The sequence below is a fragment of the Cuculus canorus genome, chromosome 2 (assembly GCF_017976375.1).
Source record: "Cuculus canorus isolate bCucCan1 chromosome 2, bCucCan1.pri, whole genome shotgun sequence".
Taxonomy (NCBI): domain Eukaryota; kingdom Metazoa; phylum Chordata; class Aves; order Cuculiformes; family Cuculidae; genus Cuculus; species Cuculus canorus.
The window spans coordinates 6,729,965-6,795,467 of NC_071402.1; the positions used below are offsets into that span (position 1 = coordinate 6,729,965).

General features: G+C 40.9%; 1 protein-coding gene across 1 annotated transcript; it reads left to right on the forward strand.

The window, feature by feature from the left end:
* Nucleotides 1-34,526: 34,526 nt before the first annotated feature.
* LOC128851100 (uncharacterized) lies at nucleotides 34,527-50,966 on the forward strand. Its single transcript, XM_054057119.1, has 2 exons — nucleotides 34,527-34,668; nucleotides 49,139-50,966. Exons 1-2 carry the CDS (start codon nucleotides 34,627-34,629, stop codon nucleotides 50,150-50,152), a joined length of 1,056 nt encoding a protein of 351 aa, XP_053913094.1. The 5' UTR covers nucleotides 34,527-34,626; the 3' UTR covers nucleotides 50,153-50,966.
* Nucleotides 50,967-65,503: the final 14,537 nt, after the last annotated feature.

Below are 65,503 nucleotides of genomic sequence, written 5' to 3' on the forward strand. Positions count from 1 at the left end.
AATTGCACCTAGTCGATACACCTCACCATGCCCTTTACTGCAAGGAATACTCTTATGAATTTCTCAGGAGATCTTCTTCATTTATACAAAATGTGCTTTTTTTTTTTTTTCAGTCATATGGGAGATTTTAGTAGCATGAATCTACTTTGAAAGATAGCCCCTTGAAAAACTCATGTTTGTGCTTAACAAAGTTGCTACCCATAGTTATTCAGTCACATCTGCTCCTTTGCCTTGCAGAAATGATCTAGACGTTGGAAAAAAGTGGAATTCTATCCTGGCTTTTCTTAATTATCTGAGCCTTAACTGAAGCTATATCTACATCGTCCAGTGGCAACTCATTCAGAGCTTAGTTCTTATTGGTTTAGCTCATTAGAATTTGCTAGACCAGTTAGTGGTGCTGTAAAACAGGAGCTTTTGCATTAATGCTACTGATTGCCACAACCAGAGCCTCGAAGGAGGGTCAAGGCTAGACAAGCCTGCTGCTCCATGTGAGGTTTGGTCTTCCAGCAGTCTCTTCCAGGGGTCGGTTTCCGAAAATAGAAACAAAGCCCTGATAATATACTGGACCTGTATCTACTTCTCTCCATTTTCCCTGTCTTCACTCCTCAGTCAATAGGGACAATAAGGCACTTACTCCAGGCAATTCAGTCTGCTCGAAGCCTGAACCTGTTTCTTCAACCAGCCCTTACTAAGGACAATAGAGGGATGTCAGCACAGTTCCTCTCTAAGCAGATGGGATGAAATCAGGACCAAGAGACGTGCCAGCCTTAATCCTTTGGCATAACTGCATTTCTTCTCAGAATCACTCCGAAATACAGATTATGCATAATTGCTTTTAAATAAATGTTTCAGCACAGGTATAAAAAAAATCTTAATGTCTTCCGCACTGCACTTACAATGATCAACTTCACAATAACTGAACAAAAATTTGTGTATGTATCCAAGGCAAAAGGGGCTATTAATAAGTTAGTGTCAAGACTGTAGGAGATTAACATATGAACATCGGCTAAAACGTAATTTATTTTTAAAAAACACTCAGGCAGAGTCTTTCTATGCAGCATATTATTAAAATTGACAAGAGTGACTGTAAACTACTGTACTTAAGCACGCTTATGTCATAACTCATGCTTTATTATACAACCACAGGTAAGTACAGAAAAATTCCATGTACTGTATTGCATCTTATTTAGATCACTACTCCAGTGAAATAAAAAGTGTCACCAATAGATTTGCTCTACTACCAACTCCATAGTAAATTACAAATGGATTCAATGAACCTAATCCTCTCGTAATTTATTTAACATGTTTTTTTTCATTTCTATTCCAAGTGCATTTCGACAAATATGCTACATCGTTCAAAGAAAAAAAGGAATACATCCCCAAAAAGTCAACCCAACACTTAATGTCTCAGGAGGCCAGGATTAAATAGCTACTGATCTGGAACCTCTGCATTTAAATAAACTTCAGAAGAGTGCCCTTCATCTATTGTGATTTAGGATAAAGACTACGTGAAAGTGCACATAAGAACCACCACAGCAAACGGCTGCCTAGTTCATGCCCCCAGAGAAGTTCAGAGAAAGCATATTTCAAACATAGCAAGTACCAGGGGAGTCTTTCCCACCTGGTGACTGGCAGTCAATAACTTGATGGAGTTAAAGACTTGTCATGACCATTGTACTAAGCATATTCACATATCTTCTGCAAAGGTATGTAAACCCCATCCAGACAGTTTTCAACTTTTAAGCACAGTTACCTCCTGTGACAATAAGTTCGCAGTTTGGTTGTGAGTTTTCTTAAAAAGTATCTTCACTTGTTTGCTCTAAATCTACTGCCTGAGCATTTCAATTGGTGTTTTTAATACTTATAAGACCACAAGTAGAAAAAAAGTATTTCCAATTCATTTTCTCCAACCCATTCATGATTTTTTTCCCCTTGACTTTACTTCAAGTGACATGTTTCACTTCTGTTAAATGCGTATGCTTGTATAAACTAAGTATTCCTCTTGTCATTCCTGGAGTTGTTGAGGGTTGAAAGGAGATGATATGAAGCAGTCTTTGGCATTGACTGTCCATGAAATAGCTGCAGTGCACTTCTGGTTAATAAAATGATTTTATTCCAGAAGTGCTATACAAAATGGAAAGCTGAACATGGGCACAGTTAATCACTCATAAAGGATGATATCTTTGTCAGAGACCTGCTCTAAAGTATTTACATAACATATTCTGACCAACACTAGAGCTGTGTTGGCATTGAATTAGACAAAAATTTTTGCCACAAATTTTGAAATATTGTTTTCTTTAAAAACACATTGGCTGAAAGCAAAGTCTAATGATAAAAAGAAATATGAAAAAAAAAAATACCCAACATTCTAGAGAAGAACCTGGGACATGAGAATCAATGGTTGATCTTGATGTATATGAAGAAGTAAGATGCATTTTTGCAACTATCTATATGTAAGAAACATATAAAACATACTCTGCAAATAATTGCCAGATACAACAAATGGGTTTTTTTGACACCATTGGTGCTTTTAAATAGCAATTTTCACAAAAAAAAAAAAAAATCCTGAACTTATAACTTAAGTGTTGAAGTGGTCAGTTAAAATGCATGATTCTTTCTGTAGCTATTCAGAAACTGCCAGCTACAATAGTTATATAGAATCATAGAATGGTTTGGATTGGAAAAGACCTTAAGGATCATCCAGTTTCAACCCCCTGCCACAGGCACCGACACCTTCCACTGTATCACGCTGCCCAAGGCCCCATCCAGCCCGGCCTTGAACCCCTCCAGGAATGGGGCATCCACAACTTCTCTGGGTAACCTGTTCCTGTGCCTCAACACAGTAAAAAAATTACTTCCTAATATCTAATCTAAATCTATCCTCTTTCAACTTAAAAACACTCCTCCTCATGCTATCCTAGCACTCACAGATTAAGAGACCCTCTCCAGCTTTCCTGCAGGCCCCTTTTAAGTACTGGAAGGCTACTAGAAGGCCTCCCCAGAGCCTTCTCTTCTCCAGGCTTAACAACCCCAACTTTCTCAGCCTGTCCTCACAGGGGAGATGCTCCAGTCCTTGGATCATTTTCATGTCCCTCCTCTAGACTCACTCGAACAGATCCATGTCCTTTCTGTGCTGAAGGCTCTGGTACTGAACACAGTATTCCAAATGAGTTCTCATGAGAGCAGAGCAGAGGGATAGAATCACCTCACTCGACAGCTCACACTTCTTATGTAGCCCAGGATATGGTTGCCTTTCTGGGCTGCAAGCGCACATTGCTGGCTCATGTTGAGCTTCTCATTCACCAGCACCCCCAAGTCCTTCTGTTCAGGGCTCCTCTCAACCCATTCTCCTCCTAGCCTGTAATTGTGCTTGGGATTGCCCTGACCCAGATGCAGGACCTTGCACTTGGCCTTGTTGAACTTCATAAGTTCACCCTTCAAGTTGAGGATCCCCTCATGGGTTCATGAATTGAGTCCACCCCTCAAGTCTGTCAAGGTCTCTTTGAGAAGCTCAACCCGAACTGGCAATGTGCGCTCACAGCTCAGGAGGCCAACCGTATCCTGGGCTGCATCAAAAGAAGTGTGGCAGGATGAAGGAGGTGATTCTGCCCCTCTATTCCTCTCTTGGGAGACCTCATCTGGAGTACTGTGTCTAGTTCTGGAATCCTCAAAGGATATGGAACTGTTGGAACAGGTCAAGAGGAGGGCTACAAAGATGATCAGAGGGCTGGAACACCTCTGCTATGAGGACAGGCTGAAAGAGTTGGGTTTGTTCAGCCTGGAGAAGAGAAGGCTCCAAGGAGATCTTATAACAACCTTCCAATACCTGAAGGGGGCCTACAAGAAAGCTGGGGAGGGACTCTCTACAAAGGCTTGTAGAAATAGGACTAGGTGCAATGGGTATAACCTGGAGAGGGGCAGATTTAGACCAGACATAAGGAGGAATTTCTTCACAATGAGGGTGGTGAGGCACTGGAATCAGTTGCCCAGGGAAGTTCTGGCTGCCACATCCCTGGAAGTGTTCAAGGCCAGGCTGGATAGGACCTTGGGCAGCCTGGTCTAGTGGGGGATGTCCCTGCCCATCACAGGGGGTTTGGGACTAGATGATCTTTAAGATCCATTCCAACCCAAACTATTCTATGATTCTATGATTCTAATTTCTGTGTTAATCTGTATGCAGAAATGAGTTGTGCACATTTATTTGAGAATGACTATAAAATCTGCTTCAGAAAAGTACGTAGTCAACTACTCAGTCTCTGTCCTTAGAAACATATTTTAATGCTATTTATTTATTTAAAATATGTTCATTTATGTATATGCAGTAATATCATTATAACCCATTCAATTCAATTAGGAGCACCATGAAAAAGGGATGGAGGTTTTTGTTTGATTCAATTGTAAGCAAATGAAGAAGTAATAAACCCCCAATTAGCACTGAGGAAAATAGGCTGAAGGATTTTTTTTCCTAGCATTTCACTGTAAACAAAAATGTGTGGCTGGCATTCAAGAGGAAAGAAAATACAATTTGAAGACACTTTAAATCTCCAGTGATTAATGTCATGCCAAATGACTCATTAAAATTCCCATAAAAATGTGACCATAGAAAAGAATTCTTTTCTGAAGAAAAATCAAATGTAATTAAGAAGAGAGAAAGAATGAGGGAGGAATTACTAGCTCAACTGCCAAATAACACATTTCACGGGGGATGACCAGGACATTGCTGAGAGCCTCAGACTGGGAGTTGGAAGAGTGCATGCGGGTTCCAGCGTTGACAGAAACCCTTCATGTGTGAAATCTATCAAAATGCTCATTGGTGGCTCAGTGTCTTGGGCATGAAGTGGAGATGATGACATTTCCCTTCTCCCACCATTGGACAGTCTAGGTGGTTTTGAACAGGCATTTGTGGCAAATTTGTAGAAGATATCCCCCGAGGAAATGGTAAGATTATAAGTGCCTTTCTTGTGGTTTGATGGGGCAAAAAGCGGCTTCATTGCAAGGTATGAGAAGCATTAGGACCTCTTCCTGCTGTCAAGTTTTAAGCAACAGATCCCAAAGTATCATGTTCCACCCTCCTGTAATCGGAGAACCAATATATATTGACAAATCTGTCTCATAGCATTATGTCTTGAACTGATGTTGGGATTCCTTGCGTCACCTGGAGTACTGTATTCAGTTCTGAAATCCTCAGCACAGGATGAGTCCAGAGGAGGACCACAAAGATGATCAGGGGGCTGGAGAAGAGAAAGCTCTGAGGAGATGTTCTAGCAGCCTCCAGTACTTAAAAGCGGCCCTCTGAGGAGATGCTCTTTATGTTTGAGTGCAGGGATAGGATGAGGAGGAGTGGTTTTAAGCTGAAAGAGGGAAGATTTAGATTAGCTATTAAGAAGCAATTAGATATTAGGAAGAAATTATTTTACTGTGAGGGTGTTGAGGCATTGGAACAGGCTGTCCAGAAATGTCGTAGATGCCCCATCTTTGGAGGTGTTCAAGAGCAGATTGGATGAGGCTTTGAGCAACCTGATTCAGCGGCAGATGTCCCTGCCCATGGCAGGTGGGTTGGAATTGGATGATCTTTAAAGACCTTTCTAACCCAAACCATTCTATGACTCCATGATCACTCAATTGCATTGCTAGTTGTCTTTTAGGGCTCTCACCCACATATGATGTAATTTCTATCACAGAGTACATTGTAGGACCAGGTTTTCTCAGGACCCAACAGTGAAACCCCCTGCCTTGAATGCTCAGATTGTTATGCTGCAGCCTCCAGCAATTGGTTGAATGTTTGGCTTTACTCATGTTGTTCAACATAGATGTTAAATCATGTCTGGCTTCAGCATACTCTATGTTATTTTTCAACCAGAAAAATATTGTATTAACGTTACAGGTAGTCTGGCATAGCAGAGACAGGTCTGTTGTGTGTGGCAAAAAATGAAACACCCAATAAAAAGTTATCTTGATTTCAGCATTTCCTTCTTGGTTAGTGAATCCTTCAGTTTGATTATCCTGGGCAAAATGCTGATCACATTTTATTTCCCATTGGTCTGGGTTTTTTAGGATTTTTTTATATGCTTGTTTCTGAAAAGGAAAAAAAAAAGTGTTTTATAAGTGATACCATGTCCCACAGATGTCCTATGAGGATTCAATATGAGAGAAATGCTTATTGACTGCAGAGTGCAAGTAGGGAGGGGAGAAGGAAAGGGATCAAGTGCTATTTATAGCCTATGTTCAAGTCATCTGAACTAAGTATTGTGACTACTTGTCTCCACTGGCAATGCAGGGACTCAGACTGGAAAGCCTAAACTGGGCTGTCCACACAGCTCTTGAACAGAAACATCACGACCTTCATGTGTCTAAGCAAAACACCTTTCTACAGCTAGTCGATATGGCTACTCAGGACTATCAAGCCACACTTAACATGAGCCAAGGTCTGTGGTTCGCCATTGAGGCACAACACATGTGCAGAGCTGCATGCCTGCCTCCAAAAAGCCAGCTGTGTGTGATCCTGGCTGTGATGGTGCCTGCATCCTTACTGGGCATTTGCTGGGAGAGTTAAACTGGTCATGAGTTACAAGCCCAGTGGGGCCAAGATACAAGTTGAACTGCCTAGGATGATCAGAGCGCTGAAGCACTCTGTAATATGAAAAGCAATTTAGCTGTCAGACCAAGAAGTGGCAGCTTAGATACTGATCTCAAGGCCAAATACGGTTGACACAAATAACTCGTGCCCCTCGTAAAAGGAAATTTTCCTTCATTAAACATAGATGCATGCAGTGCAGTGTTCAGCAGTTTGCTCTTTTATATCCAGGCTCTGATTGTTTTATTTTTATCCTTTAAGAGAAATCAGATGTTAGAGAGGAAGCTATTCTTAGACTGACTGTACAAGTGATCAAGCCAAGCATATCCATATAAGACAGCTGCTGGCAAATGACAATCCAGAGTTGTGCTTTCATCGCAGAAACAGCAGTGTGAGTGTTGGGCATGCAGACGTGGCGCCCTTGGGGAACAAGAGAGGAGCTGTCATTGTGCTTCTGGTTCTCATCTCAGGTCCTCGGCAGTGTAGGAGTCTCTTTATACCAATAATTCATATAAGAAAATTTATTCCTTAGTGTACTACCTCCTTTGCATACCAATTAGTGCGACTGTGGAGGTTGGCTGCACCAGTGCTAACCCCAAGGTGATAGATTGTGCTGGGTGATGCTTTCTGGAGTTAATCAGAAGTCTCTGCTCCACACTGCCTGATTGGTGAGCATAGATCCAACTACTAAAGTGTAGTCATCTGTGGCCCAATTGTACACAGACTCTATCTCTTGTAATTGTCTGAGTCCCATCAAAGAAAAGTCCATGACACGGTGGAGAACCACAATTCTTCTTTCCTCTCAGTAGGAGCAACTGCCTTAGCAGCTAGGCTGAAGATCAGAGAAATAGGAGAAATGTAGGAAATGTACTCAGTCATTTAATAGATCAGAGAGGGAAGGGGAAAACACTTGAAAGGGTAGGTTTTTGGTAGCAATGATTCCCCCTGCTGCTTGGGGCTATACATCAGTTCCCTATAATGAAACACATACTGTTCCTTTTGCCTGCTTGCAGTAGACTGCATCTTTTCCTGTGTGCCCACAGAGTATCTGGCCCAATGGACCTTTGTTCCCATTTGGGATCTTTAAGAATTGCTGTTCAAAGAAGAAATCCAAAGATGTGTGCAAATGCATGTCCCCAGGCACTGGGAATAATCTTTTCAATAAGAGCTCAGGAGGTCCAGTCAACTTACTCTGTCCAATGTCAAGCCTGTGAAAGCAAGCACCTTCTGGCACATCAGAGTGGCACAGGGCAATCTATTAAGCACAAGGTAGGTTGTGGTTGGCCTAGAAGTGTCAACGGTGAAGCAGACTGTTGGTACTGAGTCCTCCGAGTCTGTAATAATTACATGTGTTAGCAAAGATTGTTTGTTCTTTTGCTCCTGAAGAGTCACTGGTGATGTCATATGCTTTTTCTGAGCTAACGGTAATATATCAGGTCTGCCTAGGTGAAGGTAATGAAAAAGATCAGTTTTGGTAGGCCCACAAAGGACAATATAAAGGGTCTAATAATTTTTTTCCTAGAATTTCCACTCTACTTTGGATTATTTTTTATTAAAATTATCTTAGCAGCAAATCAGGCATACACATATAGTTAGAAATTTCCCTACAGAAACATGGTTGTCTTATAAAATGCAGTCTACTAACTCTGAAGTTATGCAATATTTCAAAAGACTGTTAACTTTTCAGAAATTTAAAGAATTCTGGTTTTTATTTAAATCTTTTCTGCAGCTGAAGATTTTCAGTCTTACTTTGTCCTAGTTCCAGCTAGCACAGAGTAAATTTTCTTGCAAGTAGCTGCTCTGTTTTGGATTTGGTATGAAATTAATGCTGGTAACACATATTGATCTAGTTATGGCCAGGTAATGCTTACGCTTGACTGGGATGGAGTTATTTTTCTTCCCAGCAGCTGCTGTGTTTTAGAGTTAGCGTGAGAAGAATGTTGATAATACATGGATGGTTTTAGTTGTTGCTAAGAAATCAGGGTCTTTCTCAGTTTCCCACGCCCTCCTAGTAAGCAGGTGTACAAGAAGCTGGCAGGGAGCATAGCAAGGCATCAGACACAAACTGATGAAAGAGACAGTCAGTACAATATAATGACATGGTCAACAGATAAATAGGAAGTTGCCCAGGGGCTTGCTTTCAGGGCTCAGGGATTGCTGATTGGAGGTGGGCTGGGTATCAGTTTTTGTGTGGTCAGCAGTTCATTGAGCTTCACTTGTAGAGAAGAATGAGAAGGTAAGTCAAATAGAATAATGAAAAATCTGGAATAATGAAAGTTATTCAACATTCAACAATGCTTGTAAGAAATGCAATTCATGTTGAGCAGAATCTTATTCTGTTAAAAGATCACTTTTGTTAGCAACTTGTTGCAAATGGTTAAACTAGATTGGATGGTTCACCAGTTATATCTGTTTGCTTTGTGTTGCTAAGTGGTCAAATACCGGGGATCAGATAGTGCTTAGCCAAGCCCTATCCTACCCAACCTTATTGTTGAAATTTGCTTTAAAGGTTGAGCCAAGGTAGATGCAATGGAAGTGAACATGGGGAGCAGCAGCTCTTCAGTGCTGGAAGTTCCCCAGATCTGAGTTCATAGAGCACAGGCGTGTTTGCAGTGATGTGTGAGGATGGAGGAAGAGCAGGACAGCAAAGGAACAAATTGGTCTCCATAGGATTTGGGCAAAGAGTATTGCCACAGCGGATACTCTGTTGTCAAATCCTATGGAGGCCAATAGGGTCATCTTAGAGTGGAGACTGGAATCAAGTCAAAAAGATGTAGACCAATCCTTTCCCAATGCTCTTCATTTACTACTGACCTTGAAAAAAGTTGTATATAGAAATGACTGGAGTCCTTTAGTGACACTTTTTCCTTTTGGGAGAGTGGCAAAAAAAAAAAAAAAAAAAAAAAGAAACTGATGCAAGGAATTTTGATTTCTCAACTTGGAGGAAAGGAGTCTGAGCATAGAAATGACTCTTGCTGTGGACAGTAACAGAATGTACTACTCCCCATCCCTAGGGTGCAAAGGGCAAGAGGTACAGGGCTTAAATCATAACAAAGGGGATTAAGATCAGGAAAAGTTTTGTAATAGTAAGCAAATGTAAGAACTGGGGAAGCTGGGGTCAGTGTCCATCACCAAGTTTTTAAGAACTGGGTAGACAAATACTGGGTGGCAATGACTTAAGTGTACCTAATCCAGCCTTATATGGGCGTAGCTTTATTTCCTAGGAGCCAATTCCTCCTGATTTGCAAAGCAATATTGTGACTGGCTCCAAGGATTCCCTTTATAAATGCCAGACTAAGAGATTCTGAGCATTTTTGCTAATAGCATCACTACCCATTACATTAATATAAGTTAATCATTAGTGTGCCTACTCAGCCGGCAATGTACTTATTGACTTTTGCCTTCGGAGGGTGTGATCCCGTCATACACCAAGGTCTGGGTGCTGAGCATTAGTGACTCACTGAAGTGAACAAGAGTCAAGAGTTTTCATTCATGTCCCTGGCTGTGTCTTAATTTCCATTAAAATCCTTAAACATTTTATTTATGCCTTCAGATATTATCATATGAATCTCTTAAACCCCTACCCTGCTGATGACACTTTTGGGAAATTGCCAGAAGAGATATATTCTTGCCCTTTAACTGGATACAAACTTAATTTAGATTAAAGTAACCTCAATTTCTTCACCCTAATGCATGCTATATTTAACTTACTTTTTATCCAGCCATGGGCTTACACTCATGCATGTGAGTACTGATTATTCACGTGACTGGTCCTACTGAAGCCACTGAGTAGCTCATAAAAGTCTTGCTTCTAGATATAAACTTTATATATTTTTCCCCTCCATAGACTTGTTTCAAAAAGTAATTCTATTCTTTGGTTCTCAGCCTTCAGCTATATAAGAACCTGCTCTTGTACTTGAAAGAAAGCACTGGTCATCTTGACATCATTCTTCCTCTAATGGCTCTGTGGGAGACTTCCTTTGTGTTGGACCAACACTCAGAGACCGTGAGTCTTTTCAGTTCCAAGGCCTTCCTGCAGGGGCAAATTGCACCTTATCTTTTAGAAAATGTAGGTCATACCACCATCTCATGATCTGTAATGCATGGAATTTGCAGAAATATCTACTAATATACGGATTCTCATTTTCTCAAAGTCTGACATTTTGGTTTTCTCTTTTTCTTTTGCTGTGAGCCTCTACCTAACTTCAACGGAAAATTTTAACTGCAATGACAGGGACTCCAAGGGTTAAACTATGTCCTGTTATTTCCCATTGCTTTTTATTTAAAGATTTTCTTTTTCCTGATGAGACTTCTGCTTACTAAACACACTTCTGCTATTACGTTTCCCTGGGGTCTTTTGCCACTAGTTCTGGAAACCACATTCACAGGTGGAAAGAGTCCTCCCCCCTCGCCACATCTACAAGGGAAAGTGCCAACACTTTGTTTAATTCCCAAACCAGCTCTTCTGTCTTGCTGAATGAGGCCTTTCTTCCTCACCTTATAACTCACACTCTTCATTTGCATCATTTCAGTTAGATAATAAAAGCACTCATCTCCATTTATTTGAGCCCTGCAATAAATCTCCAAGTAGCAGGGAGAACAGCCTTTTGGCAGGATCAAAAGCATGGCTCGATTGCTCACTGAAGAAGAGCATAAAGCCTGCCCACATGTTCTTTTGGCAGGTGCTGTTGGGAATCAGCGCATCTTCCAGAGCCAACTCCCTGCTATGAAGCGATGTCCCTTGAGTCTGAAAACCAACAAGATTCCTGTTAAGAGTCAAGCAGAAGCCGGGAATTCACTGAAGAGCTTGGAAAAGAAACTGAGTAAAGTCAAGTGATGTCTCCAGGGAGGGAAGTATTGATTGGGAGCCCTAAAGGAAGGTTACTGATTCAGATTTTTACCTTTTGGTAAGATGAGTTTTCGTCTGTTCCTCCCCCCTCCCTCCCCATGTCCCCAGGGGCCCACGTTACTGATCATGCCACTTCCCCACCACCGAGGCCACTCTGATCTGTCTCATATGCATTTTTAGTAGATGGCAAAGACATCCAGAGCTCTTCTTAATGCCATATAAATCTAAATAAGTGCAGTTCTCTGCTCTGCCAGGAAGCACTTGGGCAGCCTAAGAGGCTCAGCATTGGTCAGAGGTTTCTTTTCATTCCCCAGAGTGCCCTTGTCTGGTGGAGGGGCACCCTGTTGCACAGATGGGAGGAGGATGGGAAAGAACACTCAAGAAGACCTAGGATTTCCCTGGTCAGAAATACGGGGCTCAGAAAACTCTGGAAGTACTGTAGTCCAGGAGAGGAGAGGCTAGGCTCTCTTATATAAAAGATACTAGATGATTGTGGTCCATTGAGGAGCCTTTCACAGTCTATCCACAATTTGTCTCAGTCTCTTTGGTGCTCCCACAATGTAAAGCACAATATTATCATTTCCTAAATTGTTTTTCCCATTGAACACCACAGGGGTCTGCTATAATTCAAAAGGAGTATCTGGTGCACCAAACTCTTCCATGCCACTTTGAGCGCAGAGCTCTGGCAGAAAATCATTCGCTATGGCTCTTCAAACTATGTTTTATGGAGCCAATGAAAAGATTTCCTAGGACGGAAGAAAAATCTTCTGACTCCTCATCCCAACTTATGGACTGTCCATTGTGTCCCTTTAAATCCTGTGTGTCTTCCAGCAGCCAGGCAGGTAGAGGATCTCTGGGGAGTACAGGGTTACTGCAGCAGAGAAGGGTGAGAAAGGTCCTTATGTCCAAGGCATCTGGCACACTCTCCTGGGGGTCGGCAGTCAGCATAATATGGCAGCAGCCTCGGTCTGATTGGAAAATGCTGTTCTTTGCATCCTATGTTTCACCCACCTCAGTCTCCTCTGCCTTCTCCAGGGAAACTAGGCAAGCAACAAAACAAAAGCATGCACTTTGATCATAGCAACCCACTTTGCATTCCTGTAGCATCATTCAGGAATCAAAAATTCAGTTCCTCAGCCATAGGCAAACATTAATTTCTGTCATGTTGCAGATGGGAAAAATGATGTCTTCAGAGGTGAAACGGAGGGTGGTCGTACGTCTTCCTTCTGCCAAGGCTTTTCAGTTACCTAGCATCTGAACAAAGAGCAGGACTTGCTTCTCTCGTTCTCTGTGTGCTCCAGCTCTTGCTCCTCTCTAAGGATTTGCACTCACTTTAGCTGCTGCCCCCTATCAAACATGTTTGTCCTTACATTCAGATTCCTCTTAGCTTTGCCTATCCATCCCAAAAGCTACCCATTCCTCTGCAGCTCTTTGATCAACTTTTGCCGAGTTGTCTTTGCTTCATCTGTAGCTTTGTCAGTTCAGGTTGTCCAAGCTCTTCTTCTACTCCAAAGTACCTGTACCAGCCACCACACTATCTTCAGTACAAAATTCAACTGCCCCGCACTTGCCTGCTCCATCCCCTTCAAAGGCTCACATTGGCTTCCTGCATTAAATACATTTAAAACCAACAAAGAACCCCAAATTACCAAACCCCGTTTCCCTTTAATATGTCTCTGTCCTTGGCATTGGAACCATCCTACTGAGCACAAAAGGAAAATCAACAGTAATTAACACCACCAGTAAACTGAACAGTCTGTGCACATTCAGTTGTGTATTCACCACTGAAAGATAAAGTTTGTCACTGAAGAAGGAGTAGGAATGTATTAATATAATGTCCTGGCCTGTGGTGGCATTTGTGTCTTCCTCTAGATCATAATGGATATTAAATTACTTAAACATATAGAGCTGTTTAAATCTTCCAGGCACTTTGCAAATATTAATGCAATTAATTTGTCATCCCTCATTGCTAAAGATTACATTTTATCTCTGGCTAATAAAGATCTTTCTGAGGAAGCAATCCTTTGATTTTTGAAAGTACTACATGACAGGACCATGTTGTTATTGTTTACATCAAACAAATAATGCCCCAAAGGTGAGTTGCCCAGGAAAATATACTTTTGCCAATGAAAAACTGTATCCCAACCCTCTAGCAGCTGCCTTCTTACCAAGAAACACCACCGCCAGCACAGGACAAGAAGGTTGAGGAAGTCCTCTCTGTGTGGGAAAGTGAGAGTGATCTCCTTTGTAAAAAATATGTTATCCACTGGTGAAAATGTTTTTTTAGGAGGGAGACCTATGTACTATGAACCTTGCACTTACCTGTGTAGTTCAGGTCAACCTATATACTAAAGCACCACTCCCTGCCGCATCACGGTGTTTAAACCATCACTGGGACTCATCTAGACTACAATAGTAAGTGAAAAATACAGTCAGAGACCAGGACCCCTCTGCGCAAGGCTTTGAAAAAAATGTACAGCCCATGCCACAAAGGGTTTATGGCATTACAGTCTGTAGGTGCTGCTCTAACACTGAGATGGGTGATTCAGGGAGACACACCAGCACACAGAGCTTGACAAAGCTGAATACCTAAGGATTTGGCAGGGCCCTGGGCAGGCAATGTGGACATGTGATGGCAGCAGGTTAGCTCTTTTGAATTAGCCTGTGATACATGTCAAACATCTCTCTCCTGTCATTTTTCCACAAACCACCAAAACTTGACCAACTCCATCCTGCTGTGTTTTTGAAAGCTTAAAAAGTGTCTTTCCCTTTAGCCTCCACAGATGTGTGAAAGCAGCAATCACCACATTTCCCCATTAAGCTCAAGGGTCATCTAAGACCTTGTCTAAACGAACTTCCAATTGAGAAGCCAGTAGGAAGGTACAATGACATCCAGAGGGTAATTTGTCTCATCCTAGGCTGTGAAACTCTTCTCTTTCTACGGAGGGAGATCTGGGTAAATACCCTCCCAGCCTTGTAAGATGGGTTGAATCTACCACTTGAGAAACTGTTCCTTGTGAATTATATGAATTATGAATGCATAGATGTAGGATTTTCTGCGCTTAGGTTTACGGATGCTCTGGACTCAAGCAAACTCATAAGTCTCCATCCAGGGCCCAACCACAAGCAAGGACAGTGCAGTCATATCTTGGGAATCATTGATCAAGTATGGATTTCAGGACTTTTCCTACTGCTCCTAATCAGCTGCTTAGTAATAGCTCTTGTAATCTGTAAAGCTGCAAGACTGCAAGATAGATGTGTTTCACCTAAACTGTGGGGAAACCTTGCTGCGTAGCTTCTCAAATGTTTTTTCTGCTGATTAAATGTCTCACCAAAGGTGAATTGCATTAGCTAGTCTTGAGTGACTCTAGAAAATAAAATTCCTAGCTCCAACGAAACCTCAGCTGTCTGTCCTTAGCCAGCCAGTTGTCATATTAAAAAAATAGAGATTGATAGCCTTCAAAGCCTTCTTTAACTTAATTTTAAGCTAACTGGCATATGGTCTCCTCTGGTCTCCACCCTGATCACTCCTCATATCATGTCCTAATCATTGCCTAGCTGCTACTGCCTCATCTTTATTAGAATGATACTTAAATATAGTTATAGATCTATTCAGTCACTTTTTGCTGTCTTTGGTTCCCAGGCAGTGATATTTAAGCCTTAATCCCAGATTTATTGGTCATTACTTGAGTCTTTAATCATCATGAAAGACCAATGAGAGAGCTAACTCTTGTATAAATCACTCTGCAACAAGTGAAGCAGTTAATTTTTTTATAAGATTTAAAATTCAGGAGCCATTCTTCGTCAAATCCAGAGGGCTACATACAACAATTTGAGTAGAGGAAGCAGGAACTCGGCTTGGTGCCCTGACTCCCCACACCTGACCTATTAGACCTTTTTAACAGTACCTTGCATTGCTATAACTGCACTTTCTACCTGGATATCTCCTAGATTTACACAAGCTGTTCTCCTTTGGAATAATATACAGCGATGAGTCTGTTTTTGTATCCCTGACTTGACTGATGCTCTCTTCCTATTTAAGAGTAAGGGAAAGCAGAGGCTCTTAGTAAGAGTGACACCAGCAGCCTGAACTAAGCACATCACAGCAACGAGCCAGAAATCAAAGCAGCCTGGTTTCTGGCTACATAGGCACTACCTCTCTCCCAATACAGCATCCAGGACCTGACAAGTACTGGAGTGAATAGCTGCCTGGCTTTCGTTAGGAAGGTCTCCCTTGTGCTCTCACCTCCCTTTGTGAAATTTGGTAGAAGACAGAGTCAGGTTGTTCCTGGGCACGATGAAGTGTGTAGAGCAGTTTGTGTACAAGAATACACTAGACTCAAAGTGATTGAGAAGGGGAGTACTGCACGTTAAGATTTTAGAGCATCCCAGATCCAAGAGTGGCTTTTGGTTAACTGAGGCACAGGAGAGCATGGTTTCCCATGACAAACCTGTGCTCAGTAGGCTGTAACAAATATATCTGTGTTAGGCAGGGAACTGAGCTAAAGCTTTGGGCACTCCACTGCAGAAACTCATTCTCACGTTACTTGTAGCAGGAAAGGTGATGGGAACTATGGAAACGAGAGGGGACACTTTTCGGGTTGGTTAGTTATGTGCAGTTACACTTCAACCAATGTTATGACCAAGACTTTGACTGCTGCTCTCATTTCTGGGCAATCTCATACTCCTTTCATGCAGTGAAGAAGCAGAAATCTTTAAGACAGCTACCCCCTGTTTGAGAGACAACCCTTTCCTCTGCAAGTATTTCTTCGCACAGCAGTCAATTCCTCTTGGCAAGTCTTGAACCTCGCAACTGTCAGCATCACATCAATTTTATGGGAAAAAAGACACTCCATCCTCTTAAAACTCAGGATCTAACTACTTTAGAAGTCTCTTCATATCATTATATTCACATTAAAATAATAATTTATCACTCTCCATTGTGCTCTTAATGATGCTTGAAAATAATAGGTTTGAATCAATACAGTGCCCCCTATAAATGTAGTGGAAGAACAGTGAGGACCTTAACAAAGCTGATTGCATTTCCCTGATTTTTGGCTAGTTTATTGTTTAGACAGAGTCTCTGTCCAGAGGATGAGCTCCTGCCCTGCAGATTGACCCTTCTGAGGGGCTCTGTGAGACATAGGAATTACTTCTCCAGTGCTGAATTTTCATGCATCTAGAACACATTGGGCTGATGGCACATTCAATGAAGAGTTCATATGTATATGGATATGTGCACATATATACATAAATCCTCCTTTTTTGATAAAATCCCTTGCATACTTTGGTTATTGAACAGATTAAAAAGCAGCAGCAGGTTATTGGATTAGCTAGAAGGTCTGGAGTGTGGGATTTTCTGAGAGACTGACAAGGTTCATCTTCCATTTCCCTTTTCTTGTCCATGCACAGTGGAAGTGATTCCAGAAGACAGTTTAGAGTCAGCATGCAGAGAAGTAGCTCATGGAAAAACCAGAATACTTCTGCACTAGGGGCATTTTTCAGTGCTCTGAATATTTTCAGATTGTAGTTCTCGTGACTGGAGTTATGATATCTGGATGCAGGATGTGCCCAGGGCTTTGTGAGGGAGTCAAATGTTGCATGTTTTGGACTCTGCATGGCACCACAGTGGCTCAAGCCAGGGGCCATGCCAGAAGTCTCTGAGCTGTTATGGAGAATATTTTGTAAAGGCATGAGAAACTACATAGCTCAACACTACTCTGGCACTGAATTCACACTCTACCTCCCAGCTATACCTTTCAGGAAACTTGGTTTTCTTTACCTGGATTTCCTGTCCAACCCAGTCACATCAGAAGAATTACCTCTCTCTTTCTTCTCCCTCAATCCTCATTTTTGATACTACATGTGGCCCTGCAAAGCTAATGCATGCCCTGATAGCAGGGTTAGAAACAGAGGTAACAATGGAGGATGGCAGGAAGTAATTTGCTGATTGAATCAGGAAATCTTCTGGAAGTATTTAAAAGATGTGTAGATGTGACACTTAGTGACATGGTTTAGTGGTAAAATTTGCCATGTCAAACAACTTGGAATAAGGAAAGCCAGCAGCCTCCTGGCAGCATCCTATGGGAAGGAGGCACGGGTTAGTTTTCTATTTACCAGACCTGATGAATAAAAAGGATAGTCATAATTGACTGGTCTGACCAGTCATCCTCCTTAGCTCTGTCTCTGTCAGCAAATAAAATGGCCAAGGGCTAGGCTTTGGCTTTCTGGTGAGTGGCTAAGCCTTGTTTATGTAGGTGAGCAGGGTGGCCATGTCCAAACAACTTGTTGGGAAAAATCCCTTGCTTATGCTCGTTCGAAAGTCATTTTAGGCTTTGACTGGAAAAGTGTTGCCAAAATTGTGACAAGCAATATGGAAATAGGTAAACTGTGATGGGTAGCGTCCAAGTCTGTGCTAAAGTCATGTTCAGTTTAGCACTCCAAATATTCTGTTGTCTTTAGTGTCCTATATATGAGATGCAGAGGACTTGTATTTGCAAAGGAGTTGTTCATGACCCTTGAATTTAAAAAAAACAATAGATACAGACCTCCACCCTATACTTATTCTGGAGAAGGATCCTTTGCCTTAGCCTCTTGTAGGGCTTAAGGGAAAAAATGCAGAAAGACGCTCCAGATGAAAGATATCAAGCACCTTTTGATTCAGCGGTGTGGCAATGAGTAAACCCCAAGCCAGGACAACTCTGTGGGCAACCACCTTGAAGCTGGACATGCAGAATTTGAGTGTACAGACAAGTAATCCCAGCTCTACATTACTTATTTTTCAGATGAGTGACTCCTAGTTCATACATTCCTGGTTTGATTGAACTGGTTTTGTCTAAGGGAAAGTTACATCAGGGATAAGTTAAAGAAGTTAAGTACTTTACTTAACACAGTTCAACCCGAGTTCTGTCTATGGCATGACCTGATATGCTCTAGAAATCTTTCCACTAAAAGCAAGGATTAGCAAAAGACTTCCTTGCAACATCATGTCAGGTAGATGACGCATAGAATACTGCTGGGGCTTTGACTCAGCCAAATGGGAGTAAATTGGTTGCTTTGCCATTCATATACATCTCTTCCTTCAGTTTTAGTTATTTAAATATGTTGAAAATGTCTTGTTAAAATTATATTATTTATTTATTTTTTCCTTTAACACAGCCTTTGTTGAATATTGTTAAAAGAAGCTGTCTCCCATTTCACAGATAGTTCCAAAGGAGTGCTCTGTAAAAGCAGACCTAATGTTCCCCCACTCACAGTTGAAAAGCAAATGCATATACATATCCACATCTCCAAATATAAGCTTTTTTCTCACATGAGGTCTGATATCACATCTTAAAACATAACTGAACTGAAGCTGAACAAGAAGCTTTAGGAGGATGATGAAGTACTTATTCCAGGTTCAGACTTTAAGATATAAGTTACGGTTTCTAGAGTGTCCAGGGATACTTTGTGATGGTGAGAATTCAGGGTAAATGAGTAAGGCTATGTGTTTCGTAGCTTTATATCTCATAGCCTGATCCCTGCCTTGTAGGAAATATTCTTGAGTGTCATAGGAAGATGCATATTGATGAACTTCCTAATGTATAGCCAAGCTTGGCTGCATAATTTATTTTTCATTAGTCACTAGCCATTTCAATTAGGAAGAGTATTAGCTTACAGATCATAAATTTAGGAGAAGAGGTGGTATCCCTCACTGCTCTGCAGTGGAATCTAATGATTTCTTTGCTTCAACAATAGAGAAAACATTTAAAGTAATGTCCCTTATGGATAGACTCCAGCAGATGTGATGATTTTTTTTATAGTACTCAATATATTTAGCTATGAGGGAGAGAAAAATTGTGAGCTCTTTTGTTAGAAAGAGCAAGGTTTAAAACAGAAAAACAGATAAGACTTTTGTTGTTGTTTTTGTGCTTTGTCATCAGACAGGTCTGGGTCCATCTTACCTATGAGAGCAGGAAAAACACGACGGCTCACATTGCACAGGAGCGTGACCCTTGCTGTTATCTACCGGCAACCTTCCTGCCTGGATGTTGTGTGGGCAAGGATGGTGTTTGCAGGAGGAGCAGTGGTCCTATGTTCCAGACCCTGGCATCCAGACTATGAAGACCATGGAAAGCAGAAGTGACACATGCATTTAGTGAGTCCTCTCTGTCCTGTGCACATCTAACATTCACCACAAAACGCCACTCTGCAAATCACCTGCCTTTAGCAGATCCCTGCTCCTGTGACCTCCATACTGTGCTGTCTGTTCTCCTGCTCCATGATGTCTGTCTTGAATTGCACTCCTGTTGCCTCTGCAAATAACTTAGCAAATAAATATGGTAACAGCAACGTATAACGTCCTTTCGCTGCCATTCTAAAGCAGTGGGTGCCAAGAAGGTAAAATATTTAGACTCCAGATGTCTTTATTTGCCAAAATAAAAATCCTTGTTGTAAAGTAGCTACAAAATGTAATTAAAATTGTCATTTATTTTTCTCACTGTTGCTAACGTTGCTAGCAAAACTGAGTCACCTGGTGTTGCCAAATATAGCATTCCAGGTGTAAAGCGCTCTCAGATGTTCATGACATTTTGCACGTAAATAGTGAGTCATTGAGAATGATCTGGTACTCTCCATATGCCTGATGCAGAAATACCGCTATGAGTGGGAGATCAGTATACACACATGACAGGATAATGTTTGAGAATGAAAAAAATGTGGTTGTGCATAGTTCCTAATAAAGCTACTGGATTTTGCATGTACAGGTTCTTCTGCTCTCAAGACAGTTTTACAAAGGAGGCTGACCGTGACCTTCCATGCTCCCACTTGCTAGTCCATCTCTGTTGTGGGTTTTTTTGGTCATAGTATGTTTCTCTTTTCTATTTCTTTTTCTTCTTTTTATTTTCTTTTTTTTTTCTTTTAATTAGCTTATATGAGAGACTTGTAAATCATACTTCTCTCTGAATATACTGAAGGAAACAGCCTGATGACTAGTGTACTACTGTCAGTCCAATAAGACCTTTCTCTGGCAGTCACCTTTTCAATCTCCCTTTTGGCTGCTGCTGCTCTGCACCAGGGAGTAATATAAGCTGTGTTTTCTAGCATCACATTTTTTCCTGAGGAAATGGACGCTTCTATGGAAAACATTTGGGAATGATATGCCCTGCAATTGTGCTAAAGGGTCTAAGCCCTGGAGAAAGGCAGTGCTTGCTGAAATACAGACCACTGAATCGAGACAAACCATTTCAGCCTGACAGACATAAGTCTCTATTCCCATCAGTTATATAAGGAAAAAAATGTCCTCTGCTGCTACGAGTCTGTAAGCTCAGCATCAGACCTGTCTTGAACCATATATTGTGGGCAGCCAAGCTGGTCCTGTGCTTCAGTGAGACCCAAGTGGGCCTTAGAGCAAGCACAAGCACCTCTGTGTCTGGCACACATGACGGCTGCACTACCTCCTTGACAACTCTGACTTTTCCTTTCTTCATTTGATGGTTAATCCTGCCATGCTCTCTCTCACTCTTGTATCTCCTTTGACAGAGCAATAATATTTCATCTTCAGACTTTGTCTTACTCAAAAAAAAAGCAGTGTATGGCTGGGTATATTATGCCTAATTTCCCTTGGTCTTCCTGAATGAAAAAAGTGCTAAACTTCTTTCCCTCTCTGTCAAGGGAAATACATAGAGACATTCTAATACAACATCACTGACCTGCTTCTTATATGGTTTTCTTTGCATTTCCCCTGCTTTCTCTCACCACAGGGTGTTTCTTCTTGTTACCAAATTTTGCTTTGCATTGTTTACTCTGCATCTCCACATTGTGTCTCCTTCCACCAGTCTCTTCTTTTTTTTTTACCCAATTACACTTTCTGTTGTTTCCTCTTCTTCCTTCTTAATGCATTGATACTCCTGTTTGTGCTGTAGAGAAAAGCCAGGCCAAACTGCAGCTTCATTGGGAGGATTTATAGGGAGGTTCTGTAGAGATAGCAGTCCCATCAGTGTTATTAACAGTTCATTAAACAGTAGTAAGAATGACAGATTCTGTATGACAGATCACTAAACTGGAAACACGATTTCTGTATTTTGGATGAAGAACAGGAGCATCTCCATTTCCTTGTTGAGTTCTGCATTCTCATCTGTCTAATTCAACAGATTTAAATGATTGGATGGTAGGCACGGATTACATTTATAAATGCAACGGAATATAGGACTAGAAGGGATGAGAAAATGTCATGCTTTCATGCAGCTGAGGGTTAAATAAGTCTTGGCCACCACTAGCAGAGGTTTGTATAACACCTCAGAAGCTTATTAGCTTGTAATCCATGGCCTTCTGAGGCAATCTGTGTAAGAGCTCCACTACCCTTCCTGTTAGAAGGTTGCTATTTGTTTTCCCTTTCCTGTTAGCAAACGGATGTCTCCATGTGAAAACCAAGACACTTGGGATTGGTTTTTTTTTTTCCCTTCATGGATGCAAAGAGCAATGGTTCAGAACTCTTTATTGACCTTTCAGACACTTGAAGGTGATTATAGCACATCCACAGACCAAATAATTGAATTTTTTATTCATTAGCCATGTTTTCCAGCAATGGTATCACTCTTGCAGCTCTGCTCTGGACTCCCTCCAATTTGTCAACATCTTCACTACAGAGCAGCTCCGAGGAACAAACACAGTGCTCTTGCTGGAGTCTCCTCCCTGCTACATTCAGTGAGCAATTCCCTCTGGGCCTTTAAGTAAATGGTAGTGTTTAAGAAGTCTCCGAATGCCATGTACCTTGTTTGCAGTGTCACAGGGTTTGTCTACAGAATACAGTCACTGTAAAATCTTTCTGATGCTCTGGCTTCTCCACACCATTTCCCTGTGGGGACTCTCTAGGCTTGCATTAAGTACAAGTGTCTTATTTCACCTTAAGAGTGAAACTATGAACAAAGAGAATTCAGCTCAGATGAAGTCTTACCTTTTTGTGTCCACAAACAGGTGTCTGCCTGTCAGCAGGGTGTATTAATTGAGCCGATTCAGAGGTATGGTGAGGTTCAAGTGCTTAGGGAAACCCAGATGGCACTGCTGATCTGTCCATGTAAAATGAGGAGGGGAAACCCATCTCACCCCTGGACACTAGTCCTGGAACACATGGACTTTTGTTAGACTGTGCATCACGCTTCCCAGCCCAACCTGGAAACCCGCTAAAAAATCTCAGCCATATCAGTCACCTAATTGTGGACAACAGAGCTGAGCCCTGGGGTCTGCTATAGGCTGAGCTGAATGGCTTGCCAGGAGCTACTGACTTTGTTGACTAAAGAGCCATATGGACCTGTGGAGGTCTTTCTGTCTGTCTGTGAGTTAAGTTTCTAAGGCTGTAGTTAGCTGGTGGGGCCACAACATGTCCCCACGAAGTGTGACTCCATTTGAGATGCCCTTGATTACCCTGCCTGGCAGCTGCAGTCTGTAGTTTGCAGTCTGTAGTATTACAGGGCCATAACCTGGATGGTACACATGTAACTCCATGGGCAATGAGCAGTTCCTCTGTTTGCTGCTAAGTCTCTATTCTATTGACTATATTGATTGGTTCTCTACAGACTACCTTGGACTCATCTCCATTAACCACACATGGGTGTTAAGCACATTTGAATTCCCTCTGAATGTTCTTCTGTCCAGGAATATGTGCATGCTTTTTGTTTGTGCACAAGGAAATTTTCTCCTTCCAAGAAATGCAACTGTTCCAAAGGATTGTTTATGATGCTGAGACTGTATTCATTCCCTTGGCACCACTGACTGGGTAAACAGGTAGATCCTAAGGAAGCAGCACAGGTACTTTAATCAGTATCACATTAACTCAGAAGCACAATGAACTGGCAAATTAGGCTACAAATTTTAAAAGAAAAAAATTAAACCATTAACATTTGAAATACACTAAAAATTCACAGTCTTCCCAGAAGAGGTTGCTGAAAGTCATGGAAGCACATTTCTACAACATGAGAAACTGGAGAAGTTACAGCTTCCACAATGAAGGTGAGCGTAGTTGTGGAAATGTCAATGATTTGTACTTCCCCTTAATAACTACATAAATTGTCCTGTCTTCAGTCGGATTGAAACAAACTGGTTTTGACAAATCAGTGTCTGATGTTTCTTACAATTTTCCTTTCCTTTATGTTCTTATGTATCAAGTGTTTCATTATTCAGCCTGTTTTCTTTCTAGGTGTCAAAATTAGGCTGACTCATGTGGAATTCACGTTTCTTTTTATGATAGTACTATTTTCTTTTCTTTTCTGGTACTTTTCCTCCATGAGATTTTAAGTTAGTGCCTTATCACGCAACCATTGCTTTTAGTAGTTCATGATGTATCTGACAGCATATTTCATCAGTCACCACTGGCTTGCAGGCACCTAACTTACCCAAATATTATTTAATTTGTGCTGAACTGCTCTTCTTTCTATACACCATTAATTTCAATTAAGTTGATAATCTGGTCCAAGTTTTGTTTGGTTTTTTCTCCTTTTCTTCAGTCAGGTTGAAGCAAAAAGGCACTGTACCACATAAGAAAGATAAAGCCATTACACAGAAATGGCACTTCAGGTGCATAGTTTAGGAGTCACTTAGCAGTTCCTGGTCATGAATTACAAGGAGAAATTATCCATAGTCTAGATGGCTCCATTCAGGTAGAAAGTGGTACTCTTCCAAAGCTAAAATTTACATAAAAATCAAAGGAAGCCTAAAATTTCAACAATGCTTGAAAGGAAGGGAGGAGTTTGGGTAAGTGAAGTTAATGTGAGTTAGTGAAAGGCTGACAGTCTGCCTGTCTCACAGGAAGACAGGGCGACAAAGATGTGGTGACAGACTGAAATGTTTCTAACTCTAAAGGATGAAAGGATGCAAATTTATGAAGATGCACTTAATACCCATGTGTTTAGCCTGAGTGTGGTCTTTAGACTTTCTCTTGAAATCTTTATATCTTACAGGAATAAGTAAATAATGTTTTGTGCTGAAGGTAGTTGCTTTTGTCGTTGCAGATGTATGCAGCCGAGGACAGATGAAAGGCAATTTTGCAGGGTCCAGGTGCTTGATGGACCTATACAAGCAGACAAAATTGGAACTTGCAAGCTGTAAGGAAGTATTTGGGCTGCAGGAGGATACCAAAAAAGCAATGCCATTGATGGCTGGAGAGAATAGTGGGGGAAGGGGTCAAGCCCTTTTTCTGTTTATTGTGTCATAGAAATCCAAGGACAGCTCAAATTGGACTGATAAAACGACACATTAGTAGGGTGGTTTTTGCATGTTATGGACTCTTTATACAAGCAAAACAGACAGAAGCATTGATCTTATACCCTCTGTTTTTCTAACCTTGTATTTTTATAACTCAAAATCCACAGTAGTGCTGTTTTTCAATGTGGATCACATCATTAGGCCCCAGATTGAATTCCTTATTAAGATATTTGAAGACTGATTCATTTCTTTCAGAAAGATGCATGAGTATCACTTAGGGATACCTATCTATGTCTTTGATAATCCTGTTACTTATACTGTGAATTTCTTGGGGCAGAGGCCATCTATGTATAAACACAAAAGGACAGCAGCTAGAGCACTGAATAAGCTTTTAAATATTTTCATTATCGAGTAATATTCAGCAAGTTTGAGAAAGACAGATTGCCTATTTTTGAAACTGTTTTTTTAAATACAGATTTTTTATTCTAACATTCTATTCTGTAAGTCCTCAGCATTTGGTATTAAATCTTAGAGAGATTATGAACTCTTCAGTGTAAGGGAGATTTTTACTTAAACACATATAAAGCAGCAAATATTATATTGGAACCTAGTATTTCTATTGCTTACTTCCTTAATGTAAACAGAAACAATAATACTACTAATAATAAATTGACTGAGGCATGCAATGGAAAGTAACTCAGAGTAACAGTCTGAATTTAAAAGTGAAATATTGAATCTGATTATCAACAAAATTCTTTACAATCACATTGTTCGGGATGTGGCTGAGACTCCCAGGAAAAGCATTAAAACAGCTATAATTTGTGTCCTTTATGATCAGATTGGATAATAATCTGTGTGGAACAATCTATCTTGTATTACTCCAGTAGTATTAGACAGTAATTTTCATGTGTAATTTCAACTTCAAAGACAGATAGAGTGTATTTCTTTGTACAGAAAATGCAGAAGTTTGGGAAGAGAGTTTTATACATCTCTGAGACAGTAGAGATTTGGCTGGAACTAAACGAGTAGAGGGCAGAGGCAGAAAGGAAAAAATGGTGAAAATGCCAAGAGCTCTTTCTGTTTGTGACCATAGCAGGATCAGTTGTTGGCCTACACACACCATCTGCAAAGCTATGCAGAAAACTGCAAATGTTCCAACAACAGCATCTAGTTGGTCAGGGATCAGACCTTGGACTTTTTGTCTAAACAATGCAAAAAAAACAAGTGGTAATGAGACATGAACTTAGGGACTAAGGCTGAAGGAAACATAGAAGACAGAAAAGAAGTAGTCTGGCCAAGAACATAAATAATATAAGAAAAGATAGGCAAAAAATCTACTTAAGCTATGGTCAGGCAAAGATGAGAAACACAATCACATCAGGATAAGGCTCTTAGAAGCACAAAGCAGCCCTGCTTGAGATGTTAACATTAGTAAGAAAACAGCTGCAATATGCATTTTGGAGGTCTTTTGAAGTGCATACAGAGATGCTGTCCCGTATTTACCTGGAGGCAAATCCAGCTCCTCCCGTGGAATAAAATGATGCTGATGAAGAAGATGGACATCTAATTGTTAGGACCACAGTACAACTAATAAGAATACTTTTGCTTGCAGAATAGGGAGAAGCTTGTTTACGCCTTTTGATGAGCAGCTACAGTTTGAGATCTGACTAAAGATCAAACAGATGTAGACGTAGACGTAGACGGAGACGGAGATGGAGATGGAGATGTATCTGGCAGATGTCCAGCTAGTCTAATCCTCAAAAAAAAATTAGGGAAATGGCTCCAGCAGATAAGTACCATCTCGAAGATATTTTTAAGATAATATGGAGAAAGGGGAAAGTATCTGGAGGTCAAAATACTGGGCATGTAATAAATCCTCTATTATTCTCACAACTGAAGTCTCTATATGATTTAACTATTGTTTGCTCAGCAATAATGAATTTGGAGGAGTATGTTTTTTTGTGTTAGCTTATACAGTCCCAGAGAATTTCTGTATGTGCGCAAATTCTGAAAAAGGATGGGTGCTTGTAAGTAGTCTCAGTGTGAACATTATGACAGAGTGCTCAAATTCATTGGATGACAATTCAGCTGCTCTCCATGTGCCCTTGCTGCCACCAAATAGCACTGTGGGCAGCCTAAACTGTTAAATTGTAGAGAACAGAAGAAAGTTTGAACAAGTGAGCATGTGTTTGTGCTTGTTGGCAGTTTAAGTTAATAAGAACATAGATGTTCTTGTCTTTCTAATTACAAAAGAAGAAAGGCCAATTTTTACTATCTTTTGCTTCATCAAAACACAGAACATGATGGGAAACTGTCATATCTAGATGAGACATCACTATACTATTTGTAAGTAGCACTGTATTAATATGACAGCCCATCTCCTGATTATGTCGTACAAGTTGCACTAGGCATCAGAGAGTCCTCCGGGCATTAAGACTGTAAATGACAGCTTTCTTTTAGGGCAAAGAGGAAGCTATCCAGAGCTATGTTACCAAACTGCAATATTAGACCAAAGGAAGTCACAGCACAACAGAAGAACACTAGAGGGACATTGTGCAGAAAGCTCTTGGCTTTGCAGGGTCTCAGCCAGTCCTTTTGCAGAGGGAAACAGTAAGGTCATGCTCCACACCAAAGGATAAGTGAAGGCACCCAGGGATTTATAAGGCTGGTGACTCTCCTTCTATAGTCTGTATGTATCCACTCAGAAACATACTGCAAAATTAAATATCAGCACTACCATCTCTGGAAGTCATGCAAAGAAGTGTTGCATGGAAGGATTTCTGTGGCCAAATCGCTCATCAGCCTGAGCAGTGACCTGGAGCTCTGAGCTGTGCTGTGAGTCAGACAGTGCAGGGACATGGGCACAGCCCTGAACAACCTACTCCAGCTGATCCTGCTTGGAGCAGGGACGTTGGACAAAATGACCTCTAGAGGTCCTGTCCAATGTCAGCTATTCTTGTAATTCTGGGCATTTTCATCTCTAAATTCCAGGGAAGGTTCCAAATTACCAGCTTGGTTTTAGTTGTTTGTTTGTGTGGTTTTACCTGTGACCTCTCTTAGGAATATATATATTTTTTTAATCTTGTCTGTGCTTTAATATGAACTAAAGACAAAATCAGGAACTTAATATGTTCAGAAAACAAAAGTTAATTTTTTGATGTCTTCAATTCATATGCACGTAGTGGATCAAAGTATGTGAAGTTTAATTAACCTTTCCGACCACTGAGAGCTTTCTTGGTCTAAGACTTCGGGAGCTCTTCTGTGTGATGCTTTCAGATCTTTGAATACAATAAAAGCCAACTGCTAAAAAAATCAGTGTCTGCTTCTTGGTAGGCTGCATTTATGCAGAGACCAGAGTGAGAAAGAAACAGAGAGAATGAGGAGTTAGTTAAGAAGATTATGAGGTTAAGTGTTCCTTTATTGGGTTTGAAATACACAGAAGGGTGTCATGCAGGAGAAAACACAGGAGAACTGAATTGCAAGGTGAAGCAGGGCTGTTACAGAGGAAGCGGAAATCAATACTAAAAGGATGGCAGTGTAGCTTAAAATTCTGGCAAAGTCAAGCATTGCCAACCTTGTGATTAGTCCAGGGTGCTAGAGATGGTCTTTAACAGTGATTAAATAAAGAGTACAGAAAGACACTTGGAAAGTGGGGAAATTTTAAAATCCTCATGCTGATCCAGTGACATAGAGCTATTTACTAAACCATATTTTTACTAGACACAAGAAGCAAGAGAGCAGCCAAGAAGCAACCACCTGTGATACAAACCTAGGGAAGATTTGGTGCAACAGCTGAACTGATACACAAAGTTGGAGTTGTCAGGACTTAGTGGATGGTTGGGACCTGCCTGTGGCAACATCCCAAGAAAAGTCTCTTTCTAGAGACTTCTGAGAGGGGGTTTTGGATTCACGTCTTGACACAGGTATATCAGGAAGGCTTTGTAGCCCAGCAGCCTAGCCAACTGTTTCCTGGGATGCATCAAAGGCAGTGTGACTGGCAGGTCGAGGGAGGTGATTATGCTCCTCTCATCTGGAGCACTGTGTTCAGTTCTGGACTCCTCAGCATAGGAAGGACATGGTTGTGTTAGAGCAAGTCCAGGGGAGGGCCACAAAGATGATCAGAGGGCTGGAACACCTTCCATATGAGGACAGGCTGAGAGAGTTGAGGTTGTTTAGTCTAGCGAAGAGTAGTCTCCGTGGAGACCTTCTAGCAGCCTTTCAGTATTTAAAAGGGGCCTACAGGAAAGCCAGGGTGGAGGGGGGGGGGATTTTTATCAGGGAGTGCAGTGACAGGGCAAGGTTTTAAGGTGAAAGAGGATAGTTTTAGATTAGCTATTAGGAAGACATTTTGTACTGTGAGGATGATGAGGCACCAGCACAGGTTGCCCAGAGAAGTCGTGGATGCCCCATCCCTGGAGGTGTTCAAGGCCAGGCTGGATGAGGCTTTGAGTAACTTGATGCAGTGGAAAGTGCCTCTGCCTATGGAAGGGGAGTGGAACAGGATGATCTTTAAGGTCCCTGCCAATCCAAACCATTCTATGATTCCATGAACTATGTTTTCTGCAAATATAAGTGAAAGCCACAGGTTTTGTGTTGACATGGGCTAAGTCAAGTTCAGACTGATGACTCGTCTTGGCTTGCCTAAGCTGAGCTGGTTTTAATTTATATTTTTTTTTCAAGGATAGTATTTATCTAGCAGTAAGGGAACTATGGCCTATGTCTGTTTTAAATCAGCTTTAGTTTACAGTGATAAAAACAGTTACAGTGTAGATTGAACAGTTCCTGAGTTCAAAATAGTGATGTGAGGCATGCTTCATTCTCGCCCATAGCGAGATTTGGAGTGCGGCACCATGAAAGTCCATCATAAATCTGTAAGAAGCACTGATTAGCATCCTGGTTCCTGCTTTTCCAGTTCACTGCGCTTCACATATGAGAGTTGTGAGCCGAGCAGTAGTCTGGTGTGACACTGTATGGGAGATAGTGATGTGTCTGTTCTGGGGTACACGGATATATTGCATGCAGTCTTAGTCTGTAAAAATTTACCTGTGGAGACGTACTGTTGATACTTCCCTCTACCTTCTTGTCTAGTTTATTATCTACCATAACAGTGTGAACATAAGCAAAGACGAATGCACTTGGTTCTATTTCTCTTCTTCAGATCTGCTTTCCTAAATTCTGCTATAGCAACATTTAGACAGGAACAGAAATTTAAAAAGGGACAGAATTAGTCCCCCTTCCTTGTGCAAGCAGTCAGTGAAGACAAACCCCACATAAACCTTCCTGGACGTGAAGACAAAATTGATGCACATAACATAATTGTTAACATAATTGTTGTACATAGATGCAAGAGGTCATCCAGCCTTCTTTTCTACAGACAGTAAACTACTTTGTAATTTAGCATGTTGTGTGCAATAAATGCAGCTGAAATTATTTCTCATTTTCATGAGAATAGAGGAATCTGATCGGATTCGTCCCTGATGTCTACAGTGATGCAAACAGAAGGCAGAAAACAGCACAGGTCTGATCTTATGAGCCTTCACTTACATAAGGGACATTGTTTGAAGGCAGTGAGATCTGAAGGTGCCTCTGAAAATTATGCATGATTTTATTGTATGAAAGCAGCAAATAAGCCGATTACCCCCATCTCCATTGAATTTCATTATTCAGTGTAATTTGACTTTTGCTATTCCTTTATTTTTCCTGTAGAGTTTAGAAAAACATTGTATACATTTTTGCTTTTGAAAAACTTAAATCCTCTTTTTTTTCTTTTTAACGTCTCTTCCAAAAGCATTTCTCCCCACATAATCTCTCGAGAGCCATACTCACTTTTGCCTAAGGCAATTTCTGAATATTTGGGTTTTGAAAGCAGGTGTATAGACAGAACAGAGCATTGGCATGAGACTCTTAAATATGGCTGGGCTATTGTTGCTCTATGTGTGTGCATATAAGAGTGTGCAAGAGGCAGACTGTATTTATGGAACACAGGGAAGTGATCTGCTGCTGATATTTTTGAAACAGCTCAGAGGAGCCAGGTAGGTCCTTCAGAAACCCTACACACCGCCTCAGAGACATTGACTACTGTCTTCACAATACTTTTTCGATCTTTTTAAGAATACATTTTCAAAAAAGATTCAACTTAATATAAACAAGCTGGGTTCCTAAAAGGCCTTGGTGATATATTGACATGTATCAAAGATTTTTGTTTGACTTTCCATCCAGAAAGCCCACTACAAGCTCTGATTTAGCAGGATTTTAAATATTAATACATAATGCTGACTTACTTCACCCGAAGAGCTGCACTCATTAGAAAGAGCAATTGAACAAAATAACTACTTAACTATTTCCATCTTTCTTTTTGGCATTGAAGACTCTCAGACCCAGCAATTCCCTGCCAAACTATAAGCACGTATCTCTTGTTCATTTGCTTTGGTGCAACTCTGTGGACTTCAGACAAACAACAGCAAAACACATCAGGGATAAAGAAGGACAGAATTTTAAATGAAAAAATAAATCAATAGCCCATTTTCACAGGGGTTGAAGGACTTGTCCTGTGGAGTGTGTTATCTGTGGAAAGGATCCTGGCACAGTAAATAGAAAATCCTGTAGCAAAGAGCTACTCTTTTTTAAAGTACCAGTTCCCATGTTGCTGTGCTTAACTCAAAGCGTCATGTTTACAGACAAATGCAGTATTTTATTTTTCCTGGAAAAGTCATATTTCCTGGGTTTTTTTTCTTTTTTGAAGTCACACCTGGACTGCTGAATCTTTCCAGCCATTAACCATCACTGACTAGAAGGATCTGTTCTAATCAGGAAAGTTAAAACCTACTTTATAGTGTGGGGAGTCATTCTGTTCCTTCTAGGAGGGCAACGTCCTGGGAACCTTCAGGAGCATCAACTCCTTCTTAGAGGTAGGACTGGTCTGGGATTCTGTATCCCAAGGCTAACACAAGCCAACCAGTTCAATCATGCTAAAAACAAAACAAAACAAAACAAACCCCACAAGATTTTGATGGCAAGAAAGAAGCAGATCCTTGAAGGTTAGAAACACACAGTCCATAACAGCAAGGGAGCTGGAAGGCAGCATCAGTCGTGCTGCCCAAACAGAGAATTTTTCATTCCCGCTTTATCCTGTACAATGTCCAACAACAGCATCATTAGTCTGACTTTTCCCATATTGATATACAGAGAGAAGGAACATATAGTTAAGCAAGGTCCTATGTAGAGGTATAATCTGAGAAATATTAAGGGTCCTGTCTACACTCTCCTACATTGTTTGGATGGATGTGGTTTATTGTGGTTATTGCTGAAAGTCAATGCTCATCTGCTGCTACTCAGTTACTCACTGCTCCCCTGGCTTCCATCCCTATGGCAGGACAACCTTGCTACCCCGTGATAGATGGGAAATGTAGATACCACAGCAGGAATAATGATACTCCTTCTATTTACTTATAGGACAGTTAACTGACCTTCCAGAATAAATAGCGCAGCAGGAAAACATGAGATATTCATTTATCTCCTTGCAAAACACTCCACTACAAAACCAATAAAGTCTCCGCAGATCACAGACTCTTCAAACCAGAAGAGAGGGGGCACTGGTCTCCCTAGTGACATCACCGACACCAGTCATCATCCTTGGTTGTATAACTGAATTCTCTCCCTGTGCAATCCCGTTGTGATCAGCAGTACAGGCTGGGAAGATCACACTTTGAATAGTGCAGAGCTCTAATCTTTATCTTTCCAAACTCAGCACTGCTGTAACCTTCATCTCTGCTGACAAATTAACTTCTATCCCCAGTCTCTCTGATGATAAACCTAACTCTAGCCAATCCAACAATATCAAGCACTATTTTGGAGCATTGGCATTGGTCTGTCCATGCTGCTGAAGTGCCAGAAGACTCTCTGATATACTTTTGGTCCATGACAACTAGCATCCTTCCCAACTGATTCCTGAACACAGGTTGGCACTTTTGATCTGTCAGGGAACAGGCAAAGGAAGCAGTATACATGTAGCTGCCTCTTTCACAGGCTAGTGCACTTCATTATCGCAGACACGGGATGCACCATGCATGCTGGCTTCAGTATGAAAGAATGTACATAAGCATATTAAATTGTATAGATTTAGCCTGACTAAATTCCAGTGTGTTTCTAAAGTTTTTGTGTTTCTTCGCTGGATGCCTGGAACTGAATTGATCTATTTCTGTTGTTCCTGATGAAAACTCAGCTCCCCTAGCACTTCAAGTCAGAAATGAAAAATAAACAGGTTCAGGAACAACTCTATGGCTACAGCACAGCCACTGGTTGACTGAAATTGTGAACAGGTTTACTTGCTACAACAGTATGGCTTAGAAAAACATCAGAGACAACACTGCTGCAAACATGGCATTCATCAGTACATCTGATGAGAGGCTGCAAATAAGCACTGACATTGCCAAGCATCTGTCAGTGGATGTAGGGAGGCATTGGCCAAATGGGAAACATCTGCATCTTCTCTAAACAAGAATCAGTGGAAACAAATGAAAAAGTCTGGAAATCAAGCTTTTCTTTTAAAAATACTCATGGGTGTGAGGGAGCACAAACCAAAGCATCCGGGTACTGTCAGAAGATAAATGTAATTCTGATGACCACACCTTGGGACTGTATCATGGAAAAGCAAACCTGGAGGTGGCAGGAACCAGGAAGAAGACAATGCAGAAGACCTGGGCATAAGTGACACTGCAGGGCAGCTAAGCAGCACCAAATAAACACAGTCAGACAACACAGCAAACTTGCTGTTTTAAGAACTTGTTGGAAGAAATAAGCCTAAAGGCAGATGCTCATCTTTATAGAGTGGTGCTGTCAGTTAACAGGGACACGTATATCATGACTTCAACTGGTGCTTCCATAAGGGCTGCTGGCAGGGATAAGTAGCTCTTATAATGCAACTGGAGCAAGCCAAGTACTAGGAGGTTGCCATCCTTTGCTGGACACAGCAGTTTTGGTCTCCTCTCCCTGCGTTTCACTCCATCTCCAGGGCACCTAGTCCTGTTGTTTGATAGTTGGTCACAGAATCCACTCTCCCTGCAACATCTTTGCTATCTCAATTAATTTAGCCCATACCTGCATTGTTGTCATCTCCCCTATGTAGTAGGTTAGGCTATCTCTTGGCATTTATTGCAGTTATTTTGCCTTGTTCCCTTTTGGCAGATAGCTAGAATTGCTGCCAATAGACCAAAATTAGAAATGTTAAAATCTCTGATAAAACTTGACCAAAACTTGCTCCATTTTCAGCATGACCTTATGAAAGTTTTTTTACTCTAAGCAATGAATGTATATATTCTACATAGTGTATCTGAGTAACGCCAAAGGCTTGACATGGATTGAAACACCTCTTGCTCCACATGCCTCACTGTAGGCTACCAGCCTACCTCAGACTTATGCACTCCATCGTGCACTGGAATTAGGATGTAATAAAAAATGACAGGGCTTTCAGAAACCCAATATATCCAGAAGTTCCATCACTGATTCCGCTGAAATTCAGACAATTTCTGCTTAGATGATGAAACACAAAAGTTAAGGCATTATTTTCAGAATCAACACCTTAACTGCAGGGCAGGCATGATTTGACGATCTTGGGAGGAGATTCCCCAGTGAAAAGAGAACAAAGACAACGTGAAGGACGAGCAGGTCACAGAAGAGAAGGAAAAAGAATGAAAGGATAAAAAAATGTGCATGATGGGCAAAAGACAGGTGGAAGGGGGGGATTCTTTAAAGGTGTGTACTTCAAATAAGAATACTCCTCTCTTTAAAGAAGCAAGAAGAATACAACACATTCACATTGGCTTTTTCTTGGCATATAGAATCTGTTCAGTCCCTACGTGACTGCAGCAATGCTGACCCTAATCTCCCACTTCTTATCTCTCTGTAGGATTTCTAAGCCTTTCAGTCCTCCTGAGCAAGCAAGGCACCTGGTCTCTTCATACTCTGCCATAGCAACTTGAACACCGTAGAGTAAATAGATCTCAACAGGAGGAGAAGACGCTTCTCAGGAATGATAAAACAACGGGCAAAGCAAGAACTGCCAGGTCGGCTGGTAAGTGTGGAAGTTATGGGGTTCTTATTTATCATACAGGAGTCTTGCTTAGAGAGGTGGCTGGAAGTCTTTGCCTTTGAAACATTAATCTGAGAAAGCTGAAAATGAGCAGGAGCCAGTGCTCATAAGAGGGATCAATACAGATCATGGATGGAATGAGGTTATTAATAAGTAATAAGACTGAACTTGGGAGGTAATTGAATTAAAAAGATATTTTCTAGTTGGGGCATTTCTCAGGCACTCGATTGCCACAGTAATGGCAAGAGAGAGAGACTAGAAACAATGAACTGTACAGCAAACTGACTGAAAATTCCTCCTAGTGGAAGAATCTATTTAAAAGAATGGCTAAGCCAGAACAGTTCTCCAGAAGAGAAAAATCTCAGGATATTTAACAGGGGTTGTGAACAGAAACAAGTGATCTTTGGAGTATGTGGAAATTGAAACTAAGGCTGGCAGAAGATGCCAGATAAGCTTGCAGTTTTAGTTTTTCTGGTTATTACTAGCAAGGTGACAATTTCACACAGCTGGAAGCTTAATGTCTAGGCTCTACAAATTTCTTCACCTGCAGAGATCATCTACCGTTATACAATATGGTTGTTCAGTCTTTGGCATCTTTCTCTGAAGCACCACTTGGTCTGTAGTTGTAAATGGAAGGGAAGTGCTTCACCTCGACATCATTGTGCTCCCAACAATATCTAGTCCTCCTATTCAGTCCTCTGGGATGGGTGCAAAATGCAGAAGACCTCTACTAAACTCTATGTATTTATAAAAAAATATAGAAGTCCAACTTTTCTGTATAATTTCTTACTGCATTTCTTAAGATTTTTCTACAAGTTAAACACCTTTATAGCTTTTCATGATGTGTTTTCTCTATTAAAACCTCCAGTATGTTCTCATAGATTAGAAAATTGCAACTACTAAAATAGACTAGATTATGCAATCACATAAGTAGTTATAAAGCTAAGATAACAATCACATCAGATTCTCACTACTGGGGAAAGCTTTCAGGAGAATTTTAAGCCTGATTTGTCTAATTTCCTTAAGGTAATCTCCAAGATCCAAGAATTGAACAAGGAAGTTGATAGGAAGCAGATGAGAGTGCTAGTCTTATTTCTACAATATGAAAACACAGCTAAGGGAAGAAATCCCACAAGGAGTGTATTAGAAGCAGGGAATTTGTAAGCTTGGACTCCTGCTGGGTAGTTTTTCAAATGAGGAAAGCACTTCAAATGCCTGATGGAGAAATGGGGAAGGAGCTGGCATTTCTATTCTTGTTTCAGCAGTGCTAATCATGCAGCTTTCACAGCATGTTGGTCCTATAAAAGTGGAAGAGCACACAAAAACCCATGAGAAACCTGAGTTACAATGCTGAGAGTGATTCTGTGTATTGTTCCCCTTTCAATATGTGAATCACAACAACAGTGCTTAGGTTTGCTTTTGCTTCTGCTGATTCCCATTTTTTTTTGTAAACTGCCATCAGGGACTGGACCAAACGGCCTGCAGGGCACCAACAGGGCTTGATTTCTCATTATTTAAAACAAGTAAGCATGTGCAACTTAAGCCCAACTTCAGTCTGATATAGGAAGAGGAACTAAAAGCCCTGTGTGTTCAGTACAGTTTATCCACTTTTTCCAGTAGATAAGGCATAGTTCATGGCTCAGAGACCCTTCCTCCAACCTTTCCTGCCAAGGAGATGCTTAAAAACAACCCTAAGCAGGGGCTTTACAAAGGGTAGTAAGACATTCATGGTACCAACTATGTCATCCAAGGAGCAACACGGATACAAACCAGATGCCAAATTAAACGTGTAGACAGTATGGTGGTTTGGGCAGGATGGAAAACAAATAGTAATTCAAACCTGAAGTAGATTCTTTAAGGAGATTGATTTTCAAGGCAATTAATGGCAGGATCCATTAAAAAATTCTTCCCTCTCACTATAACATACAGTTTCTCAGTTGAGCAACCCAGCCACTGATACAGTGCAGGGACACGGAGGAAATAGAAGGAGGACTCTCCTTTCTGCTACTTCATCAGATGGTAATCTAGGAAAAAAAAATTGTTTCAGTCAGGCCTCATTTTTATGGGTATGATGTGCCTTCCTGACTCACTGTAAGTTTTTCCTGTAGAAAGAAAATTGACAGTAAGGACAGCCAGTCCATGACTGTTCAGAGTGGACCCTAAAGGTGTTCTTAGAGATGAGGAACAAGTAAACACTACTCCTTCACAGTCACTGTCCTGCAACGTCTGTTCACGTTTATTCCCGTTTTTATAATAGCTACCTTTCTGGGTTACTTATTGGATATGTTAACAGCATCTAAAGCCATCTGGAGGAGCTGATATTCAGTTATTATTCAAGCCTACAGGAGAGAAAATTAATCTGAAGCTGATTAGAGAGTCCCCTTCTGTCCCCTGGCCTGTTAAGAAAGTGCTACGTACTAATAGCTTTAACTTCTATTACACTCTGATAGGATTTGCCTTTCCAAGCACTTCGTCTGGATAACAGAGTAGGATGGGGGACTGGAATAAGAAACATGTGCACACAGACTATGTGTGCGTGTGTCAAGACACGCCAGCCTGATGGTTATAGTAGCTTTCTGTATACCTCTTATCAGAGAAAAAAAAAAATCATTCAAAGTGTTACAGGGAGAAATTTCTTCCCTCATGGGTGAATTGCAAGGATCAGTAGCAGAAGATGTGGTGAGACAGAGCAAGGGGAGTCACAGTTCTGAGGATATAAACAGAAGGTCCAAAACCTAAGAGCAAGATAAAGCCCTAAATGGTGCTAAGGGGAAGCATCTAGGTAGTCTGGAGTCTTTGAGCTGTAATTGGTGACTTTTTTTATGCTGAATATAAAACTGTTGATATATACAAAGATACTTTTAACAGAGCCAAGATGATCATTCTACCGAAGCTAATGATCTAATTCTACTTAATGAGAAAACCTCAGTGTTTTTCCAGAAGATCAGGAGGAGGCATGACTCCACTAATGCTTGAATTTGAGGCATGGCATGTAATTGAGAAATAGGTTTGGTTTCATGTTTGCCTTTCTCACCTTGTAAAAAAGCTTGATGGTATTGTTTGCATGTATGCAGTGACTCACATGTATAGGTGTTTACACTGGATCCTCATCTAACGGGCGTACATAATGCCCTAGAGGGATACAGGTTGGAGGCTGAAAACACATGATGAAGAGAAGAGTTAGAAATTGTGGGTGGAATTACAAAAAATAGAGAGGACAAAGAGAATAAGTTATTGTGCTTTCTTCAACTGGATCACCCAGTAAGCTGAAGATAAGTAGGAAACCTGCTTTGCAGCTTTGCTAGAAATAAAGTTATGCATGTCAGAAGAAAGTACCATGGCACACCAACAGTCAGCAGTTTAGGAAAGTTCAATGTTCACAACTTTCTCTTTTCTGTATGGAAAATGTGAATAATGCTGTTTGGTAGATTTTGGAAAATCTGGTCTAGATCTCTGACAGAAGATGAGTTTATAGAGTTGAAGAGTCTCACAGAGAAGAGCGTTAGAGGTGCTAAATGGTATTTGATGGAGTTATCATCAGGAGATTCCCTTCATTTCTCTTCAGCCACCCATAAAATTGGGTGAAGATTACATGCAATTTGGAAAATTGTCCTGGTGAATTTGGAAACCCCCCCATCTTGATTCTGCCTCTGTCAAAATCAAGGGCAGTATCATCATTGATCGTAAAAGCTGCAGGATTAAGATGTTCTAGGGTCTGGAAGGATTTCCCAGGGTGTACCTCTGTGTTGCAGCAAACACATCTAACTTCTGATGATACTGAATATTTCCTTGTTGGTTTAGTTCTAGCACCCACCAAAGGTAGCAGATGGATTCCCCCTGAGATCTGAATTTCTGAGTCAGCACTATAGTCCCAAGGCAGAAAACCAATATTTTGTTAGAAGAGTCTTCAAACATATGGACAATATAGTGAACCTGACTGATGGTATGGACCATCCTGGAGAAGGCTGTATCATCTTAGCTCTAGCTTTAGACTATGCTCTAAAGAGAAGAGTTGGAACTACTCCATGTCTAGCTGCTCACTGGGATCCTTGTGGATTTGAGGGAAAGCAGCCTACCTGGACAAGCATTCGTTGGCAGAATCAGTGTAATGACACTAATATACAAAAATGTAGATGCTCTAGGCTTGGTAGAAAAAGTGCTCCTTATTCCAATAATTCTATGTGGTTCTTTGTAAATCAAGAGTGGGTGGAGCCAGTGCTGTAGTTGCAATGAAGTTTTGTCTGGGTTGAGATTGGTTGTCCTTTGTCTAAAAGCAGAGAGTCAGAGCGAAGCAAAGAGCCTATTTACATTTCCAGATTAAGTAAAGTCATATGATAAATGTTGAATCAAATTAACAACTCTCGCCTGATAGACTAGAACATGCTAAAGTCACTCTAAAAGTGCTAAGATCTCATACCTCATAATTACAGAAGAACTGAAAACTGCTGCTGTACAGACATTCAATGGCACATTAAGCGCCTCTGGGTCACTACTAGTGATCCATGTGGTCAGGAACAGCAAGATCTGCATGAGACAAGTATTCTGAGATTTCAAAGTGGGACTCATTGCAATCAATGCAAAACCAGCATTTGTGTCCTATGAGTCAAAGAGAAGAAAGACAATGAAGGATTCACTAGGTCTTCAATGACATTTCAGTAATAAGCAAGGTAGCAGAATGCAGCTTAGCTCCCTGGGCTCCTTAAGGATGGGGAAAAATTGCTTGGTGCACTCTGATTAGAGATGTGTTCTTTTTTCAAACCCACCAAAATCAAAGCCAAATATCTCTTCAGAGTTATTTGCACCTATAAAGCTGCATGGGGGGAAAAAAAATCCCCAAAACAAAACCAAAAAAAATCACCTTTCTTCATGATAGGATCAGAAAGTGATAAGTGATCCTGAAACCTGATCCAAGAGGCTCTCAAAAGCTCCTGTCCCTTGCAAAAATTTTGACTGAATATTGAGCCTGAAACAAGACCAGAAAGACAGTAAGCCCCTATGAACTCTGTATGCCACAGGGCCAAAATTTTGAAAGGGTTTTTAGCTCCTCATAGCACGCTCCTTGACTTGTTACTGTGAACATAAAAGGAGTCCTGAGTATAATGCAGTAATTTGGGTGAGTTTTATTATTACACCTTCCCCCTCTCCCCAAGGAATCTACCTGCTTATAATATGGACTTTTAGCTGCAGTAAACACTAAATTGCCCATCTGGCTGTAGCTAGACAGAGATACCACAAGGAAGAAATGGGATAAGAATTTAATTCTCAGCAGTTTATGGGTAAACTATTTCAACTTTTCCCTCAACTGGGACGCGTTGATTGGGGAAGGCATTACAGTGTAACTTGTGTGCCAAAGCTCTCTCAGTATGCTATAACTATACCAAAACAACTTCTCTGTATAGAGACATGAAGGAAGAGGTATCTTTGAGTTTGGATTGTCTCCTCCAAATGGGGAAATTAGTCTGAAACCACTATTGTTGTTGGCTCCATTTGAGTCTTTAGATAAACCTTTAGAAAGGTGCTTTACCCTGAAGGCGCAAATTGGAATCTCTTTAATAGCATTATAAATATAAAGTGAATGAGGGTGAGAGCAGTGAGACTCAATAAAGTCATTAAGTCATTTACACCTCAAACCAGCCTGGTTTTGAGAGGTTTAAATGATGCACAGCAGGTAATTCCATCCTTTAAGTCAAAGGAAACGTTCATTTACTATTAAGTCACAATGAATGGGAAAAAATACTTAGGATTTTAAGGGATGTTCTCTTTTCAGAGTGTTTTGGGGTTTTGGGTTTTTTTTTCCCTTGCTTATGGATATTTTTTTCCCTTTCTGCTCAATGAACAGTGGTACAGATTTTGGCAATGTCAACATGTAATCATGCTTTGAATGGGCTTTGCTCCTATGGTAACAGATTTTTAGCTGCAATTGTTCTTAGCTCTTTGAAGGTGCCATTAACCATTGTTCCCAGTGGTCTGGCTCTCTATGTGGCTTGGGCTTTCCAAGACTGGATCTCAAAAGTGTGAAGGTTGCACCGGGTAAAGGGAAGAACAGTGAGTTACTGGGAAAATAATATTGAGTCTTATTTTTATGTTTTTGCTAATTTTGCACTATGCAGAGGTCAAAGCAGCCCCAGAAGAGCTTATAGCAGCTAAGAGGCTGCTGCAAATTCTGCTAGTCTTAATGTTTCCTTGTGGAGGACCATGCCAGTGGGATTCTTTCTGCCCCATCCTGATGCATCTCCATGGCAATATGCCCTTTGCTCAACAGTGTGCAAAACTCTCACTGTGCCAGCTGCTACAGGGATCTTCGGCTGCTTCTTGAAGACATTATCTCTGGGGCGACGTCAGCAAACCAAGTGGAGTTACAGCTGAGATTTTGACAATATCTGCAACTCTGGGGCTGCATTTAAGGTCACATTTCTGTAGCTGTGCTTCCCTTCATTTAATCTTGTTTGTTCTGACGTCAATGCAAATGTAGCAGCAAGCCCATGCTGTTACATGCTTTCCTATTATTATGCGTTTTCTCTCTTAAATCATGACTGGTTTCTTAAGATTGAGATAAATTTACTATGGAGAGGGGCGGGTTGTTTTAACAGTGCAGTAGCTAGTGTGTTGGCATATTCTATCCAAATACAGAGTATCTTGCACTTAATAATTCTGTTCAATTGATTCTTGTTACAACAGCTAAAAAGCCTAGTTCACTGTGAGCTGTGCGTGCCTGTATCCTGGTGTGATTCAGCTCTGAATGCTAATGTATTAGTCCTGCCTATTTTATATATAAACAATTTATTACCTTCACATGAATTAAATTTTCATGACATAGATTAATGTATTCTGCCTACCATCTGGAAAGGTCCTGTAGCGGTCTCCAAATGGTGCAGCGATCCACATGTCATTGAAATGTAGCCCTTCCCAGAGCAGAGCATAATAGCTGAATAACACTCACAACTTTAGGACCATTGGGTAGAATGGAATAAACTGAACAGCGTCCTGCTGAATCTGGAGGTAAATTTAGATTGGAAGAGGTTACAGTGATTTTCTCGAGCAGCCCAGCAGATCTAACAGACTCCAAATTTTAGCAAAATGTCTAAAGGGCATCTATTGATTGCAAGGCATAGAGATGTTCAGTGATTTGTCTATGGCTGGGGAGCAAGTCTGTAGAAAAAAGTAGTAATAGTTCCTACATCCCCTACCTGCCCACCAGACTGCTCTATAAAGTAGCCTCTCTTTGAAAAGCAAAAGAGAGAAGAGTCAGATAATAGGCTTGAGGATAAAAGAAGTGACATCAAAATGATTCAATGTCCGTGTCACTACTGGATCAGAAGATGGGCTGTCGTTGACTCTTCTGGCCTTAAACACTAAAGCATTCAACAAGGAAATGGTAAGTTTTCAGGGAATTGGAAAGCTGTGGACTTTCAAGTCATGTTTAATCATTTTTAACAAAGAGGCTCTATTTGAAATACACCTGCTGTCAAAGCATCAGTGGATTAGCAGAACTAGCAGGTGATTCTTCTTTAACATCAATACTGGTATAACACTACATCCTCCTACAGCTTAATAAGAACATCTGAAAAATATATTTGTGGAGTGATAGTATGAAGTGAGTAATAGCCATAAAATGTGGGTAAGAAAATTATCACAAAGGGTAGAACAAATATTCAGGGCTCATCCCAGCCATTAAAGAGATGGAAACTCCTTTGCAGGCTCTGGTCCACTGCTGGCTTCCTAGTCTGAGTTTCCCTCCCTTACTTTTAGCTACTGAAGCCACAAAGTCATTGAAATGGGACAGGATCTGCTGGAAGATGAGTCACCCCACTATCTGGGGTGCTGTATGAAGTACCTATTTTCAGAGAGCATGAACTAGTCATTCTTCATTTCGGTTGAGGGTGCCCTAGACACGCAGCTCAGACTGGACTCTAGAACTGAAAGTAGCAGAGCTGAGTCCTCACAAACCTCTTCCCAAAGACTCTCCTACTATAGGGAATCCTCCAGCCTGAAGAGATTACACCTGAAGCAACCCAAAGGGAACATTCCCTAACTAAAACATGAGGCACACCTGGGCTAGAAACAACCTTGATCCTTTCTGTTGGAGGTGTGGAGATGAAAATGCATTCCAGCAAGCTGTAGGAAAGTGAGAGAGGCGCTTTTAGCATTATATCTGGACATTCAGGAAGATTTTAGTACTGGAGTCTGTTAATATTCAGTTGTCCTTGCCAAATGGCACCACAAAATGTGTCCTTACTACCAGTCTGTGTAGTTATGCCAGTTTTTCACTTCTGGCCAAATTGGTCTAACAAAACAAAAGGAACAATTCTATTTTAGGAGTAATGACCCCACAATGCTGCGGAGGGATGGGATAGAGGGGCTTGAGGGTCTTTCTTCTAAGAGATCCTTTATGTTTTAATAAAAGATAAGGCACTGCTGACATCTCCTTTCCAGAAGACACGGATGCTTATTCTTCCATTCTGAATGAAATATTGCAACGGAGAGCTGAAAAAAGGTCCTTGTCTCCCTGGCTATTTCTGAGTGCAATGGATGAGTGGCATCCACAGAACAGGCAGATTGAATGATTGCAGAGTTGCTCTCACTGCCTTCAAGGTGCTGGCCTCTGTTATCAGTGGGATAGTGCAGGGTACCAAATTAATTCCCACACATGGGTTTCCACTGCAGCAGATAGCTCCATCTCTCTGGATTTTATAGTGCCAAGTTCTAAATTAAGAATAAACGGCAAGAGGAGAGCTCAATGTCTTTGTCTCTGAAAATTCTGCTCATGCTGGAGGCATGTAACACAAGCAGGAGCTGGTAGTTGGCAGGGAATGCTGCATTTTTCATTTCAGCATCACTCCACTCACAACAGTGAGAAGATTAAGGCTAATTCTGTAATGTCACACATGCATACACGCTCCAGTCCACGTTCTAAGAGGTCTGGATAGCATGGATCCAATTGCAGATGCAGACATTGACTTCTCATACAGTCTTGTTGAAATAGCTGGGATCTGCAGTTGTTCAGGAAATTAATCTACTTATTCCAACAGCTAAGAAGATTTTTGAAGCTGAAGATGGAATCTTGAATTGTGATTTGGATCCTTAAATAAGTTGGCTGAACTTAACTAGCGCAAAGCCAGTGCTACCGTTGAAAAACAGGTCATTTATTTCTACCTTGAATCTGGATTTAGAAGGCTAATATTAATTGCTCGTATTTTACAAATCTTTGTTTTGGTCTAAATAAGGAATGATGCGCCTATTTAGATGTGGAAGTTGAAAAGTGGCTTACATGGCTTACCTGTCATCACAAAGGATCAAGAAGTCCAGGACAGGAGTTCTGCAAATTTCCTTCTTTCCTGAAATATTGTAAATCCCTACAAGAAGCTTCCCAAGAATTACATTGCGCAGTAAAACTTGGCAGTTATGGGAGAAGTCTGGAGACTCCACAATTAGCAAACTGGATGCGCTTGAAAGGGCAGATCTGTTGTAGCTTTCCTGAAACTCAAACTGGACTCGGGAGAAGCTATTAAAGCAACTACAATATTAGGAATGAGAGTGTGCCAAATTGTATGAAACGGTGTAATTCCTTCGAAGATTCCAAGAAAAAACAAATTTTAAGCATGTTTTCACAAAACATTCCTTTAGTTTAATGTTTGCAAACACTAAGTCATGTCCAAAACCTTCTCTCACCAGCAAAATAAAACACATAATTTAAAAAGAAATCCTTTACAAAGCAAGGCTTGTACTAAGGATCTGTAGAATCCCACAAAGTATAAAGAAATTGGCAAAGCAGCATGGAGAAAAACATTCAATACATGCTTAACATTACTTGACATAATTTTCGAGTGATTACACATTTTTTCATGCTTCTGTCTTTGATTATTCAACAGGTACCCCTTTCTGTAGAGCACTTGTTTTCTGAAAATTGTTGTCTAGAATTTAACCTATTTTTCAAACGAGCATAACTCCATTTCACCTGTTGCTAAGTAACTTATATTGTATAGTCTACTTACATCCAAAATGCTCCTATGGGTTAGGAGAGGGAATCAGCACAAGTTTACAGGTGGAAAATGCAGTCACAGAGGAACAAAACATCTTCTCTGCCATACACGTGCAGCTTGTGGCAGAAATGAGATTTGAAGTGGGTTCCTTGACACTGGGCTGGTGTTCAGTCCACTCCACTGTCTTTTCTTTGTTCTGTTTTAAAACTATTCTTGCTATCATTGCTGCTTTAAGATACCAAGTAGTGCAGTATAAAGACAGTTGTGGCAGAATGACAGATCATCTCTGGATCCTGCACTGAGAAGACTCAGCAGGGAGTTGAGTGATGTCTCCCCACTTACTCTACCTTGATACCTGATTGTTTTGGGATCAGAGACAGCTAGGTTTGATGTTAACGCTGTCTTCAGTGCTGCTGATTACAGACACTGTTATGTTTTAGCTTCACCAGCCTGATGGACCATCTGACCTAGAACCCACTGGCTCACAGATTACACTGGTTTGTTATTTTTTTCTGAAACAGCAAAGGAAGTCTCTGATGTTACAGGTGCGACCTTTATGCAAGCTGACAAAAGCAGACAGAGAACTGTGGGGCTGGATACTTAAGGCTTTTCTAGGACTTATTCGGGTGCTGGCTCTTTGTGACATTGTCCATTCACAATGACCTGAACTATTTACTGTAGAATCTGCAGTGGAAGCAAAGCCATTCATTCCTAGATGTTTAAACTGAATCGTTTCTCTCCCCTGCTGAATGACAGCATGTGTAATGGATCTCCACGTGCCAGAGGGCTTTTCAGTAGCAGAGCTTCAGGCATCACATGGAGAATTAAGGCACACTGAAGGCTTGGTGTTTGTTTAGGAATTGAACTTGAAAACCTCCACTCAGGGGACAAGCTTTCAACCAGATAAGCTGGAGGATTTGATCTGTGAACTTCCTTTCTTAGATATTTATGTCCTCTGCTTTGAAACGTAGCAATCAGTTGATACATGTTATCATGGGAAGGAAAAGCATCCACGTTATGTAACATCTGCTTATCACTGCAGATTATCCTATGGCAATGAGATTAAAGCTTTTCCTTATGTAGGAAGATCTTGAGATTAAGGGTTGGGTTTTGTTTGGGATTTTTTATTTTTTTTTATGTAATGTACTATAAATGCGGTTTCATCAAGCAGAGAAAGGAAACTTCAGAACTGTGACTAAGAAAACAGGGATTTTTAAAGGAAGTAGAGATTTTTAAGGGATTCCTTTCAATGATGATGTATCTATCATTATGTATACTATAATCCCAGTATTGCCGCCTTGTGGTAATGTTCACAATAGGACTGAAATGAGGGAGCACTTTGGAGCCATACAGGCAAGAGATATGCATAAAATAGAGCTTTGGATCTCAAGCTCTGCAGAGCTTTGTGATACCACAATGACCTCCTCCTAATGGATTGACTTTCTGATCAAAGTCCACCTGATTGTCAGGATATTTCTGTGTATCCCATGTACTTACAACATTCTTTCCTCATTTTGCTGTTCCTTAGTTCTGCCCTGTACACACTAAGAGAAAACCCCAGGATTAGTGAGGATGCTTTAAATCTATCTGGTTTCATATACTGTAGAATGGCAGAGGCTGAGGAGCAAGACTGGAAAGGAACCTCAGCTCAATCCCTTCTCTTGTCTTAGTCATCAAAACAGCATCAGATTTCTCTAAGACTCTTGCAAATCTCATGTTCTGCTTATAAATCAAGCATTTATTCCCTTGCAGTGAGCAGACACCTGAAATCAAAGTGAAGTAAAAATAGCAGAAGCACCCCTCTCTCTGAGGATCATCCAGTCTGGGCACTAAGATAAGGGTCATTGAATTCCTGTTTATGGGGGACACCAAGTTTCTTAGATCTGAGGCCATTCTATGCTAATTTGCCACTGTGCTACAGTGCATGCAATAAATTTAGTAAAACAGTAAAAACATATTGTGACTCTTCTTGTCTGTGCCCTTCCATTGCTGTATAGTTTATATCAGAAGAATCAGCAAGCTCAGACTGGGAAGGAAAGTATTTAAATTACATGAAGGCTGTGGTTTCTAAATAAAGACTAGTGGTCCCTTTGATAATACCACTATCATAATACTTTGATCCTGAGAGCTTGAAGCAGTCATTCTTTCTATGGGTCTCTCATTGACTGCAAAGGGAATTTTGGGCACAGAGCAATTACCTACACAAGATTGGGCCAATTACTTAATTAAATTTTAAGTAGGAGTATATACATAGCAGATGGACATTTTGAGAAGGTACTGAGTAATGTGTGCAGGGTAACAGAGGAGGCAGCTTATCTTGCATATTAGCCTTGGATGGGGTTTAAGTGTATTAACATTAGGACTCCAATTGGATTTAGGTGGTGGGTAAAATTTCTCCAAGCCTTCTTAACAGGGCTGAATTTTCCTCAGATGAATGCAGCAGAGAATGATTCAATCACATAATCATTCTCATCTGAAACTAGCCTGAAAAAAAGAGAATGGCCATAGTTAGAAAGAGGCACTGTGTAGGTAGCTTGTTCTATAGACTTGGATAGGTGGCTAGATTTTAGCTGAGTAATCACTTTTTAAAGGCAGCTAAAAGGCTTTTCAATCAAAAGCTTTAAAAAATGATAATCTGTAGGCACTATATTGTTTGCCTTTTCATCCTTTCTACTCCTATACCTCACTTTGCATAGCAGTTTTCACTTTGTCTCATTACTTCATTTGCCTGCATTTTAGGACAAGGGTTTGTTTATATTTATTTTATTTCATTTTACAATTACAGAGCTAGGCAGCCTTAGTTGTTTTCTGGGAATATAGTAAGACACAGAAAAGGCAAGAGGAGTATCATTTTTATTTACAATTATACAAAGCTCGAGTACTTAAAAAAGAAATCCCAGTAATATCAGTGAGCAGGAATTATCAATGCAGATTTAATTAAATGAGATGAGAAGAACTGTTAAGTAAACAGCTCATGTTCTCTGTTCATCAGAGGAAAAACAAGTTTATACTACCATTTAAGAAAATATCTTTATGATAATAAGGTCTAGAAGTACAAGATATAGTTAAGAATATTGCTTTTGACTATCCCATAAAATATATAGTCTGTACATGAAACAAAGACCGTAATGAAAAAGAGACCTTAGTGAAGACAACTTGTCTGGGCAGAAGCATGGAGAGAGTCCATCTCCTGATGCCACCCATGAGCCCATCATTGTCTACACAGCACTAGAAAGTTGAACAGAAAAACCTGTTTACAATGAGATGTTTGTATTAATGATGAAAATAAGGAGCTTTTCCCAACCATGCCATAATTTCTCAGAACAATGGCAATAAATGAAATCCAGGTTTGCCACATCTGCCATTTAGAAGTTCTTTTATTTAGTACCTCAGAAGTATTGCTTTTGGAACTAAGCAATATCCACAGTGTCCAGGACATATCTAGGCCAATTTAAGGGTATTTTCTGTTGACAAAAGCAAAACCATCATTGGTTTAATTGTCTATTACTCATGGAAAAGCACCTTCTGAAATTAGGTAGAATTTTGGTGGAAATGAAGACACTTGCCCTGCCCTACAAAGCACATGTCAGTTTATGCACAGGAGTGAACTGAGTGATCAGCCTCATCAGAAATGCCCATCACACAACATGTCAGAGGACAAAGGGAAGAACCCACACCTGATCCTGGACAAGCTGGAAAAGTGAGCCTGTGTGAATCCCATGAAGTTCAACAAGGCCAAGTGCAAGGTCCTACACCTGAGTTGGGGCAACCCACGGTCTCAATACAAGATGGGGGATGGTGTGATTGAGAGCAGCCCTGCAGAGAAGGACCTGGGGGTGCTGATTGATGAGAAGCTCGACGTGAGCTGGCAATGTGCACTGGCAGCCCAAAAGGCCAACCATATCCTGGGCTGCATCAAAAGAAGCGTGACTAGCAGGTCAAGGGAGGTGATTCTGTCCCTCTATTCCTCTCTGGTGAGACCTCACCTGGAGTATTGTGTCCAGTTCTGGAATCTTCAGTGTAAGAAAGATAGGGAGCTGTTGGAACAGGTCCAGAGGAGGCCACAAAGATGATTGGAGGGCTGGAGCACCTCCCTCCCATACGAAGACTGGCTGAGAGACTTGGGGTTGTTCAGCCCGGAGAAAAGAAGGCTGCAGGGAGACCTTTTAGCGACCATCCAGAAGCTGAAGGGGGTTTACAAAAAGGCTGGGGAGGGACTTTTTATAAAGGCACAGAGTGACAGGACCAGGAGGAATGGCCAGATTTAGACTAGACATAAGGATGAATTTCTTCATGATGAGAGTGGTGATCATGATGAGAGCTGTGGATGTCCCCTCCCTGAAAGTGTTCAAGGCCAAGTTGGATGGGGCCTTGGGCAGCCTGATCTAGTGGGAGGTATTAATGTAACAATTAACAGTGATGGTTAATACAATGTATGATAATGATCCCTACATTTGTTTGTTTTCTTTAAGGGTATCCCAATGGCTGAAGAAAAGCCCAAGTATAACTGCAGTGTCAGTGAAGTCACCATTGTGAATCTGCAGCCTGAGAAAAATCCCATTCTCATCTTGCCAGGAGGGAAGCCAGGAAGTGAACACAGAAACCTTGGTTTCCATCCTCCTTCTCCAAGGATTTCAGAGAAAAGGCTATCCCAGGGAGACAAAAAATTGTGGCCAGAAAAGGTGAAAAAAGAAGGGGCTTTGTCTCCCAGTCTGCATCGTGCAAATGAGTTTGGTAGCACAGAGAATGTTACCCTGAAGAGGCCGGTGAAGCTGGCCCCTCTGGAGATCCCTGTGGAAGTAAAAGAAGCCCAGCTCCAAAAGATTATGAGCATCCAGAGAGAAGCCCAAATGGCTGCTCAGAAGCTGATGGTCATCAACTCCATGCGCAATGAACTCCATGTGAAAAGAGCAAAGAATCTGGCTCAGGGGGAGATGGAAAACCTTCAAAAGAAAAATCTGAGTGAGAAGGCTGCTCTGGAGAATAAAGATGACCCCCTACCCCCTAAAAGCAGCAAACCCCTGGGAGAAATTCAAATTATTTTGCCTACAGAGACAACCTCTAAGTTGACTAAACAACCAGGAGTGGAAGAGGCTCCCAAGGCAATCTGTAAACCATTAATCCCTACTCTCCACGTATCTGATGTGCACGAAGAGTCTAACAGCCCTGATAACATCTCTGATCCTTGCCAGAATGTTTCTCGGCGCCGATTCAGAATAAGGCATGTGAAAGAGCAGCAGGAAGATCATGGGAAAGCCAAACCCTTAAAGGTCACAGATCTAAGTGTGGGAGAAGGCAAGCAGCAATCTGCAGGTCAACGAACACAAAAAACCCTTAGTGATGCAAGCAAGCTTATTGAAAATGTGGCCAAAAAGCAGAAGGAACGAGGAGCAAAGCAAGGTGAAATGGATGAAGCCTCGTTTGTGAGGAGGCAGTCTATTCGAAGGATGGCCTTGGGAGACATCATCCAGGTAGATGAAGACTGAATATCACATACCATGTAACGCACAGGAGATTTGGACACAGCACCTACCCAGTAAAATGTTTTAGACTGCCCACTTATATAGAAGCCCTCAGAAGAATGTCTCGAGACATTATTAGACAATAAAGTGAAAATAAGTTAACATTGTTGAACACCTCTGTCATTTCTGAGATGCTCAGACAAGTGATTCATAGGGCATATATCCTCTTACTACACTCAACCAGAGAAAGGCCTCAGCTACAATTCTGGGTCCAGCATGGTATACAACATTTTAAGACACACGTGGACCATGAAGAAAAAATCTGAATGTGGTGTGGGTGAAGGGGCCAAGAGAAAAATAGGAACTAGAAAATATTGTGTCTGAGGCAAGACATGAAAGAAATAATATTATTTACTTCTGAGAATACAGACCTCCCACTTTCAGCTGGGGCAAGTTTGTTTCAGAAAGACACGACCAAAATGTTCTTCATATCTATTTTTGGCAGAACAAAAAATAATTAGCTTAAGATTTAGCAAGATACATTTAAGTCAGAAAAGGAGAAATACTTTTAAGGACAATAAACACTGAAGAATGCTGTTTGCAGAGATGAGAATCTTTGTCATTGAAATTTAAATAATACATTAGACAAACACCTGCCAAGAACGATTTCAGAAGTGTTAATCCTTCATTCAGACATGACAAGGATCGGATGATCTGTAATGTCCTTCAACCTCTATTTTCTTATATTGTATTGTCTATCTTTTCGGTTGTCCACTTGCAGGACTACTAACCAAGCTGTGTAGTGCAAAAATGTGCAATAAAAGTAACTTTTCACTTTTCACTGATTCTTATTCATTTTCTTACAAATATATTCATTGAATCCTTCAGAAGGCAGCATCCAATCAATGACTGCTTCTACCTGATTTCTTCAGATCTGCTTCTGTTTATATCTCCCAGTTTCTTGGGAAAAGGAGAAGCAGCTAATGGTTAGATTTTCATTGGCTTGTTACAAGAACCACTTTTTACCTGTTCACCTTTTGTCACTTTTTAAGATCACTGTCAACTTTTGAAGACTGGGTATTATTTTTATGCATAATATGAAATAAACCAAGCATGCACAGTCTCCACTTAGTCCTAGGAATCTTTTTAGGGAGCAAAATCTATTTTATGGGTTTTTCTAAACAGCTATTATGACAATTTACCAGTGATGCTAGCACAGCACAAATATTATAAATAAGATTAAAATGTAATGAGATTTGCCTTGCAAATAGTTTTACAGCAAAAATTAGGATGTCCATTGTCTTCTGGTAGTTTAGTTTCTTGATTTGTTTTTTTAGTACAGGTCTTTTAAAACAACAATGTTGAGACTTGTCATAAAATTACAAGAGTTGGCAAAAATACATGAATGCTTTTGGAAAAACAGAAGGTTGTTAGAAACAGCAGAACTCAGACTTTAAATACACTGGGTTGATGGGAGAAAAGAAGAATGAAGCACTTTCTTTATAGAAAAGAGGAAAGCCTACTTTTGCCTTTTTTCTTTCCAACCATGTACATGATGAAGACAGCCAAAGAGGGAGCAGATGAGGTCTTGAAAACTATTTCAGTCTCCTTCTGCATTTCAACAGTATCATAGAATCACAGAATCACCAGGTTGGAAAGGACCCACCGGATCATTGAGTCCAACCATTCCTAACACTACCTAAACCATGCCCCTCAGCACTTCATCCACCCGTTCCTTAAACACCTCCAGGGAAGGTGACTCGACCACCTCCCTGGGCAGCCTGTTCCAGTGCCCGATGACTCTCCATGAAAACTTTTTTTTTCTGATATCCAGCCTGAACCTCCCCTGGCAGAGCTTCAGGCCACTCCCCCTTGTCTTGTCCTCTGTCACCTGGGAGAAGAGGCCAGCTCCCTCCTCTCCACAACCTCCTTTCAGGTGGTTGTAGAAAGTAATAAGGTCTCCCCTCAGCCTCCTCTTCTCCAGGCTAAACAACCCCAGCTCTCTCAGCCGCTCCTTGTGAAGAGAATCAGAAAATGTGAAACATTTTTTTAGATTACAAGTTCTTTGATTATTCTCTTAGTAATAGAAAAGCCAGCACCGAGAGATTCTTCTGGAACTCATTTGTACTTTTTGTTGAAGAGAAAATACATGTTACCAGTATTGAAACTATGTCCAGGTTTGTCACAGCAGTGGTAACAGTACGAATACAAATACAAATCACCTTGTGACTTCCCACCAGCTTTATCTGCCAATTTATCTGCCAACTCTGGTGAGAGTAACTGTGGAATGAGGGCTCAAAGCTATTCAGGCCACATAATTCATGCTGAATAAGGACGGTTCTAATAGTTCAATACAAAGCAAGGAATTAAAATTAAATGTTAAGCCAGTAATAAACAGTGTGAGAGGTATGTCCTCCTTGTGATGTCTGGGCAGTAAGGAGAAATGGTAATTTAATTCTTAAACTTAAATGCATTTCTGACTCACTGCACCTACTTAATTGTGAATATGAACTGCAATCCCAACATGTTTTGGTGGCATCTCAAAAATTCCCAGCCAGACAGTAATCCAAACAGTATTAATGTGAACTCCAAAGAAAATGCTACTAAGATTTGCAGTTTACAGTAGAAGGATGGCATGGGAGAGCAGCTGAGATCTTGAGCCTAGCCTGGCTCACCTGAGAAGCTGTTGCCCTTCGTTAAGACATGATGTAAGAAGGTTCCTCAAGTGGGTATTTGAGCCCACCTGGTTGAGACTCCTGTCTTGGAAATACAGTGACAACTCAACTAGGATGAACAACATGCAATCGTCTGGAACTGCGTGAAGCTTACTAGATGTATCAGAATTACTTGCTATTGCTCTACTCCTTCATTTAGCTCTTTTAATGCAACTAAATGCATTAAATCATGTGTCCAGGAACAACTGTCGAATTGTTGCTTTGAAAATACGACACAGTGAGAGTGAAAAGGACTTAAGAGGTCCCAACTTTGTCCTGTGGCTTCAATGGCAAATTGTGGCCAGATGTGTGGGCAGGAGACTCTTGATTACAGTAAGGGGTTAAAACACTTTTCCACCTTCTGCACTAGCAAGTTCATTGATGAAATGGTGTCTCCAGGATCCAGTGTTCAGCTTTATGTGGAATTCCACAGTCTGTGCCCTATGCTTCAAAAAGCATGTTTACTTATGGAAAAGTGCTGGAAGGCTAATCTGGGAAACTTACCTTCTGCAAGAAAGGGAAGAAGTTTGATCTGCAGTTTATCTAAAGTTCTTCAAGGAGAGAAAAAAGAATATAAAAAATTCAGAGGAAGCTGAATCTTGAGAAATTCATACAGGAAGTGGATGCAGCATTTTAACTCGGGCTGCTGATCCTTTAATGCAATATAAATGCTTGCTGTCCTGGCTCTTTGTGCTGGTTAGACCTTCCCATCACCCCCTTATGCTGGCACTGCCTCTCAGACAGCAGTGCAGTGACCTAGAGCAGGTAATTTGACATAGCAAATTCCCCCCAAAATGAGTTTTCAACTGGGATCTGTCCCAGTCTTGATTTACAGAATGGCTTCAGCAGTGCTTGTGTCAGCATGAAGGAGGCAAGGACAAGAAGAACGCATTGATTTTGGTGACCAACCATACTCCTGTAATGTTAAAGTGTGTCTAAACTACACTTTGAAGGCAATAAACCATCATATCAAACTGCCAAGTAGCACAGTGGACTCTGACATGATACAAATACTTGAAAAATTGAGTACCATCCTTAGACTTCTGTATACTGAAGAGTAATGTTTTACCTAGAAGAGCAGTCTGGGGAATATTATGCTCCACTCTCCATTCTGAATCCGTGCATCATTCTGCTCTACTATGGTTTTAAACCTATCGAGTCTGAAAATTGATGATAGTTAACTGTTTTCTCTAAGGGAAAATTATATCAATGCAGGAGCATCAGGGGAAGTCTTGTACTTGTCCAAACCATTAGAAGAGAGTGCTCCCTAAATGTAACCTTTTGGCAGTAAAATAGGTGTAACTTAAAGATGTCTAATTCTTGCTAGTGTATAAGGTGAATAATGAAAAGGTAGTTCAGCACATACATAAAAAAACATTTAGAGGGCAAATGTAATTTCAAAATAACCTAACTGAAAAAGCAGGATTAGGACAAAAGAGAGATTTTTGCTAGAGAAAACAGCCTACATAGAATCATAGAAACATAAAATCATAGAATAGTTAGGGTTGGAAGGGACCTTAAAGATCATCTAGTTCCAACTCCCCTGCCATTGTCAGGGGCATCCCTCTATACCAGGTTTCCCAAGGCCCCATCCAACCTGGCCTTGAACACCTCCAGGGATGGGGCAGACACAACCTCCCTGGGCAACCTGTTCCAGTGTCTCACCACTCTCATGGTGAAGAAATTCTTCCTAACATCTAGTCTAAATCGGCCCCTCTATGTTTATACCCACTCCCCCTCATCTTATCACCACAAACCCTTATGAATAGCCCCTCTCCAGCTTTCCTGTAGGCCCCCTCATGTACTGAAAGGTCACTATAAGATCTCCTCTGAGTCTTCTCTTCTCTGGGCTTAACAAGCCCAACTCTCTCAGCCTGTCCTTGTATGGAAGGTGCTCCAGCCCTCCAATCATCTTTGTAGCCCTCCTCTGAACCTGTACCAACAGCTCAATATTCTTCTTACATTGAGGATTCCAGAATTGGACACAGTACTCCACATGAGGTTTCACAAGAGAGGAATAGAGGGGCAGAGTCACCTCCCTCGACCTGCTGGCCACCCTTCTTTTGATGCAGCCCAGGATACAGTTGGCCTTCTGGACTGCGAGTGTGCATTGCTGGCTCATGTCAAACTTCTCATCAACCAGCACCCCAAAGTCCTTCTCTGCAGGGCTGCTCGCAGTCACATCATCTCCCATCGTCTGCTGAAAACGGGAATTGCCTCAACCCAGGTGCAGGACCTTGCACTTGGCCTTGTTGAACCTCATGAGGTTCTCTTAAGCCTCACATCAAGGTGGATATTGTGGAGGGGAACCGAGCACTGCTCCCAATAACATGCTGTATGTTTAGTATCGCTCCTTGAAGTTGATTCAGTTGCTTTGTCTTCAGACTAACATCAGACAAAATCTGACTCAGTAATGTGTTGGAACTGGGGATGAAACAATCAGCAGAACAGAGATTTAATTGACCCATGAAAACATTCTCAAATATTGCACACGAAGGGAAAAAATCTAGCAACTAAACAATGAGGGGGGATCTCTTTTCTTATGTAAATAAAGTTCATAAAGGAATAAATAGTGCTTCAAGGATTCATATCTTTATTCATTCAGTATTATTATTATTCATTCAGGTGGTTTCAAGAGAAAACCTCTTTGATTGCATATTCCGTTTTTCTGCCTTTACTTCCAATGTTTTTGCAATTCAGGAACGCAGGAGGTAATTTCATTTCTGTATTGCAAAAGCAGGTTCCATTGCTTTCCCCTAGGCTGTGGAAAATCAGAACAAAAAGACTGTCTCTACTACAAAGATGTTTTAGGCTCATTGTAAAATAAAGAGACAGTGGGTGGACACAACAAACACAAGAACCAGTGAATAGTGAGATCCTTTCCAAATCAGAATCATGAGCAAAAGTTGGAGATCAGTGACACAATAATCTAATTTAGGAATAGTGCATATTTCATAAATAGCACCTGCCACCCCCAGAGGGTTTTACAGGCTTCACAGTACAGCAAAATAACACTTTTTAGGATGAGGGGGAAAAGGGCAAATTCTTGATTGATTCTAGAGTCAGACATGGTGGCTTGTTGGAAGTCTGAAGAGGACAACCTAGACATAACTGGATCCCAGTCACGACTTGAACCAGATGGGAACACTATGAAATAGCCAAATGTCTTGGCTGTCCCCTACAACATGCAGAAATGTCCCTGGAGACACTGCCTGAATGTTTGCTCGCAGTTCTTTCTCCTTTCAACCTGCAGTAGGAAAACTCAGTCTTGGATGGAAGACAAGAGAGAAAAGATTAAGGAAAACTTTTAGAAGTGAGAGTCTGGAACAGCAGGCTAAATTTTTTTATCTTTATTATTACTTAATATTAGATTCCCTTTGCAATTGCCCTTATATTGTCAGTGAATGGCATATGGATTTTGTGGAGAATTATAGGAAACAATGGTGTAGTCATCAACAGACTAGAAGAAGGGAAAAAAAGAACCAGAAACATGGAACCTAGGAGGTCTCCAGAGACTGTCTTCAGTCTGATGCCAGTCCTGCTTGCTTCAAGCTTTTTCCTGCCTCTTCAAATTGCAAAGACTGAAAGTTTTAAAAATCCCTGTCAAAGACAAAAACCATCAGATGGGGCAAGTCTGGATGAGCCTGCGTCAGGCCCACCAGTAATGAATCAAAGACACTGTACTGCAGTCTATCCATGCACTTCTCTGGGGTGAATCACAGGGAGAAAGATCCCACACTAGAGACTGTGATCCCAATGGTACTGCTCAACTGACAGTTCAAACGGCAGTAGGGTTCTTTGCAGAAAGGCTCAGCAATTACTATCAGTAGGGAAAGTACTGTTTTTCCAGACTAGGATTTCTAGTTGTCAGTGTAAGGCTGGGAAAGCATAAATGCTGGCTCTGATTTCTCCTGCTCATGTAACCTGGGCACATTAAACTCTTGGAAAACATCCTTACAACTTCAGAAATGGGCTGGCACCATGCTTGCCTCTGGGATCAATGTGCTTCTGCTCTCAGGCCATTTGTACCAATGGGTTGCCTTAATTTTCAGTTTGTTAGAGACACGATTTTAAACATAATTGTTTCCTCTGAATATTCACTGAGGCCCTGGCGTTAACATGCTTTCAGGCAATTGCAGCAGAAACCTCAACAAAAGGAATAGTGCTGGAAAATCATTAGCAGAGAGTACTTTTAACTTTGTACCTTGAGTACATAGGCTTCTACCCTGGGCTGGCTTGCTGACATTTCTTCTGTGTCCAGAAATGTATTGTAGTAGCAGAAGTTCAAATTGGTTCAGTTAAAATAAAAGATGTGTGGAGCCTCCAGCTAAACCCAGAAGGAAATCCAAAGAATGGGCTGTTAGAAGTAAAAAACACACAGTGTATTTTTCTTCCTCATACTTCTTTACTTGCTAATTCCTGCTGGAAATAGGAACAGGAGCTCTGAAATACTTTTTGAGTGTTTCCAGCCCAGTAAGGAACAGAAAGCAGCACGCAAGCACCTTGTGAAAGCATCAATTGTGTTTTCTAAGCAAGAAAGATCCAAAAAGTCCAATGTAGTTGAGATGAGCAAGGAACACAAGGTCTTGGTGTACCCAAGACTTTTTATTTGGTTTTGTAGTCTAAATCTATCAGCAGGACCTCAGTGAATTTCGGAGGCAATCTTTTTTTCTTAGGTCTGCTACAGCTACAACTATCCAACTCCTGACAGACGTCTGAACAGGGATTTATTCTAATAACCCTACGCTGTATGTCAGAGGCGAGTCAAATGCACAGTGAGAGATATTTCAGTTGAGGCTGGAGGCACTCAAAGCATATCAAAAGCAAACTCCCAAATGTCCCAAGTGAAATTCACTTGGGTTGTATAAGCCACATCCTCTGAAATCCTGCTTTCATATGACTCGGCTGACTTGTTTGGCTATTTGCTATTTGTCCTATTGAGGCTACAGATTTTAAGATGTAGGTACAGACTTGACATAAGAATATGAGGGAAAACATGTTGAAAAGTAGTTTCTTGATTACTGATCACATTGCAGAGAGGGAAGTGTGGACTTTTTTGTTGTTAATTTGCCACAAAATTTGAGGGGAGATTTTCCCCTCATATTTCCATTTCCACTTTGTGTTTTGAGATTACTTACCAACTACTGTCATTGGTAAAACAGACTTGAAACAGGGAAAGATTTAATATAGTTTTAAAATGGCTTTCTCCTCCTCTGCGTGTGCCACCTTTGGCCCTTTCAGAAACCTGTTTCCCCCCGACTCTGGGATCCCTAGTTTTCCTGAGGGTCTCAGCCGTGCCCTGTGCCAGTGCTGTTGGTGCCAGCTTGGACCTGCATGGGGCAGATGTGGTCTCTCCTCACAGAGGCTGCTCTGTAGTTCCCACTGCCAGTGCCTGGGTACTGATGCCCTATATGCACAGTACACTCCAGAGTTGTCTCAGGATGCTCCTGTGGATGGCAGGGACTATGCTCTGGATTTACTGTTTCTCCAGCCGTCACTTTTTTATAGCTGCAAGACTATTTTCCCACCTCTGAAAAGACCCATCGGCCATGCCAATGCTAAGCTGAATGCAGAGAGAAACACTATCTCTCTTCCACAGATGGGGAACCCAGTGATAGCCCCTGGTCTCACCACCCAGCCAGCAGAGCAATCTCTATATCCACAAGGAGCAAAACCTAAAGTCACCTTTAATAATCTCTTAGTCCCAGCAACCCAAGACTGCTTATTAGAAACAGATGTATGGAAGATTTTTCTGTTTTTCATCTTGAAAGTGAGCATCCTTTTTCATGGCCTTAATTCAATTAATGTTTTTCCATTACTAGTTTTCCTTTGTTCATCATTTTCCCATTTTAGAGATCTGCCAGTGCAAGGTAATGAAAATGTAAGCAAAGCCAGGGTTGTGTGGGCGGGAAGTAAACTCTGGTGTTAAGTTAAAAATCACAGTTTGAGGTCTGGGTGCACTTCCAGTGGTAATTCACTTGCTAAATCAACCAGTTTGTTCTATCATCAAGCTGTCATTTCTAAGCAGTTCTGCACCAGCTTCCTGCCAGAGACTATTAAGCAAGTCATTATTATTTCAGCCCCATTAGCTAACAGGATACACCTCTCTACCCATGTAAAGATGCTAATCAGCTGCACCTTGAAGCAGGATATTCAGCCTTTTGCTTCTGAGGTATGGCTTCCTATACCATTACTAAATAGCAACTTGAACTTTAGAGCAAAGAGCAGAGCATTCAAGGGGGATATAACCTAACTTCTTTACCTGGCCATGGTGCCAGGAGTAAAGATGAGCTTGGGACCAGGAGCTACAGATTCCATCAGGAAAAGAATAAAAACGATCTTTCCTATCTGAATATAATGGTCAGCTCAAACCACCTGCCTCCTTTTTTCTCCTTCAGCTACCTTTGGAAACTGAATAGATGCTGTGAAGTCACCTAGGTGCCTATCGTAATTCCTTCCCTGGCCTTAGTTACCAAAGGATCAGACTTGGAATTTCACTCCCATTTTGTCAGACATAGCCAAACCTGCTGGACTTCAGGACCAAGAGGGTTTCTCATCTCTCAGCCTAACAGCTGTGAAGCTGCTGTGGTTATGTGTCCACAGGCTCAGCCTGAAGTGAGGTTCAGTATATGTTCATTAGACACAAGCATACATACACACGCATACTACAGACTCCACATGAACCCAGACACACAGAATAATGCAGACAGAAATTATTTTTGTTTTTCATTTATTGACATCCACATGAACAAATCCAGCACTCACAGAAGCATCCTCTCCTCCTCTCTAGCTGATCAGGATTGAAGGCTGCTATTGGAATATACACACATGACATGGGTCTAACCGCAGCTGGGAACTCCGGTCTGCCCAGTACTTAGCTCCTGGATCACGGTCTCCTCCAGTTCCTGCACTCAGACCTCTTATCCCAGTCTCCAGCCACCCTGCCTTGCAGTTCACTAGTGTTGACTAGTGAGCGTTTCATGAGGGTACAGGATAGACTGTAGTGATGAAGTACTGTGTGTACTGTGAGAGTAATATACTCACCAGTAACATGGTAACACATGTCCAGCTCCTTTTCCCTTTGTTTCCCTGCTCTTGTTTCTCCCCAGTTTACTTCAATCCCTCCCATTCCCCACCTAAGTTTCTTAATCTAAACACTCCATAATACACTCTGTACATTTCTGTAACCTTGTTAAAACCTTCCATCCTAAAATTTACACAGTCCCCAAATTATCTTCCCATTACAAGTCCTAAACACCTCTCTGCAAAACTGTTGGAAGTGGCACAGCTTTCTGGGGAATGACTACTTTTGTTTGGCTTCTCTTGATGGGTTCCACACCAGTACCATGTTATAGGCTTTCTCTCTGAAGGTCTGAGGAGCAGCTGGTTTAGTGTGCTGGTTTTCATTGGTTAAGTTTTCACCATGCAGATAGATGGTGAATCTGTGCTTAATGTTTTGTGCTCTATCCCCATTCATCACAGAAATTTTCACCTCTGTCAGCATATAACACCCGCCTAAATGGCCTACATTTAAGGCCATTATGTATCACTATGTAGTTTCCCCACTTTCTTTCCAAACTGCTTATTTTTCATAAACCTTGAAGAAAAAAAAAAATATGGATTTTTTCAAACATTGGCAAGTGGCTTTGTCCTGCGGTCCTACAAAGGGTTATTGCAGTAGCACTCCAGCAGATGGCTGGCTTCTGTCATGAATAAAACTATTCCATGGAAAGCAAAGCACATCGTGCAGCAGAACATTTGCAGGAAAGAGCACAGATTTATTTCCTCCAGCTATTGATTAATACAGTAGCTCTCTTTTCACTTTGGACTGTTTAATGAAACTTGAAATAAAAACAATCCTGTGCAGTTCAAGGAAGACAAATATGACAAAGCAAAGTAAATCGCTGACATGAAAAGATTCACTATTCCCTAAAGAAAAACCACCAAACTTCAATCCTTGTTCAGCACTCCTTTTTAAAAACTAGTACTGCTGAAGTATTTAACACTTTTATTCTGTACAGATTCTCTTTGTGTCATGCTAAAATAAGTGCTGTTGCTCTTCCCCAGAACCAAAGGAAAAAGGCTAAATGTATTTAGCCAAACAGATTTGATTTGTCTCAGTAGGAGAGTGAAAGATGAAACAAAAAAATACAGGTGAGGTGATCCTATAGTTCTTGAATATTCAGCTCTGTGAATTAAAGTTAGTGTGCTCAACAGCAAAACAAGTAAATCTTCAAAAACTGGGAACTGTTGGATTCAGGATGATTCTGACAGAAATGTGCCCTGAATTCTTTAAGCTTTCAGTCTCATTGCATGCAAAAGTAAGTAAACACCATTTCTCCTAACTATTGAAATGAAATAGAAGGGAGAAGGCCCCCTAGTCTAAGTGTCATTGAAGCTTATCTGGAACTTACACACTGGTACCATCACTGGTGTCTCTGCCAGAGCTAAGCTGACAGACAATTTTAGTTTTACCACTACATTCAGCAGTCGTGGAATGAATAATGTAGCATGATGAATCACAGAAAACAGGGCTTAGGGGACTACCATCTCATCCATGTTCCTGTTCTTCACAAGTCTTTCTAATACTGCTTTTTCAAATTCTCACCCCTCTTGCCCAAACTTTCCAAGAATAAAGATTCCACATCTATTTCAGTAGCCTTATGAATACTGTTTTTCTTTAGCGTTTATCTTTAGCTCCCTAAAGACAACCAAAGTCCATTGCTTGTTGACTTAACCCAGATGAGTATGCATAAAAATCTACTACCTTTCTCCTTTCAGCAAAATCCTACATATTTCAGGATTTTTTTCATGTCCACTCTCAATTTCCTCTTTGGTAGGCTAAACAATCCATTCCTTTCTAACTGTTTACTTAGGGTCACATTTTCCTGACTTTTGAGCATTCATTCTGAACTCTGAATATTGTCCAATGCAGCCACTTAATTCTTGTAACATAGGGCCTGCAACAGAACACAACACTGAGTATTGTAAAAGCTGAGGTTTAAGAGTGTTGGATAAGTGTCTTTTGGACTGTAATTATAGCACATGTTCTGTCACATGGCTACTGTCAATTCAACATGTGCCTTTCTTTTTTTATTAGTGTAATACCCTGTCCAAGTGAAGAGGTGAAGGGATTATATGCTTGCCTGTATTCCAAATAGTTGTATAGGAATTTATATTTGCAATGCAAACCTACCCATAATAATTTGAAAGGAATACTTTGAAAAGTATTTCAAAGGTCCTCTTTCATATCCCATCTATACCACAGGAATAAACAGACTCTACATCATCCAGGGCAGTTTTTTCTGTCTGACAGTTGTCATGTTTGATTTAAAGAAGGTATTGTTAACCTAAGAGGTCATCTTTGTGGGATGATGTGGGCATGGGAAAGTGTTTTAATTCTGTGAGAGAGAGAGACTGGTTAACACTTTTAATTCTGATAGTTTATGTCCCATTGGTATATTCCTCAGTTACGAAGCTAGTTCCAGTTCTCGGACTGCTAAATTGTTGGGTTCAACAATCTGTGACATTCCGTTAAATAATTTATTCACCTTCCTTAAGAATGAATGGATTAGGAGATACAGGGGAAGTGACATAATGCTGGCTTTCAGTAATGTCCAATACAATATTTTCAGATAAACACAATGAATAAAAGATGATGTGTGAATGAAAGATTGGAAAATCACTCCCAGAAGTATTCAATCAGTTTGAATGGAGATGCTGAGTAGGCTTCTATCAGTCTATACTGAATCCACAGTTATTTCTAAATACTTTCATTAATGACTTGGATGATGGAAGACAGTGAATTATAGTAATTGTACAGCTAACACCACGACAGAGGTTTATGTATGTTTATTTATGAATGGACAAGTATGTGCAGTTACTGACATGGTCTTCAAAACACAGACTAATTAGAAAGGTACGAGCAATAAGCAGCAAGGCTTGTAAAAAAATTAAGAATATTAAATAATCGGGCTTACTTAAACTAGGATAAAAGAATGTTGAGACGAAACCTAATAGCACTGTTCAACTATCCAATCAGATAATTTCTTTGTTTTGAAGAAGTAGTGATTAACTTTTCCCAGTTCATTCTGCACAGGCAGCATTCATAATTCACAGCAAAAGACAGTTAGGAAAAGCCTTCCAACTTTAATAAATGTCAAATATTAAGAATATAGTATTAATTTCTGATGACAATCATCATTACTTGGGTTAGACAGGCTTCCGCTGGGATGGTCTAATTTATCAGGTTCCTTTGGTGGCCTGCATGGCAAATTTAATCCCTGAGGCACTTCTACCTAGTTCACTGTCTTCCTCCTGTAGAAGACTAGAAGAGCTGTTTGAGGACTAAATGCCATGTGAGCAGGTTAAAGCCATTTCTGGAGCCAGAACAGCTGTCTGAGAGTAACTTTTACATTGCAGTGATACTGTCTCACCAACCAGCTTTCAAAACTGAGAGTCACCTGTGAAGGCAGCTGAGGCTAGATGACAGTGAAATTGAGTAGAGAGAACATTCTAGAGGAACTGTGACTTTCTATATAGTTAAGAAATGAATCACTTGCAGAGCTAAATGTGCACATTTTTCCTTATCCATGTAAGCCAGACTCACTGTTTGGACAAGCCATCAGGTGCTGCCTTTCCACCCAAATTCCTGCTAAATGGAAGAACATTATGAAGCTGTTTTACTTGCCTCAAACCGTGGTCATATTAAATTGCAGATAATCTCACCACAGACTTAAAACTAACTTTTAGTGGATCTGAGTGGAAGTTTTATTCCCTGAGTATTTTAGTCATTTATTTATGTGGGGGAATTTATGGTGGTTGATAAAATACATGGACGTGAATGCAGTGAATGCTCAAAACCTTTAAGACTCTTTGGTCTCAGTGTCCTGAGATCATCCATAGTTTTGAACAGTGAGGTGAATTCTGTACACACTTGGTGACACTCATGGAATGAAGCTCACTTACAATACCATGTAGCATTACCACTCCTTTTAGTTTTTCAGACTCCTTCAAAACTGTATTGTAGAGAATATGTGTGTGCTGCTGTCCTCACTGTGTATTTTTCTTAGATTGTGATGAGAGACAGATATCTTACAGTCATCTCAGGCTGTAACATTTAATTAGGATTTTCAGCTCAGGAGAGGAGCACTTAGCATTGACAGAAGTAGAGGAAATGTTTTCTCAGGTTCCCTTTGAGGACGGGAGCTAGATCCTACGGGGAGACATTTTTTAATCCCTGCTGAACACTTCACTAAAATTACTGAGCTAGTTTTTTGGCTCCATTGTAATATTTCTTTTCATCAGTAGCAAAAAGCTATAAAAAGCCCATGAAGAATCTGTTGTGAGGGAGTTTTTCACCAGACCGACATAACCCTCATCTCAGTAAAAGGAACGTAACAAGCTGAAAAGACCAGACAGAGATTAATGTCGCATCTGATGAAACAAGAGCAATTCCTCAACTGGTCTGGCATTTGTGAGGGCAAAGAGGTGTTAAAGGTCGAATTTGCCTTCCCATTTCTTAGCTGCACTCACTGATCATGACTGATCGTTGTGTCTGATACCTACAACATTTGCTGCTACCAGAAAAAGGTCTGGCCTTGTTCAAGCTAGACCCCAAGTACAGTGACTTCCTTCAGGTATGTCATAAGTGAGTATGCAAGGATGCATTCTCCTGGGAAACCTATATCTGAATGCCCATCACTTATTCTGTGCATGGGGTTGTTAAGAGGACTTGATCAAAAATATGTTCTGTGAGGAATCTAAAACCAAGATGAGACTGCCCAAAGTTTTGCCCCAATATAAGCTTTTAGCAAAAATCCTGAAAATTAAGATTTTCATGTTAAAAATGTTGTGAATTCTAGAAACATAAAAAGGTCATTTTTAACAGGAAATATTTCCAGTGTTACTTTTTACCTTATGTTGATGCTGAGTTTCTCTTTCCTTCTTTTATTATTTCTATTTTTTTCTTAGACAATTGAATGGATCTTCTTACACATATATCTGTGGGACAAAAAAATAATGGCTAATCCAGAAAATCATTGCTGTCTTCTTTTCCTGTAGCTAGTATCCTTTTCCTGAATTTTTTTGGCTTCTCTTACTATACATCTTGTTTCTCAGTGACTTTCAGTGGGGCTGTGTATGATGCTACGTTCCTAACACTACTAACTGCTTTCCTTTTCTACGTCTTCCTAAGATATTTGTTGTGTCTGATTTAATGCAGTTAACTCCCAGATGCAGCTTTCCTGCAACAAGCAGGATTTGTGCTTTGAAAGAGGATTTCTCAGCCTGAATCCCAGAGCTTACCTTGGCATCTTGCAGTTGTTCAGCTGGACAACCTCAGTTGCAGTCTGGACAATCTCAGTTGCTTTATGTAATACGGATAGAGCTGAGATGTATCTGAAGATGCTTGGGACAAGAAAGACCCTGAAGTGCTGAGTGTGTCCAAAGAAAAGCAATGAAGCTGGTGAAGTGTCTGGAGCAGAAGTCTTATGAGGAGAGGCTGAGTGAACTGGGGCTGATTAGTCTGGAGAAAAAGAAGGCTGAAGGGAGACCTTATTACTCCTTAGAACTACATGAAAGGAGGTTGTAGCAAGGTGGGTGTTGTGGTCTTCTTACAAGTAACAAGTGATAGAACAAGAGGAAACAGCCTCAAGCTGCA

What these genes read in the sequence shown, in the direction of transcription:
- LOC128851100 (XM_054057119.1), top strand. Translation starts at nt 34,627, where the DNA reads ATGATAAAACAACGGGCAAAGCAAGAACTGCCAGGTCGGCTG. An exon ending in AAGAACTGCCAGGTCGGCTG is followed by an intron (nt 34,669 to 49,138) that starts GTAAGTGTGGAA and finishes GTTTTCTTTAAG; the next exon opens with GGTATCCCAATGGCTGAAGA.